Genomic DNA, 70,612 nt, shown 5'->3' on the forward strand with positions numbered 1-70,612 from the left:
GACGTAAGTGCAAACCTCAGGGGCTGAGCTGCTGGGGTTGGGGGTGTGGGAAGGAAGGGGTCGACTTCCTCACTATCCAGGTCAAGTCCCTTGAATCCACTGATATTCTCTGTGACTAACCACATCCTCGCATGAAATCCAAACTATTTCCCAGAATTGAGTCTGGATGTTTATGTCCTTTCAAATCTGTGTGAGAGGCCCCTGACATCAGCCATTGCCTCTCAGTTTCCTCAGGTAACATCTCCAGCCTTATGTCGTATTCCCTCAGGGCCTGGAGAGGATCCATAAATCATGATGTTAAATTAGCCCCTTGCACAGGGCTTGTCCTCCTTGTGTTGAGCTATTTTGGACAAAGAGGTTTCTCTTTAAAAGTAGCACTTTCATGCGTGTATTCTATTCTGTGTATATGTTTCTGTTATTGTAACCAACCAAAAACAGGCCAATACTGAAGTAATCAAACGATTTCTCTGGGAGTATCACAGGTCACGGGAACAGGAGGGCATCCTTGGGATGATCAGTGTGTGTCCTCTGTAGGCTGTGAGGCTGCTGCCTGGGTACCCAGGGCTCTGTCTTTCTCTCTCCCTGACTCCAGTGTCTATGCAGCCTGTTGCCATGGGGGCTCTGCTGGGTGGTGGTCAGTTCCCTTTCTCCCTGGATCACACAGCAGCCAAGGCAGCCTTAGAGAGTTTGGACTCTGTGAGCTGTTTCTAAGTGTGTGAGGCCTCTTCTGAGGCAGGTTAGAGCCTTCTGATGTTTGTGACTTGATCTGTTTCTATTTCATGTTTTCCTACACGGAACTGAATTGACTTCTCTCTGCATCCTGTGATCCAATTCTAGTTTCACGGGCCATGTCTACACCACACACACAGGGAAATCAAAGTCTGAGGTCTGCATATGGGATATAAAGACAGGGTTATTAACACTGCTAAAAGCATGACACCAAAATCCTGGGACTGTGGACGAGCCCTCTGACCCCTCTGTGCTTTAACTGATGCAGAATGGGGAAGAGACGATGTTTTTCATGGAGCTGTTTAGGGATTGGCAGGGATGGCCATGCAGACCATGAAGGCCTGCTGCCACACTGTGTGTCCTCTCTGTAAGTGCTATCACCTCACTCAAGAAGGGACACAGAGGCTTCCAGACTGCCTCTCACCTCATTGTCACACTCCACAGAGCAGGTTCCTGCCCCTGCATTATTTTCCTTCACACAAACTATTCTTTAACTAATTAATTGAAACAATTTATTTATTTAATGTATGAGTGCTCTGTCTGCATGTCCACCTTTGTGCCAGAAGAGGGCATCAGAGATGGTTGTCAGCCACCATGTGGTTGCTGGGCATTGAACTCAGGGCCTCTGGAAGAGCAGTCGGTGCTCTTAACCTCTGAGCCATCTCTCCAGCCCCTTCACACAAACTATCCCTACAACTTCTGAAACTGCTATTTTCCCTCCATTTTCTTTTTTTATATAAATCAAACTCATTCTCCTCACTGTTGTCATTTACGTCTCAAAATACGTAATTCAGGTCAGTAATTCCATCTCTGAGACTCCCAGTATCCTCTCTCTCTCTCTCTCTCTCTCTCTCTCTCTCTCTCTCTCTCTCTCTGTCTGTCTCTCTGTCTCTCTAAGTCGTGGGTAGTGATGACTGCCACAGATATTTCCCCACAAAAGGCACCGACTTCTTCATCTCTCTGTGCATTTGGTGAGGTGATAATGTCTGGTGCTCGAATGTATCTGAGTGACTGTTTCAGACGTCTTGTACATTTTCTGAGTTAGAGTAAGTGTGAAAATGAAAAACTACACATCTGAGGCGTCTTTCCCCATCTCTAGCTGTGGAAACCCAGAAGCTCACATGGCATCTGATTTTTAAAAGTCCTTGGTTTGTGAATTCTCGGGATCTGTAATTCAGATAAGAGATTGTGGGTCAGTGTTGGGATCATGGATTTATTTCCAGAAACTTCTCCAGTAGTTTCCAGAAGCTCCTGTCAACCCCAAGTCTTGTGAGTGGGGGCTCCTCTTGACCCCACAGCCTCATCTCTCAGCTGCCACCCCCAGCCCTGTGCACTGTGGCTCATGATGTCAGCGCTTGCAGGAGCTGTTACCTCAGCTGAGATGTGTCCCTCCCCTGACACCTGCAGTCCCCCTCTTCTCCTGGCTCACATCTGTGACACATCTGCATGGTCACTCCCCACAGTGCTTTGCTGTCCCCTCCTGTCACTCAAGTCTTCCTGTCAATGGAGCTCCATCCCCCTCTTCTACTCGTTCTTCATTGGCAATTTTAAGCTCCAAAGTCTGGGGTGGGGGTTTCACCTGTTTTCTCTCTTTGGATTCCCGGGGCAGCACAGGCTTGCCCAGGGTCAGCCCTGAGAGAGATTTCCGTGTTCTGCCTGGTGTGTCTAGGAGCAGCTTGAGCATGAGGGATGCAGGGGTGGTGTCTTGTGAGCTGCTGAGGTGAGAGCTGGCTCCCAGCTCCAGGTGGGGCAGGTGTGGGGTCACAGAGGGGCAGGTGTGATCAGAGAGGACACCCCACTGCCCCCTCTGCCTCTGGAATACAAGAGATACATGTGCTGGGAGCTGATTTTGGGGGGTTGTGACCTGAATCTGGGAGCCCACACCAGTCCCTCCTGGATGGCCTGTGACAGGATTGTTCGATTCTCACGTTTATTCCCAAATGGGCCATTTTTCCCTGGAGCTGTGGTGCCAGCAGCAACACCCAGTTCTAACTGAGCAGGGGACAACACTTGCCTTGACCAAGTGTGTGACAGGGAAGGCCACGGGGCTCTAGCCCCACACAAGGAACAAGGGGCAACTGAGGAATGCGGAGTGTAGGAGAAACCGTCTTCCCCAGGGAGGAGCACAGCGTTTGGTCAGTCCTAAAAACACACTGAGAAGGGTGTGTCTGTGTATTTAGGAATGTACACACATATACACACATGAACATAACAGCTAATGACAAAAGACAGCAAGGAGGGATCTGCAGGAGGACCCATGGGGATGAAAAGAAAGGAGCAAAGGATGTAATTATATTAATCTCAGAACCTACAGGAGTCCCACTGATCGCAAACCACACTTAGGGGCAGGCCCCATGCCCAGCAGTAGATGTTCCCACAGAGGGAACTCCAGGGTATTCTTGGAGTTGTTTGGTCTGTTTGTTTGCTTTATGCCTTAAGGATTTAATGCTCATATATTATGGTTTCAGATTTTGTGTTTTTTATGTTTTCCCTGTGTTTGTCTGTGTTTCTTATGGTTTTTCTTTGGCTTTCCAGTGTGTTTGTTTGTTTTGTCCTATCCTAGTCTTTTTCCTTTTCTCTTAGTGGTCTGTCTGTTTCTATGGGAGAGGGAAAGACAGAGTGTGGATTTGGTGGGTGGAGAGGTGGAGAAGGTCTGTGGGAGTCGAGGGAACAGAAACTGTGATCAGAATAGAAAAGTCTATTTAATAATAATAATAATAATAATAATAATAATAAAGTGGGAGATAAAATCCAATCAGCCTCTGCCTTCTCTCGGGGTCTGGGGGTTTTGGATGAGGGTTAAAGAAAAGTGTGGCCCCTCCTCTCATATTCCACCTAGACGAGGTAAACTCAATGTGCCATGTTTGCTTGATAACCGTGGGGGGTAGGTCCTTCTCTGAAGAGAAGAGGAGTGGGGGTGGGGCTGGGAGGATAAGAGGGTGGGGAAGGGGGACAGGAAGGGAGGAGGGGAGGAAGGAAGGGGAAGGAAGGATGGGAGGAAGGAAGGGGAAGGAAGGAAGGAAGGAGAAGGGAGGAAGGGGAAGGGAGGAAGGAAGGAAGGAAGGAAGGGATGAAAGAAGGAAGGGAGGAAGGAAGGGAGGAAGGGAGGAAGGAAAGAAGGAAGGGGAAGGAAGGAAGGAAAGGGAAGGAAGGAAGGAAGGGATGAAAGAAGGAAGGAAGGAAGGAAGGGAGGAAGGGGAAGGAAGGGAGGAAGGAAAGAAGGAAGGGGAAGGAAGGGAGGAAGGAAGGAAGGAAGGTTGGAAGGAAGGAAGGAAGAAAGGGAGGGAGGAAGGAAGGAAGGGAAAGGAAGGGAGGAAGGAAGGGGAAGGAAGGAAGGGAGGGAGGGAAAGGGTGGTGTCAGGTGGTGGTGTGTAACGGTAATGGTAACTGTTTCCACCAGCCGCCTGGGTTCTGCCGCCACTTCAGCCCCCAAACAAACACACAAACTTACATTAGTGACAGTGCTGTCGGCCAGTGTCCAGGGCTTCTCGTCGCATAGTTCTGTCTTAAGTGTTCACCCAGAACTACTAACGTGTGCATTTTCACAAGGACTTATGTTGACGAGAACCCCAGCCTCATGGGTCCTCTCCTCCCAGGACCGCAGGGCGACTCTTTACACTTTACCACATTTCCCAGAATCCTCCTCGACTCCTGGTCCCTAACTTACTTCCCTATTGGCCAGCAGTGCTTTATTTATCAACAATAAGACAAAGTTATACACAGAAGGACCGCCCCCAGCAGTGGGGGTCACGCCTGAGGCAGAGACGGGAAGATCTCTGAGTTCGAGGCCAGCCTGGTCTGCAGAGTGAGTTCAAGGACAGCCAGGGAAACCTGTCTCAGAACAAAAACAAAACCCCACAGAGAGAGAGATAGAGAGAGATAGAGATAGAGATGGAGATAGAGACAGAGATAGAAATAGAGAGAGACAGAGAGAGAGACAGAGAGAGACAGACAGACAGACAGACAGACAGAATGAGCAGACACTGTCCACCTCCCCTAGGAGTTGGGGAAGATTTCCTAGTCCCCCTCCTGTCCTTGTTTACACCCCGTCGTCGTCTGTCCTGTGGGGCCGGGTTGTGTCCTTCTGTCCCGTGTGTGGTGACATCAGAGGTGGCTGAGCGAGCTCGGGTGCTGTCACTTGGGGCAGCTGAAGAGATAATTCCCGTGTCCACAGCGCGGTTCTTGGAACAAGCTAAACACGAGTGTCATTTCTACAACGGGACGCAGCGCGTGCGGTATCTGGAGAGACGCATCCACAACCGGGAGGAGTATGCGCGCTTCGACAGCGAGGTGGGCGAGTACCGCGCGGTGACCGAGCTGGGGCGGCCGGACGCAGAGTACTGGAACGGCCAGAAGGAGCTCCTGGAGCAGAGACGGGCCTCGGTGGACACGTACTGCAGACACAACTACGGGGTTGGAGAGAGCTTCACTGTGCAGCGGAGAGGTGAGGTGTGAGGGGTGGGGAGTGGGACAGGGTGTGAGTGTCAGTGTGTGAGTGTGTGTGAGTATGTGTGAGTGTGTGTGAGTGTGTGTGAGTGTGTGTGAGTGAGTGTGAGTGAGTGTCAGTGTGTAAGTGTATGAGTGAGTGTGTGAGTGTGAATGAGTGTGTGGGTATGTGTGTGAGTGTGTGACTGAGTGTGTTACTGAGTGTGTGGGTCTGAGTGAGAGTGTGAGTGAGTGAGTGTGACTTGGAGTGAGTGAGTGTGTGACTGAGTGTGTGAGTATGTGAGTGTGAGTGTGTGAATATGTGAGCGACTGTGTGAGTGTGTGTGACTGTGTGAGTGAGTGTATGAGTGTGTGAGTGAGTGTGTGAGTGCGTGAGTGACTGTGTTAGTGTGTGAGTGTGTGACTGTGTGAGTGTGAGTGAGTGAGTGTGAGTGTGAGTGAGTGTGAGTTTGTGACTGAGTGTGTATGTGTGAGTGTGTGAGTATGTGAGTGTGTGAATATGTGAGCGACTGTGAGTGTGTGACTGTGTGAGTGAGTGTATGTGTGTGAGTGTGTGTGTGAGTGAGTGTGAGTGTGTGAGTGTATGAGTGTGTGAGTGTGTGAGTGACTTGTGAGTGTGTGAGTGACTGTGTGAGTGAGTGTGAGTGTGTGAGTGTATGAGTGTGTGAGTGTGTGAGTGTGTGAGTGACTGTGTGAGTGAGTGTCTGTGAGTGAGTGTGAGTGAGTGTCTGTGAGTGAGTGTCTGTGAGTGAGTGTCTGTGAGTGAGTGTGTGAGTGAGTGTCTGTGAGTGAGTGTGTGAGTGAGTGTGTGAGTGTCTGTGAGTGAGTGTCTGTGAGTGAGTGTGTGAGTGTGTGAGTGAGTGTCTGTGAGTGAGTGTGTGAGTGAGTGTGTGAGTGAGTGTGTGAGTGAGTGTGTGAGTGAGTGTGTGAGTGAGTGTCTGTGAGTGAGTGTGTGAGTGAGTGTGTGAGAGAGTGTGTGAGTGAGTGTGTGAGTGAGTGTCTGTGAGTGAGTGTGTGAGTGAGTGTGAGTGAGTGTGTGAGTGAGTGTGAGAGTGAGTGTCTGTGAGGGAGTGTGCGCACGGTCCTCCCGCAGGAAACTGTGTTAAAGATGATCTCATCTCAGCTTCATAGGGTTAGGAAGATGCTGGGTGGAGAGGGAGATGAGGACGCGCCCACAGTGTGAGCTTCCCAGAGAGTCACACAGAGGGACAGCAGCCCGGGTGTGGCTGCAGCTCACACAGGCGCAGCAGGCAGGGTTGCCACGGCTAAAGCCACACACAGCCTTTGTCTCCCAGGTGAGATCACAAACTAATTCTGAGAAACGTGTTTTTCTTTCTCTCTCTCCTCACGAGAGACGTGCAGTGACTCTGTGGGTGCCGTGGACGGGGTGAACTCAGGAGCTATAGTGCGGCCTGAAGGACTGAGGGTCTCTTTCCTGCAGCGGGTCTCAGTGAGAACCCCAGGACACGTCAGGTCACAGCTGGGGACACAAACCTCACAGCTGTGGGTGACTGGGAGGGAGACGTTGCTTCTTTGTTAGCTACAAGCTTCAGCCAAACTCTCTTCCCCTCCCCAGGGTTTCCCGGATTTTCCCTCCTTTCTCAGGGGAAGCAGAGTGTGCTGTGCTTGCAAAAGCAGCTCTCTGGGAATGAGTGTCAGAGGAAGCTGTGTGGGGAGAGTCGGTGGGGAGGGCGTGGCCTGTGAGGGGAGATTCCACAAAGAACTGGACCTGCTGCAGGCTGGGGACTCACTGGGCCTTCAGTGATGTGGGGAGGCTGGAAAGTTGCAGGTCATGACCTCATTATACTAAATCTAGGCCGATCCCTAGTCCACTCCATAGTCACTCTTTGCCTTCTGTCTCTGACTGGACGCTGTGACCACTGAGGAAACCTTTTTGGGATGTGTGGAATTTTCAGTTTCCCTGGCTCAAAACCCAAGACTGTCATCAGAGAGCACCCAAGGCCCTTGTCACAGTTTCTCCACTTTGTGACTGTGCCCCGCCCAGCTGATGCCTCCACAATGCTCTTGAAAACTGTGTATTCATCAATTCCTGTGTTCTGTTACCATGGAAACGTCACAGGGCACTCACCATATGGGAACATGGAATTTGGAGTCTTCTGACTCACATTCCTGGGCCATGGTCACACTTGCTTGGCTCTAGAATCAACTGTCCCTTGTCCCTCTGAGGTGACACCTGTGTCATATACTGACGGATCACAAGGTGATGCTGGCTTTTCCTGGGCTCCTTAGGTCTGAATCCCCACTGTTGTCTGTTTCCTAATCCACATAATTTTACTTTTCTGGATGATCCACACTCGGCCTTTAATTCATCATTCCCTCATTTAATATGTTAGCATTGCTATCTAGATAAAGCTGACTGTGTCTGCAGGTCCCTGATCTTTCTCTGTGTCACTGGGAGGGTGTGAGCCTCACCACCCTCCTTAGATCTGCTCTCCTGTCTGGTGTGGAGAGGCTGTGGTTCCAGGACCCCAGGGATGACTGACATCCAGACACTCAAGACCCTTCCATGAAATGAGCCACAGTTGGCCTGTGAGCTGTCTACCGGCTCCATTTCTAGTCACTCAGGATATCTCCTGGTCCCCAGAGAAAGGCCCAAGTTTGGGGTTCTGAGTGTCAGGGTTTGGTGACCCGCCCACACCCAGAATGAGAAGAAAGGGATAGAAAGGGAAGCTGGTGGAGCCAGGAAGGCAGCTGATGTCCCTCCAGTGTTACAAGTTACAGCAGCAGAGACAAAAGAGGAAACCTGGAGATGGCAGGCTGTGGTGCAGCCAGGAGTGTTGTGACTCTGGCTGTGTGTGCGTTCCAGTCAGGGTTACTGTTGCTATGATGAAACACCATGACCAAAGCAAACTGGGGAGGAAAGGGCTCATTTAGCTTATACTTCTTTATCACTGTTCATAATCAAAGGAAGTCAGGGCAGGAAATAAAGCAGGGCAGGACCCTGGAGTCAGGAGCTGAGGCAGGGCAATGGAGGGTGCTGCTTACTGGTTTGCTCCTCATGGCTTGCTTAGCCTGCTTTCTTATAGAACCCAGGACACCTGCCCAGGGATGGAACTACCCACAATCGCTAATTTAAAAAATGCTCTACAGGTTTGGCTACAGACAAACCTTATGGTGGCATTTGTTAAATTGATGTTTCATATTCTAATGAGGCTTTAGCAGTGTTCACTGGCCAGGACAGTTTGTGATGTTGAAAATCCCAAACCCTGTTTCTAGAACACAAGGTCTTGGTAGGGTTTCTCCACAAAGCTTGAGAAGGCCGTATAGAGATGACCTCACAATAAGAACAGGAAAAGAAGTCTTCTTTAAACTAATTTTAAGGGAGGGAGAGAGATTGACAATGACAAGCCATAAGAATGGCTGCTTCACTGTGCTGTCTAGACAGAAACAGTAAGAAACTCGGCCCTGAGCTTCTTTAGTTCAAATAGGATTCTCCTCAGGTACCACCTTTTGCAGCTTGTCCACCGCTCTGCATGGGGCAGGGTGCAGACAGTCCACAGCCCACAATTCCTGCAGCTCACACTGACAGGCCCCTGCTGAGGTGCCTGTGAATCCCTGTGTAACACACATTAAGAGAACATTGACCTAGGATACGGCAGAGTTGATTTATGTAGAGTTTGGCAAAAACAGATGAGAAAAGAGATCCCAGTAAGTTTCCTGCCTCACACACAGAACCGTCACCATCTATAGACAAGAAGAGACAGAGCCTAGGGACACATGTGTGTAATTTACCTCCTGGGGAAGTTACCACAGCTGGGAGATGAGCCTTTCCCTTACTGCCAGGATGTCCACCTCCAGCTGGTGATTCCTCCAGGGAGTGGAGCTGACAGAGAAAGTGTGAAAACAGACCCTGAGTCCTGGGACAGCTATGTTAGAATATTAGTGCCCCTGGACTTCCCCCTGGCTGGATGGAGACAGACAGACAGCCAACCTGGGAGGACAGCTCTGCCCTCATGACTTATTCTCACCTCCCTTTGTCCTCTTAGTTGAGCCCCAGGTGACCGTGTACCCGACAAAGTCTCAGCCCCTGGAGCACCACAACCTTCTGGTCTGCTCTGTGAGCGGCTTCTACCCTGGCCACATTGAAGTCAGATGGTTCCGGAATGACCAGGAGGAGACGGCTGGGGTGGTGTCCACAGGCCTGATCCAGAATGGAGACTGGACCTTCCAGACCCTGGTGATGCTGGAGACAGTTCCTCAGAGTGGAGAGGTTTATACCTGCCAGGTGGAGCATCCCAGCCTGGCCAGCCCTGTCACAGTGGAGTGGAGTGAGTGAAAAGCTCTTGTCCTTGCTAATTCCCGCCCACAGGGAGGGGCTTGGCATACCCCTGTCTGTCAGTTTTCTCTGACCCTGCGAGTCCCCGCCCACAGGGAGGGGCTTGGCATACCACTGTCAGTTTTCTCTGACCCTGCGAGTCCCCGCCCACAGGGAGGGGCGTGGCTTACCGCCTGCCAGCTCTCAATGCCCACACAGTTTCCACTGGTCTGTGCTGTGCTATCCTTTAGCATGGCTCACAGGGGTAGGTGTGTGATCTTCTACAAGCACCTTGGTCCCCGGGGAAGCAGTTAGGCCACCACACACTCTTCTGAGCCTTCCAGTGACACCACAGCCCAGGGACCTGCTTGTCCCTGGCTGCAGCCTCTGCCTCTGGCTGGGTTGTGTTTCTGCTGCTGCTCATGCAGATGTTGGACAAGGAGAAGCACAGGGTCACAGCTGACCTCAGGGGCTCCAGTCTCAGCTCTGACTTTGCTGAGCTCTGTCACCCTCAGGACAGTGCAGCCTCAGAGCTCAGAGGCTCAGCTCAGGACAGCCATATGAAGTCTCTTCATGCTGTGACCCTCTTGCTGTTTGATTGCTTTCCAACATCAGCAGGGTGTTCAATTCCTGCTCTTCTAGAACAGCCTTCTTCCCAGTCTCTAAGCTCTGTGTCTCAAGGTCCCAAGGGGAAACAGAATTTGGGCTGAAAACCTCTAGACCTGGCTTCCTTTCTCAGGGGCACAGTCCACATCTGCACAGAACAAGATGCTGAGTGGAATCGGGGGCTTCGTGCTGGGTCTGCTCTTCCTCGGGCTGGGGCTGTTCATCTACTTCAGGAACCAGAAAGGTAAGGAGCCTGGTGGTGGCCAAGACCCCATAGCATTTCAGGGAAGATCCACACTTTGTTCTCGGGATGTCACAGAACTTGTGATCTCAGGTTTCAATCAACTCTGAACCCAACAGTCTGAAGTTACTGGATTAGATCCTAAGGAGTGATAACATATGGCCATGGGAAAGCTAAGGTGACTCTGACTTGAGAACTGGGAAGAGAGGAAGAGAGAAGGAAGAGCCACTGGACTGCTGTGTGCCTGAGGCTTCCTGAGCCCCTCTCTCTGTCCACAGTCTGCTCTGGCATCACTGCTGTGAGTTGTGGTGCCAGAGGAATCTCAGGTGGCAGCTCAGAGTCTGGGGACATGAATCTGGGGACAGATCTCCTCCATGTACTTAAGTCTCTATTTTATTCTCTTTTCCAGGACAGTCTGGGCTTCAGCCGACAGGTAACACCCTTCAGTCTCCCTCAGAGACAGATCTGCTTTCCCTACCATGTGGGCTGGGGTTGATGGGCACCAGACAGAAACACCGGGGAAGGTGCAGAACCCAGGGCCTGGGCAGGAGGTTTGCACTGAGCCTTGTTCCCTGAACTTACTAAGGAGTCTGTGCTCTGAAGCAGAGTTGACTTAGGGTGTGAGGAGTTCTCTCTCCTCACTGCCATGTGTCAGGAGAGGTCTGAGGGGGTGAGAGAATCACTGTAGAGTTAGGTCTGCAAACACCTCTGTCCCCTGTGCTCTGCAGGACTCCTGAGCTGAGGTGAGGTGAGAAGGCTGAAGGAAGGAGCTTCCCCTGTCTCCATGGCTCCAGTTTCTCCATTGACAGAGTATCCCAGGGCCTGGCTCCTCCTGGCTCTGGATCCTGCAGACCTGTGCTCCCTGGTGGCTGACTCAGCCCTGCCTGGCCCTGGCAGCACTGGACAGAAGTCCCCTCCTTTCCCATGTCACTCTCCTTTTTGTCACCTGCATTTTATCTGAGCTTCTGTGCCAGGCTGTTGTCATAATGCTTTCTTACATTTTTCTCAAATAAACAAAGAATTAAAATCACCTGCTTCATTGAGATTCAAGGATAAGAAATAGCAAAGAGAAAGAACGGCCCACATAAAAACACTGTGCAGGGCAAGTATGGCAGACAGCATATAAGAAATAAATTCAGCGTTATATAATACTTGTTGATTTGATAATCTTAAAATTGTATTGAATTTTAATAGACAACATATAATCAGATCAAACACACAAGAATGGAATCCATGAGAGTCTGTGTGAGAGGAGGGAACTCGTAAACCAATCTTTAATGGTAGGCCAGGTCCAGCCCTGTGTGCCTGCTGCAATCTTCCCACAGCACCTGTGTTCTTCTGGGACCACACTGAGCCTAAAGGGAAATGCCATCCAAGACAGTGTGGCCATATTCTCTGTGAGTCCAGGGAAGGGACACAGAGTCATGTGCTTTGCTCTTCCAAAAGTAGCAAGAGAGACAGTCAGGACCTTGTCCAAGCAGCAACTTGTGGTGGTACCAAGATTACAACCAGACAAAGCAGCGAACCTCCACAGTGCTGGTCCAGCAGACCGGGACAGCCATGCACAGGCACCTTCTCATCCTCTGTCCTGCCTGTGCTCACCAGGTGTATCCCTCCTCCCCTCCCTGTGTGTCATCCTGACCCTGGCATGGTCTCCTGCAGCCACACACCCAGCCTGACACAGTCTCTCCTGACCCCTATTCCAGCATCCCATCCCTGGACTGCTCTGGTCTCTCTGTCCTATGCTTCCCACAGTCACCCACCCTCAGTAGCTGATCTGTAATGACCGACTCCAAGGCAGCCAGAGAAAGCTGCTTGCTTTAAACCCACCTTGGAGAACAAAAAGTATACAGTTTCTTAATTCATGTGAACACACTTCTGTGGGTTCATGTGTCAAGTTTAGGGTCTATAGCAAAGGTCTGTGCAGACTGATCCAGGTGTCCAGAAACCAACACAGCTGCAGTCCCTCAGGAAACCAGCTTCTGTTCTGCCTCCTCACACTCAGCATAAGTGGAGAGACTGTCTCTGCTTTGCCTTCAGTGGGGGAATTCAGCCCAGATGACCCACAGTTTGGGGACATCTCTCACACTGTTTAATCTGAATGATCAAGAAATATTCAATTTAAAACAGCCTGCTTTTGACATTCATAAGTTATTGAAGCAACGTACTGGTTTCAGTGTGGGCATACATCTTGGATCCAGTCCTCAAGAGAAACAGCTCACACAAAGGTGATCCCAGCACTAGGTATTGTACACCTTTAATCCCAGCATTAGGGAGGTGGAGACAGGGGTGATACGGCTGGGGGCAGAGAGGTATAAAAGGAAGAATCAAAGGGTCTCATTTTGTCTCTTAGATTTGTGAAGATAGCATCACCCATTTTGGCCTGAGGTAGAGTAAGAGCTAGTGGCTGGTGGCTTTGCTTTTCTGATCTTCAGCTTGAACAGCAATAATTGTCTCTGAGGTTTTTTTTTTTTTCTTCATATTTTACTCCATTCTTGAAGACCTCATCTCAATCCCTATTCAAATTACCTTGCTTGCCATGATAAAAAACATCTGACATTTTGATTTTTCCTAAGATTTTTAAATTCCTTCTCTTATCAGTGTAGCATCATAAATGTGAGATCCAATATCAGCCGTATTTCCAATCCATTCATGTATGGTGCTGGTCTTCCCATTAAAGGCAGGATCACCCTTTTGCATTCTGAATTAGCATTTTCAAAACCCAAAGATTCAATTAATATTCATCTGACTTTTGGATCCAATGCTATTCTATTTACAACTGAAGTCTATCTTTGCAAAAAATCAGTGAAGGATTCTTTGGACATTGTATTATTTTAGTAAATGACTCAGTCCTCTTTTCTATTCTTCAATCTGTCCCAAGCATTTAAAGTTGCTAAATGACATAATACCAAGGTGTTGGTATTATGACCACCAAGGTGTGGTCATCCAGCTGAAGCTTTCTTTGTAACTCAGCAGATTAGCCTTCACCTAGAAACTGTCTTGGGAAACAATAATACCTCTAGCCCTATTTCCTTGTTCTATGGCCCCAGCTTCCTCTTTCCACCATGTTTTCCATTGTAACCGAGGACCAGCTTCCAATACTGCTGTTGCCAAATCTTTCCAATTTTGAGGGATAATTCTGTTCTGAGATTACCATGAATTTAGCATCTGTTTCACAAAGGGTGAATGCAAACAATACTTAAATCTCAAATCAAACATTTCTATAGGATTCCGTTAAATTCCACCTTTCACAGGAGTTCCTGTTGTCTGCTGCTAGTTCCTGTATAGTAGCTGGATAAACTCACCTTGGTTTTCTAATAACCTTGGGTCACTGCTCTTCACTCTTCTGTTACTTTGCACAGAGCACAATAGGTTCTTGTCTAAATTTCTCTGTCAGTATCTAAGAATTTGTCTTTGGTTTATAAGTCTTTCTATTGCTTGTATCTTACCAATCCATTTTTCATATTTGGCACAAAAACCACTATGGCTGTTAAGAATAAAATATGAATTACAGGACTGATAGTAATTATAATCTGCATTATGTCAATGAACTTGTTGCTTCCTCTGAATCTTAACCTATGATTCCTTTTATTTAATTCTTTACAATATTGGAGCAGAAAGCTCTTGGATTAAATGTGTGTGCTAGGGCTGAGCCATAACACAACTAGAAGCAGGTTTTTCCAGCAAATAATATAAACTCAGGGTTCAGAGTATGATTAAATATTGATATATGAAATGTTGATATTTGAAAGGAATATAAATAGAGTCAGTGTGATGGCTGTTCTTGGTTATCTACTTGACTATATCACTAATGAACTACAATCCAGAAATGGAGGACACACCTGTGAGAGATCCCATGCTTGGTTTTAAGGTGGGTGAATTCACTACTAGTCTGTACCTTTGAGGCAGGAAGACACATGTCTTTAATCAGTTCTTGAGTCCTGAAGACCTTTAATATGAGCCAAACCTTCTGCTGGGATTCTAAATAAGGACACAGAAGAAGAAACATTGTACTATACCTGTTCTCCCTCTCCGCATCCATTCCTTCATAGCATTGGAACCTACTTCTCAGGACTCCAGCATACACAGAAGAGCTGAGACACCCATACTTATGGGATTTAGCGACTGCTGGATACTTAAAACTTCCATTCGCACCTAGCCAATGTTGGATTTCCTGGACAGTCTGCAAGTCATTCCAAAAAATCTCCCTTTATATATAAAGAGAGTTTCATTCCATAACTTCTGTGACTCTAGAGAACCATGACTAATACAGTCACCAAATAGTAGCAGGGACAGTGCCCCAACTAAACATATTTTACCACTAAGTAAAATTTTCTGTGCGAGGGGGTTACTTCTTGTTAAGTTATTTTGAGAAGGGGCCCCATGGAAACCCCAAACTTCACAGGTTATTGCCAAGGCTATTGGTTGTCAAGGCTATTGGTTGCTCTCCACAACCTGTTCGTTAAGTCCCTATTATTGAAGACTACATTCACACATATCATCAAACATGGAGACATTTAGTTGTTGCCTGATGAGAAGCTTCAGCCCTACTGACTAGTGTTCATGGCACCAGGTGGTACTCTTGATGCTAACAGAGAGAAAGGTGGTCATCAGTGTCTCCCAGCTACACTCCCTGTGGTCTACAACAGTGAACCTTGCTTCATGACCCATGGGTGCAGTAGTGACCAGGATGTCATGGGAGTTGCCAACTGCTTTCTACTTGAGTTTAAGGGAAATTCCATGAGATGGAACCCATAACTGACCCTGCCAACGTGCCCAGGAACCTCAGATAGTCCATGGGCCCAGGGGAAAACCTAATTCAATTATTCTGCTCAAAGACTATAGCAGTAAGATGACTTCCTATGATATATTGCTATACCCATGGATCAGTGACTTGTTCAGCAACTGGTGTAGAAGCTTCTTCCTGCAGTAGACAGGAACTAATACAGAGACTCACAACTGGACAGTGTGCAGAGAGTGAGGGACTTTGGAGCACTCAGTACTGAATGGAATGTCTTCATAAAGCTTCCTTCTCAAGGCTCAATGACGTATGTGCAGCAGGAGTCAGAAAGATTGTAAGAGCCAGAGGTGATGGATTTCTCCAAGGAGATGGTACTCCAGACACAGAAGTCCTGGTACACATATGTACACATACCAGGCTTTCTTTTAGGCCAACAGCCAGCTCCCAAATCATGACATGGAGACCATATTAATAATGAATGCTTAGCCTTATGCCCGTTTCTTGCTAGCTCGTACAATTTAACCTGTTTCTCTTCATCTACATTTTACCTCAGGGCTTTTTACCTTTCTTTCCTTCTGTATGTCCTACTCCATCTAGATGGCTGGCTGGACCCAGGCATCTCTCTCTCTCTCTCTCTCTCTCTCTCTCTCTCTCTCTGTTTCTCTTTCCCTCTCATCTCTCACTCTCTCTCTCAAGCCTAGATTCTTCCTCCTATTTATTCTTTCTGCCTGCCAGCCCCTTCTATCCCTCTCCTACCCAGCTATTGGTTATTCAACCTTTTAGTAGACCAATCAGGTGCCTTAGGCAGGCAAGGAGAAACAGCAACCCCCTTTTATATAATTAAACACATGTAACACATTTTTACATCATTAACAAAGGCAGCAGACACAAATGTAACACCTTCACATAGTTAAAGTAATGTTCCACAGCACAAACAAAATGTAGCATCTTTGCTCAGTGAAAATAATAGTCCACAACACACATATGAACTCACAGAGACGATGGTATCATGAATAAAACCTGCACCTGTTCCCATTACTGAGATGAGAAGGGGAGCAGAGGGTCTCACCCTTCACTAGGAAGTTAACTGTAATGCTATTGTCACTGGGCGTATCAACCACATATCAGGGCAGACCCCTTGCCCAGGAGTAGCCAACACGGAATGAACTCAAGGGTATTTTGCAGACTTTCTTTTTCTCATTTGTTTGCTAGGGCATTTTTGTCTTATCTGTCTTTATCTTATTTGTTTTGATTTTCTTTTGCACTCATGGGGTGGATATAACTGTTTCTTGGTTTTTGTTTTGTTTGTTTGGAGAGAGAGAGAAAAAAAAAACATAAAGCCGGGTGCGGAGGGAGGTGGGATGGAGATGGAAGGAGTATATGGAAAGGGAAACATGATCAAAATATAGTGTGTAAAGAAAATTCTTCTTTTTTGAGTTTTGAAAGAAAGCCCTTGGTTCAGCTCTGAGTAAAAGTCAGCTGCCCAAAAACTTTGTCCATTAGTTCCAGTGATTTTCATTTCAGGATGGTAAATTCTGCCCTGAGAAATAGCAAGATAAAGAATGACAATCAGAAAAGAATGAATTAATATTGCGGTTACTATACTTCACTGTCACTCAGTGTACATTCTTAATCTAAGTCATTATGTTTATATTAATACAATGTGTCATTATTATGCAGTATGTGTGGTGATATATTACTTATGATTTATTAGAGCTTTCCTGAGGATTCAGAAAGCAAAGTCAGCCACAAGGCATAGAAACCAGGCACACACCTTTCATCCCAACATCCAGAAGCTAGGAGGTGGTGCTACACACCTTTAATCCTAGGGCTGAAGATGAAGAGGTACACGAGTCTCTAAAATTGAGGCCACACTGATGGACACGAAATTGATCCAGTCCTAAAGAGAAACAGCCTCACATCAAAGTGATCTCAGCACTTGGGATCACAAGCTTTTAATCCCAGTACTCATGAGGGGTATTTAAGACAGGAGCAGGTCTCAGAGCTGGCATTCAATCTCCAGCCACCTAGAGGATGGGAAGGCCTCAGTCTCCGGATTCTCCAGCCACGTCGAGGAGAGCACAGCAGACTGGCATTGCAGTCTGAAGTTTGGTGGAGCTGCTTTGCTTTCCTGGTCTTCATCTTGAAGCTTTAATACATCATAAATAATATATCACCACAAATACAAGGTTCATATTTCACAAATAGTATGATTGTGTTTATATACTGTATTCATACTGTATGTATAGAGATCGTCTTTCTAAACCAACACTTTATAGGCATCTGTTAGCAAGACTTCTTCTGAGCTTTCTCAGGATAAAGCAGGAGGGGAATAAGGAATGGAGGGATTTCCCTCAGACAATGGGGAAGTCAGTATGGGACCCACAGTAGGAACTGGACTCCCATGGGTTGAATCGTCCTAATGCAGAATGACAGTGTCAAGGCTGACCTGAGTCACAAGAGGTGGCTCCTCAGCATGCGTTTGAAGTCCTGCAGATGCAAACTGATCGAGCCCTGAGCTGAAGCCCTCTGTTTAACATTGGAAACTGGAAACTTCAGAAAGACCTTCATACTGAACTTCTGCCCACCAACTGATGATGCTGACCCCTGTCTTGCTGCTGATTGGTTCCTCTGCACTGAAGGTGCCCAGCCAGGTACCAGTGGGCGGAGCTGCTCACAGTCCCTGCCAGCCAGGCTGGCCTGCTTCTCTAGCCACCTACCTCTCCTCCACCATGATGGGTCTGTGGCTCCCCAGAGGCTCCTGTGTGGCAGCTGTGGTCCTGATGCTAATGGCGCTGAGCCCTCCTGTGGCTTTGGTCAGGGACCCCCGACGTAAGTGCACACCTCAGGGGCTGAGCTGCTGGGGGAGGGGAAGACAGAAAACTAGCTTCATTTGGTCAACACCTTTTAAAACTCATTATTTCTTTGACTGTTTCTTTCAAGCATAAGAATTTCAAATTATTTCCATTTAAATGATCCTGGATGCTCTTCCTAGGCCTGTGGATGGAATCTCACGTGGGTCCTGTCCCCCTTCTTTTTATGAGACACCCTCCAGTCTAACATCGAATTTCCTAGGTGCTGGAAAAGATGAAAAACTCAGGGTTTTAAATAATGAACTGTCCAGAACCTCTCTAAAATATTAAGAAGATTTAAAAACTAAAAGGAAAAAAAATGAGCAATTAAGAGACAATGGGGGGCTCTGTCTGGAAGACTGTTTTGTGCCCTCACTGGGATCTGTGGCATTTCATACATCTGGCTAATATGTCAGGGGGGAACATGACATCTTCTCTTCTCTCTGAACTCCAGTGTTTATGAGCCCTGCACCCTGTGGTAGAAGTGCTGTGGCGGGAAGCAGTCAGTGTTCTCTCTACTGTTGGAGGGACCTTGGAGCACTCTCTCTCTCTCTCTCTCTCTCTCTCTCTCTCTCTCTCTCTCTCTCTCTCTCTCTCTTCAAATGGACCTGGGAGCTGACCCTGGAATTAATGCTTGTGTCAGCCTCCTAGACAAGGAGCATCTACGGTGTGCTATTTGGTGCCTTGAAGACTTAGCGGTTCCTCTGACAACCTAGCACAGGGTGGTGTCTGCTGTTTACTTGGAACCAGCCCGCAGTGTTTCTCCAGCGTCTGCTGCCTTCCTGCCTGAATGAAAAACACAATTTCAATTGGTTTTAGATATGAAATTATATTTTCGTATATCAGCATTGGTCAGAATCAACAATTTCACAGAATTCAATCTGTGTACCCCGAGCAGGGGTGCAGAGAGCGTGAAGGCTGCTAACATCTCCCGGGTCAGAAGCCAATCAGCAAATAAAGGCCACTGGTCTGCCAGGGTTTCCCAAACCCTGTAGGTTCCTTCTTCTCACTGTCTGCACAACTGTCCATGTCGAGTTGTTGGTGTTTACAATTCCTCTTTGTCCTTTCCCAGTGCCATGAAGCAAAACCTACGCTGTAAATCTGTACATATGTATTCTGCATGTATGTATTCCTGAAGTCATTACCCCTTTCATTACGATAAGTCCTCTTTAAATGGTCACTTGTTAATGTTCTATTTCTTGTCTCTGTTGCAATGGGTCAGTGTTCCCAACACAGTTACTTTAGAGGACACTTACACACCAGAGCCTCAGGACTCCAGATCCAGGTCTTTCTTTCTTGCAGAATAGGAGGCAGTGGTCCCTCGAGGTGTCAGGGAGCCTCCCCTATGGCTTATCTGGCCCAGCCAACCCAGGAGCTTCCCTGTTTAGTCCAGTCATCAACTTCTCACATGGATAGACTTGGCTTTGTCTTATGGGGACTCTGTGGTGGCCTTGTCCTGTGGTCCCCAGATGGTGCCTGGGTGAGTTCTCTTTGTGGCAGCCCAACCCTTACAACAAAACCTGGGTCATGCTCCATGTGACATCTGGATGGAAACCCCCATGGCCGACAGCTCTTGGTCTCAGTGCACCTGCAGATTTAGCTGCACATTGAGGCCTCCACAGTTAACAGCTGTGACCTCTGGACGGGCTGTTAGGACACACGTGCACCCCCGGTGCTGTGGATGGGGAGGGCAGGGGGCCCTGTGCTGGGAGAAAGTGAGGAAGCATCCAATGTGTCCCTTCCTCTTCAGTCTGTTTTCTAAGTAAAACTCAGGGCCAGAATCTCAGTCTGAACATCTGAATTCAGACAGCAGCCAAGGCCTGGCTGGCGCCCCATTTTCTTATTTGCTGTGTCCTGTACCCTCATGCTGGGCAAATGGCATCAGGAGGCTCTCAGCAGACAGAATGAAAGCAGGTTTGTGCTGCTTGTTGAACCCCAGGCTGACAGGGAACAGCTCCTGCATGCACACACCAGAGCTTCAACTGTCTGTCCTCCAGGAAGCTCCTCAGTAGTAAGATTGGCTCTGTCTGCTCTGGAATTTGCTCCTCTGTAGCAGCATTGGGGTTGGGGCGGAGCAAGGGGTGTGTTATGCAGGTCTCTCCATGATCTGGCTCACAACTGTCTGAAACTCCAGATCCAGGATACCAAATTCCCTATCCTGTCTACTGTGGACACTGCTTGCAGTGGTGCATGTGCAGACAAGCACACACACACACACACACACACACACACACACACACACACACACACACACAGACACACACACAAACAGACACACACACACACACACACACAGACGCACACAGAGACACACACAGACACACAGAGACACACACACACATACACACACAGACACAGACACACACACAAACAGACACACACAGACACACACACAGACACACACACAGACACACACACACACAGACACACACAGACACACACACACAGACACACACAGACACACACACACAGACACACACAGACACACACACAGACACACACAGACACACACACACACATACACACACACACAGACACACACACACAGACACACACAGACACACACACACAGACACACACACAGACACACACACAAACAGACACACACACACAGACACACACACACACAGAGATGCACATACACACACACAGACGCACACAGACACACACAGACACACAGATACACAGACACACAGACACACACACACAGATACACAGACAGACAGACAGACAGACAGACAGACACACACACACACACACACACACACACAGACACACACACACACACACACACACAGACACACACAGAGAATAAAAGCAAACACATGCAATTCAGAAGGAAACAAAAACCTATCTGACGGCTGCTGAGAAGGCTTAGTGGTAAAAGTGCTCATCAATCCTGACAACCTGAGTTTGGTCCCATGGTGAGAGCAGAGAACTGAAGTCCTGGAGTCCACACAGGGCCATGGCATACACATGTACACACACACACACACACACACACACACACACACACACACACACACACTATAAGATGCAATTAAAAAGCAACAAATTATTAAAATGTGTTATCAGTGTATTTGCCTGGGCTATATAGTGTTGATATGACACAAATATTTAAGATCTATTTTTATTACATTTTAATTGTGTGTGTGTATGTGTGTGTGTGTGTGTGTGTGTGTGTGTGTGTGTGTACACATGAGTGAAGCTGCCCATAGAGTTAGAAGAGGACATTAAATTTGCTGGAACTGGATTTACAGGGAGCTATGAGCTACCTGATTTAGTAAGTTCTGGGAACCAAACCTAGGTCTCTGTCATAGCAGCAAGTGCTCTGACCACTGAACTATCTCTCAGCTCCCAACACATCAGTATGTGCATGGTAGCTGGTGACTCCTGACATAGTGTGTGTACAGTGTGACTCCTGACATAGTGTGTGCACAGTGTGACTCCTGACATAGTATGTGTACAGTGTGACTCCTGACATAGTGTGTGTACAATGTGACTCCTGACATAGTGTGTGTACAGTGTGACTCCTGACATAGTGTGTGTACAGGGTGACTCCTGACATAGTGTGTGTACAGTGTGACTCCTGACATAGTGTGTACAGTGTGACTCCTGACATAGTGTGTGTACTGTGTGACTCCTGACATAGTGTGTGTACAGTGTGACTCCTGACATAGTGTGTGTACAGGGTGACTCCTGACATAGTGTGTGTACAGTGTGACTCCTGACATAGTATGTGTACAGTGTGACTCCTGACATAGTGTGTGTACAGTGTGACTCCTGACATAGTGTGTGTACAGTGTGACTCCTGACATAGTGTGTGTACAGTGTGACTCCTGACATACTGTGTGCACAGTGTGACTCCTGACATAGTGTGTGTACAGTGTGACTCCTGACATAGTATGTGTACAGTGTGACTCCTGACATAGTGTGTGTACAGTGTGACTCCTGACATAGTGTGTGTACAGTGTGACTCCTGACATAGTGTGTGTACAGTGTGACTCCTGACATAGTGTGTGTACAGTGTGACTCCTGACATAGTGTGTGTACAGTGTGACTCCTGACATAGTGTGTGTACAGTGTGACTCCTGACATAGTGTGTGTACAGTGTGACTCCTGACATATCACCATGCTAAGCATCCCATGTTCCCAAGCACCAGCCATGTATCCATTGGGATTCCTTTCTCTTCAGCCATACTGATGTGAACTGTAGATTGTTTTAACTCAATAATAACCCCATTGTGCTATAGAAAACCAAGTATGACTCTCTGACTTCCTTTGGTCCCCTTTCAACTTTGTCAACTCCCTCCCTCTGCCATCCCCAGACTCTAGTGACCCCCCCCACACATTGTTCTTCATCCAGGGTGACTTCTCAGCTCATGAGGAGTGGGAATATGTCACATTTGTCTTTCTGAGTCTGACTCATCTTGTTTAGCATCCCATCTCATCCAGGCAGTGTGTGTACACGGAGGAATCCTGCTCAGCCCTGAAGGGAATGAGGTCTCCTCACACACTTCCTTTATCCATCCATACATGGGTAGGCATTTCTGCTGACTGGACGCTTCCCATGAGGAGCAGCATTGTGGCAAACAGGGACTCAGATTTCTCTGGACACAAAGATTTCATCTTTGGGTTAAAACACACAAGCATTTAGTTTTTATGAGGACTTTCCCACTGTTCACCATGATATTTGTATTAATTTTAACTTCCTCTATCCTTGATAATATTTCCTGAGCCACCCTACCTGCTGTGACAATATTTCACTATGTTTCTGGGTTTGCACACTAAAATCCTATCCCTAACCCTTCTTTGTTTCTTTCACTTTTTAGAATGTAAAGTCAGCTTAACCTGGTGTGAGAATTGTTACTTTGTCTCACTTTTAGTTTCCATTTGTGTGATGTATCTTGCCCAAGCCTTCATTCCTAGTCTTTATATATGTTCATGAATGTGATGAGTTTCTTGTAAGAAGTGTATAGTTGAGACTTTTGTTATCATTTCTTCCAATTTATATCAGTTGATTGGTGAATTGAGTTTCTCTGTATTCAAGTGTATTTTTATTATCTTTTCCTTCCTTCTCCCCTCCTCTTTTTCTTTTCTTTTTTCTTTCTTCCTTCCTTTTTCTTTTTTGTGTGTGCCGCAGCACTTACACATCTGAAAACCTACTGCTTAGTGTCCTTCTGTGAGATATTGATAGCGTTTACCTTGTTACTCTGTTAACAGAAGCTCCTATATTTGAATTTTCCCACCCATGGATAATTTCTTCCCTACCTTCCATAATGTTAAGCTCCAAGAATGGAAAGGAGAGATTGAATTTTCCCTCTTAGTGTTCCCAGGGGCAGCAAGGCCTGACACAAGGCCAGTGCTCAGGGTGTTTTACAGACAATTCTGGGTGGGTGCAGTTTCAGGTGAGGCTGAAGACCTGTGGGCATGAGAAGGGCCAGCAGGTGGGGTGAGCAGGATCAGAAGGGGATTCCCTGCCCTGCATGGTTTCTGGGCTGGTTAGTTTAACTGTCAACTTGACTCAACTCAAATGAAATCATCTGGGAAGAGCATCTTAATGAGGAGTTATCTATGTCAGGATGCCCATGGCCGGGTCTCTGAGGGACCGTCCTGCTCAGGGATTCGTTGATTTCCTGACTCAGTTGGTCAGAGGCAGAGTTGGCTGTGGAGTCAGGTCCAAAGTGGACTTTTAAAATTTTCCCTTTTACCCTCCACTGTCTTTTTTGTTAGCTGAGGTAGGTAGAGTCACCACAGTGTGGGCAGCACATTCCCTAGGCAGGGGGCCCTGAAGAGCATTAGAGAAGAGGAAACTGTATGAGAGATGTAAGGAGCCGTGTGTTTATTCTTTCTCTGCTCCTGACTGTGGACATGAGGTTGGCAGTTCTCACCTTGACTTGCAGGCAGCCGTAGACTGTACTCTGAAATTGTCATCCAAACAATCCCTTTGTCCCCTACATTGTCTTTGTCAGGATATTTTTTATCACAGCAACAGTAACAAAACTCAACTTTCCCTCTGCCTCCATTGATCAAGATGGGCTCATGGTCTGGGTAGCTGGGAATTAGAGGCTGCAGTAGGTGAGTTCCTTGCAGGTGTCATAGTTCTCTTGCTGACCTCCCAGTTTGGGACATTGCTTGAGTCTCCTCCCAGAGAGCCTGTACTAGAGTGTGTTCTTGTCTCCACAGCACGTTATCTGGAGCAGCTGAAGGCTGAGTGTCATTACCTCAAGGGGAAAGAGAGTGTGAGGAGTGTGACCAGATTCATCTATAACCAGGAAGAGTTTGCACAATTTGACAGTGATATTGGGAAATTCCGGGCAGTGACAGAGTTGGGGCAGCCCATAGCTGAGGACTTGAACAGCCAGAAGGATGTCCTGGAAAATTATCGGGCCTCGGTGGACAGGTGTAGAAATAACTACAGACTTGTTGATTGGTTCCTATTGAACTTAAAAGGTAAACATTGGGGTGGAGGTGCATAGGGGAAAGTGTGTTGGGGGGGGCAGATAGACAGGCGAGAAAGACAGAGAGACAGAGAGAAGATAATGCTGCATTACGTCTGTGGAGATCACCAGACAGACTGCAGGAGTCATTCTCTCCTTTCACCCTGTGGGTCCTGGGAGTTTAACTGATGTCATCTGTCTTGGCAGCAATCTCTTTTACCCGATCAGCCATCTCACTGGCCCTAAACGTAATGACATTTTAGATTTTCTCTCCTCAAGGCCTCTGAGAATCACCTCTCTCTGCACCTGTTTCCCAGGGTAGAACCACCCTTGAGTTATTTTAGGGATGTGTGCACTGAGGTGCTGTGACCATGGTCTATCTGCACTGCCTTCAGTTGAGAAACTGGGAAAATTTATTTTGGTAAGAATTATTGTTTCAAGCTATAAAATAAAACTGTATATTTCCTCATATCCCATGAGGCCTGCCTTCAGGATTAACATTGCAGGAAGGTTTAGGAGGATTGTCTGGACTTCAGCCTGGCTGGCTGGAGACAGCCAGCCAGCCAACCTGGGAGGACAGCTCTGCCCTCATGACTTATTCTCACCCCCTTTTGTCCTCTAGCTGAACCCCAGGTGAGTGTGTACCCGACAAAGACACAGCCCTTGGAGCACCACAACCTCCTGGTCTGCTCTGCGAGCAGATTCTACCCCAGCCACATTGAAGTCAGATGGTTCCGGAATGGCCAGGAGGAGAAGGATGGGGTCATTTCCACAGGCCTGATCCAGAATGGAGACTGGACCTACCAGATCCTGGTGATGCTGGAGATGGTTCCTCAGAGTGGAGAGGTTTACACCTGCCAGGTGGAGCATCCCAGCCTGGCCAGCCCTGTCACAGTGGAGTGGAGTGAGTTAGAAGCCCTTGACCCTGTAAATCCCCACCCAGCAGGGGGGGGCATGGCTTATTCTACAGAGAAGGATGCATAGAATCTCCAAATTACTGGCTTTTACTCCTCACCTAGTTCAATGTCTACACCCACTGTACTGGCTGATTAAGAAGGAAGTAAAACAGAAAATCATTGGAAAATAAAATATTTAGATGGATGGGTGAAGGTTCTGGACACTCTCTGCCAGATGTGTCTATGAAGACAGACATCCCCAGTACAGCACACAGCATGAGCTAGGTTCTCTGGCCAGAATCAGGACAAAGTATACCTCTAAGTTTTAGGCTATAATCCCAGAAAGGAACTGAAATTAGATACACCTCTTCAAGACAGCAGCTGTTAACAGTAAAGTGGAGCTCAGGCTGGACTTGAACTCAAGATCCTCCTGCCTCACCTCCTTCAGGAAATCCTACAAGTGTGTGCCACCACAACTGATGGTGGTAGTGCAGGCCTTTAATCCCAGAACTCCGGAGGCAGAGGCAGGTGGATCTCTGTGAGTATGAGACCAGCCTGGTCTACAGATTGAGTTCCAGACAGCCAGGGCTGCACAGGGAAACCCTGTCCTGGAAAAACAAAACAACACTAAACAGGTAGTGGGTGACAAGTTTCACCAAGCAGTTCTCTCTGGTGCTGACAAACTCTTGAGTGAGATGTACGCCCCCACAACAGGCTGTGGACTCCAGAGCTCCAGATGGTATTGGACAAGTTATTTATGAACCCCAGGTGGTCGCCCACTGCATCCCACAAGTGCAGGAGAGGTGTCTCCACACCTGACAATGCTTGCTATGCAGATGAGTCCAGCAGGGGACCCAAGAGTCTGGATGGCTCTGCTGCTGCAGGAAAAAGTGCAGATGACTCTTCTGCCTTGAGACCAGACCCAGTCAGTAGCAGGATAAAGACAAAGGGTCACACTAGGTTTGGGTCACAACGAACTCAGTTCCTCTTAGTCTTGTTCCACTCTGAACCTGTGCCTGTGTCTGGTGCCCTCAGAAAATGCCTGCAGGCACCACAGTTGACTTCATGGTCTGCCTGCTCCTTCACTGTTGGCTGTAGGGACGACTCATTGGCCAAGATGTGTAGTAGGCAACACTACCGAGCTACCAGCTGCTGCCACAGCACTGGCAGAAATTGTGTCTTGAGTTTCATCGTGAGGAACAGTGTAGATTTATGAGGCAAACCAGGCATTAAAATTCCCATCCACGGCTGCAGCTGCAGTGTTTCCCTTACCTGCTTTGTGTGATTCTGAAATACCTTTCCAGGAGTGGCCAGGTCTAGCTCCCTGGTGCTCTGAATATCAGGACCTCAATGAAGGGCGTTGACTTTGAGATAAAACCCACACCTGGCTTCCCTCCCCAGCGGCTCAGTCCACATCCACACAGAACAGGGTATGGAGCGGGGTTATATTCGTGCTGGGTCTGCTGCTGCCTGTGGTTCAGTGCATCTGCTTCAGGACCAGAGAGGTAAGGAGCCCGGCAGGGGCCAATCGTCTCCATAGCATTTCCGGGGAGGGGCGTGGCTTCCTAAGGTTAGAGATGAGGTATCAGGAGAACCTCTGAGAAGATGGCCGTCACCTAGGTTACCTCAAACTCTATGGAACTTCTTTACTCAACACTCTGTGGGTGTTGAGTGCAGCCTGAGGAACAGTGACTTGTAGATCAGAGAAAGATGAGCCTGCCTTGAAGGACAAGGAAGGGGGCCCTGCCAGGGCCTGTCCAGATGCTTTGCACTGAGCCTTGTTCCCTGAACTTATGGAAGGCCTGTGCTCTGAAGCAGTGTTGACTTGGGGTGTGAGGAGTTCTCTCTGCTCACTGCCATATGTCAAGAGAGGCCTGAGGGGGTGAGAGAAGCCACTGTAGAGTTAGGTCTGGAAACACCTCTGTCCCCTGTGCTCTGCAGGACTCCTGAGCTGAGGTGAGGTGAGAAGGCTGAAGGAAGGAGCTTCTTCCCCTGTCTCCATGGCTCGAGTTTCTCCATTGACAGAGTATCCCAGGACCTGGCTCCTCCTGGCTCTGGAACCTGCAGACCTGTGCTCCCTGGTGGCTGACTCAGCCCTGCCTGGGACTGGCAGCACCAGACAGATGCTCCCTCCTCTCCCCGGTTTTGTCCCCTTGTATCCCCTGCCCTTTGTCTGGAGCATCTGAACCCATCCTGTGACAGGATCCCTTGTCACGTTTTTTCCTCAAATAAGCATGCAGTTTTAAAGACAAGATATAGCAAACAGAAAGGAGAGATTACATTGCACAACATGGGTTTCGTTTAGTTATAAGTATGTGAGGTAATCCATGTTCTGAATTCTCAATGAAACATTGTGTGTGGGTCCATATGTGTGTGTATCCTTATGTGTCCTGTATGTGTGCCTGTGTGTGTGTGTATGTGTGTAAATAAAAGACCATGCTCTCTACACTGTAGTTACATATGTAACCCTGACTGGCCTGTAGACTAGGCTGGCCTACAATTCACAGAAATCCACCTGCCCCTGTCTCTGATAGGTTAGAAATAAATGCATGTGCCCCCACACCCAGCTGGCCTGAACTTCTTATTTAAAAAATCAAAGGCAGTTCCTAAGCATTCAAAACTATGGTAGAGGCTGAAACGGGTGTGATAGTGTAAAGATCAGGAGCCGGACTGTCAAAGTAACCTGAAACACAGGACAAGGCTCATCAGTCATCATAATGACGAAACCCTGTGGATGAGCTTAGATGGAGCCTGAGGTTTGGTTCACACAATGGACATCTGCTCCTCTGTGGACCTGCACAGAGCACGAAGGTGAGTATTGGTTCCACTCAGATCTGAAGAGTTAGTTTCAAATGTAAATCCAAGAATCGAGCCATTGGCTAAAGGTTCCTAGCTCTAAGTCACCTTCAGGCACCTCCTTTGGTTCCACAAGCTTCAAACACACAGTTGTCCAACAATCCCGTGCAGGAGGTGAACACTCCCCCCAGTGCAGAGTGATGAATGAACGACAGACCACGGCAGAGCTGGCTCAGCAGTGCGGCCTGACTAATGTTTCAGCTGCAACTGGATCAAGCATTAAAAACACTAAATGAAAAAATCCTCTGAAAAGGATACATGTATACTAATTTTATAGTGCATTTATTCTTAGGAAGAGTTGTACATGGATACAATGTATTTTGATACTGTTCTCCTCCACTGTCTCCTTCCAGCTCCCCCTGGGACCTTCCCACACCTCTCCTTCCCAACTTCATTTCCTGTTACAAAAAAATTTTAACAATCCACTATGTGCAGTAAGCACTGTCCACATCCACACAGAAATGGGGTCAGTCAAGAGGTGACAAGAACTGCAAACCAACGGTCACCCTTCCCCCACAAAACAACTGTCCTTTTGTTTGGTTCTTGGTTTGTTTGTTGGTTTGAGACAATGCAGACCAGCCTGGCCTCTAACTCACAGAGACCCAGCTGCCTCTGCCTCCCAAGGGCTGGGGTGTTATGATAAATCTTTCCGCCAAATGCTGCCTGAGCCCCACCTCCATGTGTGAGCTTTATGCCAGCCGCCTGCCTGAGTTATGCCCAAATGAATACACAGAAACTTGTATTAAGTTCAAAGCTGCTTGGCCAATGACTACGGCTTCTCATCTGTTAGCTCAGTCTTAACTATCATAAACCTATATATTTTATAAGACTTATCTTATTGGACACCTGATTGGCGTCCCTCCTTGCTGGGATCACATCTTGCCACTGGAGCAGGAGCATAGGGGAAAAAGGGACCCTTCCTGTTTCTCCTTCTTTAAATATGAGTCTCCTTGCTATGTCACTTCCTGCCTGGATCACGACTTCTCTACTACATTTCCCAGAATCCTCTTTGACTCCTAGTCTGGTCTAACTTGCTGTCTCATTGGCCAAACCATATTTTATTTAACAATCAATAAGATAAACATACAGTACATTCCCCATCATCTCCTCTTTTCTGTCTAAATAAAAGAAGGATAACTTATCTTTTATAATAACTGAAGAAAACTATAGCCATAACTATCTGTCTTCAACTCTATCAAAGACCACAGAAGGATAATATATAAACACTAGAATTGACAGAGACATTTGGCTACCTGGGCAGTCACCCAAAGTTCCTCTGTAACGTTGGGCATCCATCTTCAGCCCATAGGCCACAGTGTGTCTGGCACACTTCTCCATTTCAACAGGAACAGTACTGTCTTGTTTTGTAAGTTCAGCAGTCATTTTCTTGTGGGTCCTGCATGTCCTGTTTATATAGCAACAAACAGTCCAGGCAAGAGCAGTTTCTTGCCCAAATGGCTAATCTTGCCATGTTGAAAGCAAACTCCATAACAAGTTTCTTCGATGCCCATCCTTCTTTCTGACGTAATTGGTGTGCTAGGAGCAGTTGTGTCTCACTGCCAAGAAAAACCCTAAACCATTTAAATGCCACATTTCTGTAGGTCTTTGAAAGGTTTGAAGAATATCTATCCATCTCAAATACATCTCTGTATATCTAGAAAACCTAACTAACCTAATTATAAGTTCTGACTATTATAGGTAAAAGATCTGTATAAACACAATACCTAAACAAGAATACCTAAACACATACATATCACAAAATTGACCTTAAAGTTGTATCAATAAATGAAAATCTATACCAATTGCAAAGTATTCATTCCTATATCCTATTTCCCTTTTCTTTCTTTAAAAAGAGATTGACTATGTTCATTATCATTTATAACTAACCCCATTTAAATGAAAACAAACATTTATAAACAATATTTGGGGATATGGACGTCATTCTTTCTAAACTGCTTCCTGCTGATTAGGGGTGATGTTCATATACCATGGGAATCATCATAAAACACAGAAACCTGACCAAGTCCTTGTTTTTGTAGTCTGTAAGGCTGTGTCATCTCAGCTTCAGGGGGTCTTGCTTGATCAAACCATATTAGTCTGGAAGAAATCCACAGCTTTTCATTTTCTGTGGAAATATAAGGAAAACCTTTATTTCTAAGTAGCTTGTCCTTAAACTTAAATTTTGAAGTTAGAGCATTTTTAAAATGTATAAGTTGGATTAATTTAGCAGCATTTATAATCAAATGTATTTTAGTAGCAGTAAGTCTTTCCTCGGCGTACAAAAAAATTAAAGACAACAATATGGCATATAGTATCCAGATTCTGTGTATTTTTTCCATCTTTATATGGCTTTTTTATTACTTTATTTTTACTTTCTTTTTTTTTTCCCGAGACAGGGTTTCTCTGTGGAAATCTGCCTGCCTCTACTTCCTTCAGAAACTCCTACTGGCGTGTGCCACCACAACCGGCTACTCTATTTCCTCCTGTTACTTTTTCTCTCACAAGCCTACATATATTTTTAAATATAGTGCAAACATATATTTTTAAATATAGTGCAAAGCTTTAGAGGTTTTTCTTTATCTGGATCTGTCTTTATCATCTCGGCAGTGTGGGACTCCAAACCCCATGAGCGCCAGGACGGTGTGAGCCTATGGAAGCTGTTCCGATGCCTCTCCGTGGCCCGACAGGGCAGGCTGTGGCGGCAGGATTCCCTCTTTCTCTGGGAACCTTGGAGCATGGGGTCATCCCACTCCTGACACCATTCTGTTATAAGTCTTTCCACCAAATGCCCCAGAGCCCCACCACCACGTGTGAGCTTTATGCCAGCCGACTGCCCGAGTTATGCCCAAATGAATACACAGAAACTTGTATTAAGTTCAAAGCTGCTTGGCCAATGACTATGGCTTCTCATCTGCTAACTCAGTCTTAACTATCATAAACCTATATATTTTATAAGACTTATCTTATTGGACACCTGATTGGCGTCCCTCCTTGCTGGGATCACATCTTGCCACTGGAGCAGGAGCATAGGGGAAAAAGGGACCCTTCCTGTTTCTCCTTCTTTAAATATGAGTCTCCTTGCTATGTCACTTCCTGCCTGGATCACCACTTCTCTACTACATTTCCCAGAATCCTCTTTGACTCCTAGTCTGGTCTAACGTGCTGTCTCATTGGCCAAACAGTATTTTATTTAACAATCAATAAGATAAACATACACAGTACATTCCCCATCACTGGGGTTGGAGACTCTTGGGCCACCTGGCCAGACTGAGTGTCCTTTTAATGAAGGACACTGGAATTGTAGGTTTCAGAAGGAGACCTTCATACTGAATCCCTAACCAGCAACTGGTGATGCTATTCTACTCTGCTGCTGATTGGCTGCTCACCCTGACTTTACCCAATCAGCACAAGAGCAGTGACTGCCCTGGCTCTTACTATCCTGCCAATGAGTAAAGAGGGGAGACAGTTTCTACTGTGTAAGTTTGTCTGCTCCTCCTATTTGGGTCTCTCTTCTGCTCCACTATAATGGGTCCCTGGCTCCCTAGAGGCTCCTGTGTGGCAGCTGTGGTCCTGACCCTGATGGCCCTGAGCCCTCCTGTGACTTTGGTCAGGGACCCCCGACGTAAGTGCAAACCTCAGGGGCTGAGCTGCTGGGGTTGGGGGTGTGGGAAGGAAGGGGTCGACTTCCTCACTTTCCAGGTTAAGTCTCTTGAATCTACTGATATTCTCTGTGACCAATCACATTCTCCCATTAAAACCGAACTATTTCCCAAGATAGGAGCCTGGTTGTTTGTGTTCTTTCAGATATGTATGAGAGCCCCCCGCAACTCCGCCGCCCATATCAGCCATTGCCTCTCAGTTTCTTCCAGTAACATCTCCAGCCTTATGTCGTATTCCCTCAGGACCTGGAGAAGATCCATAAATCATGATGTTTAATTAGCCTCATGTACAGGGCTTGTCCTCCTTGTGTTGAGCTATATTAGACAAAGAGGTTTCTCTTTAAAAATAGAACTTCATGTATGTATTCTGTTCTGTGTATATGTTTCTGTTATTTTAAGCAACTAAAAAAGGCCAATATTGGAATATCACAGGTCACAGGAACAGGAGGGCATCCCTGGGATGATCAGTGTGTGTCCTCTGTAGGCAGTGAGGCTGCTGCCTGGGTATCCAGGACTCTGTCTTTCTCTCTCCCTGACTCCAGTGTCTATGCAGCCTGTTGCCATGGGGGCTCTGCTGGGTGGTGTTCAGTTCCCTTTCTCCCTGGATCACACAGCAGCCAAGGCAGCCTTAGAGAGTTTGGACTCTGTGAGCTGTTTCTAAGTGTGTGAGGCCTCTTCTGAGGCAGGTTAGAGCCTTCTGATGTTTGTGACTTGATCTGTTTCTATTTCCTTTTTTCCTACATGGAAAGGACCTGACTTCTCTCTGCATCCTGTGATCCAATTCTAGTTTCACGGCCCATGTCTACACCACACACACAGGGATTTCAAAGTCTGAGGTCTGCATATGGGATATAAAGACAGGGTTATTAACCCTGCTAAAAGCATGACACCAAAATCCTGGGACTGTGGACGAGCCCTCTGACCCCTCTGTGCTTTAACTGATGCAGAATGGGGAAGAGACAATGTTTTTCATGGAGCTGTTTAGGGATTGGCAGGGATGGCCATGCAGACCATGAAGGCCTGCTGCCACACTGTGTGTCCTCTCTGTAAGTGCTATCACCTCACTCAAGAAGGGACACAGGGACTTCCAGACGCCTCTCACCTCCTTGTCACACTCCACAGAGCAGGCTCCTGCCCCTGCATTATTGTCCTTCACACAAACTATTCTTTAATTAATTAATTTAAAGGATTTATTTATTTAATGTATGAGTGCTCTGTCTGCATGTCCACCTTTGTGCCAGAAGAGGGCATCAGATCCCACTATTGATGGTTGTGATGGCTGGGACTTGAACTCAGGACCTCTGGAAGCACATCCAGTGCTCTTAACTGCTGAGCCATCTCTGCAGCTCCCTCACGCAAACTATTCTTATGACTTCTGAAACTGCTGTTTCCCCTCCATTTTCTCTTTTTATATAAATCAAACTCATTCTCCTCACTGTTGTCATTTAGGTCTCAAAATACAGAGATCTGTAATTCCATCTCTGAGACTCCCAGCATCCTCTCTCTCTCTCTCTCTCTCTCTCTCTCTCTCTCTCTCTCTCTCTCTCTCTGTGTGTGTGTCTCTCTCTCAGTCATGGGTAGTGATGACTGCCACAGTTATTTCCCCACAAAAGGCACCGACTTCTTCATCTCTCTGTGCATTTGGTGAGGTGATAATGTCTGGTGCTCGAATGTATCTGAGTGGCTGTTTCAGACGTCTTGTACATTTTCTGAGTTAGAGTAAGTGTGAAAATGAAAAACTACACATCTGAGGCATCTTTCCCCATCTCTAGCTGTAGAAACCAAGAAGCTCACATGGCATCTGATTTTTAAAAGTCCTTGGTTTGTGAATTCTCAGGATCTGTAATTCAGATAAGAGATTGTGGGTCAGTGTTGGGATCATGGATTTATTTCCAGAAACTTCTCCAGTAGTTTCCAGAAGCTCCTGTCAACCCCAAGTCTTGTGAGTGGGGGCTCCTCTTGACCCCACAGCCTCATCTCTCAGCTGCCACCCCCAGCCCTGTGCACTGTGGCTCATGATGTCAGCGCTTGCAGGAGCTTTTACCTCAGCTGAGATGTGTCCTTCCCCTGACACCTGCAGTCCCCCTCTTCTCCTGGCTCACATCTGTGACACATCTGCATGGTCACTCCCCACAGTGCTTCGCTGTCCCCTCCTGTCACTCAAGTCTTCCTGTCAATGGAACTCCATCCCCCTCTTCTACTCGTTCTTCATTGGCAATTTTAAGCTCCAAAGTCTGGGGTGGGGGTTTCACCTGTTTTCTCTCTTTGGATTCCCGGGGCAGCACAGGCTTGCCCAGGGTCAGCCCTGAGACAGATTTCCGTGTTCTACCTGGTGTGTCTAGGAGCATGAGGGATGCAGGTGTGGTGTCTTGTGAGCTGGTGAGGTGAGAGCTGGCTCCCAGCTCCAGGTGGGGCAGGTGTGGGGTCACAGAGGGGCAGGTGTGATCAGAGAGGACACCCCACTGCCCCCTCTGCCTCTGGAATACAAGAGATACATGTGCTGGGAGCTGATTTTGGGGGGAGGTGACCTGAATCTGGGAGCCCACACCAGTCCCTCCTGGATGGTCTGTGACAGGATTGTTCGGTTCTCACGTTTATTCCCAAATTGGCCATTTTTCCATGGAGCTGTGGTGCCAGCAGCAACACCCAGCCCTAACTGAGCAGGGGACAACACTTGCCTTTACCAAGTGTGTGACAGGGAAGGCCATGGGACTCTAGCCCCACACAACGAACCAGGGGCAACCTAGGAATGCGGAGTGTAGGAGAAACCGTCTTCCCCAGGGAGGAGCACAGCGTTTGGTCAGTCCTAAAAACACACATACTGACACATCACACACACTGAGAAGGGTGTGTCTGTGTATTTAGGAATGTACACACATATACACACATGAACATAACAGCTAATGACAAACGACAGCAAGGAGGGATCTGCAGGAGGACCCATGGGGAGGAAAAGAAAGGAGCAAAGGATGTAATTATATTAATCTCAGAACCTACAGGAGTCCCACTGATCGCAAACCACACTTAGGGGCAGGCCCCATTCCCAGCAGTAGATGTTCCCATAGAGGGAACTCCAGGGTATTCTTGGAGTTGTTTGGTCTGTTTGTTTGCTTTATGCCTTAAGGATTTAATGCTCATATATTATGGTTTCAGATTTTGTGTTTTTTATGTTTTCCCTGTGTTTGTCTGTGTTTCTTATGGTTTTTCTTTGGCTTTCCAGTGTGTTTGTTTGTTTTGTCCTATCCTAGTCTTTTTCCTTTTCTCTTAGTGGTCTGTCTGTTTCTATGGGAGAGGGAAAGACAGAGTGTGGATTTGGTGGGTGGAGAGGTGGGGAAGGTCTGTGGGAGTCGAGGGAATGGAAACTGTGATCAGAATAGAAAATTCTATTTAATAATAATAATAATAATAATAATAATAATAATAATAATAATACAGTGGGAGATAAAATCCAATCAGCCTCTGCCTTCTCTCGGGGTCTGGAGGTTGTGGATGAGGGTTAAAGAAAAGTGTGGCCCCTCCTCTCATATTCCACCTAGACGAGGTAAACTCAATGTGCCATGTTTGCTTGATAACCGTGGGGGGTAGGTCCTTCTCTGAAGAGAAGAGGAGTGGGGGTGGGGCTGGGAGGATAAGAGGGCGGAGAAGGGGGACAGTAAGAGAGGAAGGAAGGAAGGGGAAGGAAGGATGGCAGGAAGGAAGGAAGGGGAAGGAAGGATGGGAGGACGGAAGGAAGGAAGGAAGGAAGGGGAAGGGAGGAAGGGAAGAAGGAAGGAAGGAAGGAAGGGAGGAAGGAAGGGAGGAAGGAAGGGAGGAAGGAGGGAAGGGGAAGGAAGGAAGGGGAAGGAAGGAAGGAAGGAAGGAAGGGGAAGGGAGGAAGGGAGGAAGGAAGGGAGGAAGGAAGGAAGGAAGGGGAAGGGAGGAAGGGAGGAAGGAAGGGAGGAAGGAAGGAAGGAAGGGGAAGGGAGGAAGGAAGGAAGGGGAAGGAAGGAAGGGAGGAAGGAAGGGAGGAAGGAAGGAAGGAAGGAAGGAAGGGGAAGGAAGGAAGGGAGGGAGGAACGAAGGAAGGAAGGGAAAGGAGGGAGGAAGGAAGGAAGGGAGGAAGGAAGGAAGGAAGGGAAAGGAGGGAGGAAGGAAGGAAGGGAGGAAGGAAGGAAGGAAGGAAGGAAGGGAAAGGAGGGAGGAAGGAAGAAAGGGAGGAAGGAAGGAAGGAAGGAAGGGAGGGAGGGAGGGAGGAAGGGGAAGGAAGGAAGCAAAGGAAGGGAGGGAGGGAAAGGGTGGTGTCAAGTGGTGGTGTGTAACGGTATCGGTAACTGTTTCCACCAGCCGCCTGGGTTCTGCCGCCACTTCAGCCCCCAAACAAACACACAAACTTACATTAGTGACAGTGCTGTCGCCCAGTGTCCAGGGCTTCTCGTCGCATAGTTCTGTCTTAAGTGTTCGCCCAGAACTACTAACGTGTGCATTTTCACAAGGACTTATGTTGACGAGAACCCCAGCCTCATGGGTCCTCTCCTCCCAGGACCGAGGGCGACTCTCTACACTTTACTACATTTCCCAGAATCCTCCTGGACTCCTCGTCCCTATCTTACTTCCCTATTGGCCAGCAGTGCTTTATTTATCAACAATAAGACAAAGTTATACACAGAAGGACCGCCCCCAGCAGTGGGGGTCACGCCTGAGGCAGAGACGGGAAGATCTCTGAGTTCGAGGCCGGCCTGGTCTGCAGAGTGAGTTCAAGGACAGCCAGGGAAACCTGTCTCAGAAGAAAAACAAAACCCCACAGAGAGAGAGATAGAGAGAGATATAGATATAGATAGAGATGGAGATAGAGACAGAGATAGAAATAGAGAGAGAGACAGAGAGAGACAGACAGACAGACAGACAGAATGAACAGACACTGTCCACCTCCCCTAGGAGTTGGGGAAGATTTCCTAGTCCCCCTCCTGTCCTTGTTTACACCCTGTGGTCGTCTGTCCTGTGGGGCCGGGTTGTATCCTTCTGTCCCGTGTGTGGTGACATCAGAGGTGGCTGAGCGAGCTCGGGTGCTGTCACTTGGGGCAGCTGAAGAGATAATTCCCGTGTCCACAGCGCGGTTCTTGCAACAATCTAAATACGAGTGTCATTTCTACAACGGGACGCAGCGCGTGCAGCTTCTGGAGAGACACTTCTACAACGGGGAGGAGTTCGCGTTCTATGACAGTGACACGGGTGAGTACCGCGCGGTGAGCGAGCTGGGGCGGCAGGACACCGAGGACTGGAACAGCCGTAAGGAGCTCCTGGAGCAGAGACGGGCCGCGGTGGACACGTACTGCAGACACAACTACAGGATTGGAGAGACCTTCACTGTGCAGCGGAGAGGTGAGGTGTGAGGGGGGGAGTGGGACAGGGTGTGAGTGTCAGTGTGTGTGTGAGTGAGTGTGTGTGAGTGTGAGTGAGTGAGTGTGTGAGTGTGTGAGAGTGTGTGTGAGTGTGTGAGTGTGTGAGTGTGTGTGAGTGTCAGTGTGTGAGTGTGTGAGTGTGTGTGAGTGTCAGTGTGTGTGAGTGAGTTGTGAGTGTGAGTGAGTGTGTGTGAGTGTGTGTGAGTGTGAGTGTGTGTGACTGTGAGTGTGTGAGTATGTGAGAGTGTGTGTGTGTGAGTGTGTGAGTGTGAGTGTGTGTGAGTGTGTGTGAGTGTGTGTGAGTGTCAGTGTGTGAGTGTGTGAGTGTGTGTGAGTGTGAGTGAGTGTGTGTGAGTGTGTGAGTGAGTGAGTGTGTGAGTGAGTGTGTGTGAGTGTGTGGGTATGTGTTGAAAGACCTCAGAAGAGGTACTTTCGTAGAAGGAGACCCGCACCCAGGAATCAGCGAAACCACGAACTTTGGATGCAAAAGCAAGAGGCTTTATTAGTAGCGCTGGTACCCGGGGACTCAGCTTTTGGTAGGCTAAGCCCCGAGTCAAGGGAGAGGGGTCCTTATATAGCTAAAAGCACCATGCAGAAGCGAAAAGCATAGTTACAGGGATTCTATTGGACAATTTAATGAGGTACAGAGTTATTTTAGGTCAGTATATTCTCAAGGTCTGCACCTGGTACAACAGACCCAATTCCCCCCTCCGCGTCCAGATGGCTGACCTTGGGACGGAGGTTCCCCATCGGGCGGGGGCGCGGGGGCGGGGGGCGTCCTCTCCCCGCTCGGCCCCAGCCCCGGGGCGCGGCGCCAGGCAGGCGGGCCTGGGTCTCGGCCCCGCCTGGGTGAACTGGCTTGGGAGGGAGCCAGCCGCCAGGCGTGTGGGTGCGCACGCGTACGGGAGTGTCACCGAGAGAGAACCAGCCAGGGGGCGGGGTCTTTCATTCCCCCATTTCTCTTGTAACTGAATGGAATCTTTCATTCAGAGGTCTCTGGTTAAGTCTTTCTCTAAGCTTGGCCATGCTGTCTCTAACTATTCCTGTATGGTCTGCATAAAAGCAGCATTCTTCCTTGAGGGCAGCACATAGCCCTCCTTTCTGTAAAAATAATAAATCTAACCCTCTTCTGTTCTGCAGGACTACCTCAGAGAGTGATGTTAAGGATTTCTCGAGTGCACTGACTGACTCTTCTAGGACCTGGATATCTGTGTGCATGGCTTGTTGTAGAAGCTTAAAATGGATTAATTCCCTGTAAGGCAATGGTTCCGGTCCCTATGCGGCTGCTATGCCCCCCCCCCATTGCTATCCCTCCTAATAATAGGGCCACGGTAAAGGATATTGGCTCCCTCTTATATCGTGTTGATTTCCCTAATACGCTGTAAACATATTCAGGTTGGTGATAGTTTTTACTTTGAGTCTAATTTTAAAGATGGCCCCCCTGATCTGGTCCCGACAGGTACCAGCGAAGGCCCAAAGCATATCCCTTCTGTCATTTTGTCGCTTTCTTACCCTCATCCGTAAAGGAAATAAGGAGAGGCATAGAGGTGGTACCGGTGGGGCCCTTTTGCCATCCTCTGGTTACCTGAATCTTGTCCCATGAGGATGAAGGCTTCCAGTGAGCATCCCCTGTCGTTTCGCATCCCCATGCAAGGGAGTTCCTTTTGACTTAGCATTTTAACCAGGGAAAATGGACGGCGAAATTTCTTTCCAAACTGCTTCCTGCTGACTTTGGGACGAAGTTAGGGACCCCAGAAGGTTGAAATGCTAGTCAAAAGCAAAAAGGAATTTAGGCAATGGGGAATCCATCAGGGGCTTCTGGTTAGCAGACTCTGTTGCAGAGACAGGGAGTGTCCATATCAGCTGGACTGGTTCACATCCACAGCAAGTCCAGGGCTTGCAGTCTACTTGGAACAGCCTGTAGTCAGCAACTGGTACTCAGATGTCTGTCAGAAGCAGAAACCTGTTTAAGACATATTTAAACTAGGAACAGAGGTTAAAACTTATTTACTGAAGCCCACAGTGTAGAAAAAGCAGATATCTGGATATCTGTTCAAACAGCAAGAACATATTTATAACTTTGAGTCCTAGCAAGAACTACAGATTTGGGCTATAAGCATGTACATTTCTCCTCTGTCCAGAGAGCCGGGTATGGATTGGACAGAGGTGCCTTTGGCCTAATGAAAAACCCTTTAAGTTTGTACTTAGATGACAACCAAAATAAACTTAAAAACCTTGAGCTTGTGCCTGAACAGTAGATAGTCATTATTTTATCAGCTAACATACTGACTAGTCTATAGTGGATCTGACTGTCTGATGCTGTCAAGCTGACAACCAGTAATATTTCAGAGATCTGAGAAGGGTATATTTTATCCGAATCTATTAAAAAGTGACAGAAGCCAGTTAGAAGCAAGTCCATATACAGTTAGCGAAACCCAAGTTTCTCCATCACCGTTGGAGGCAGCTGTCTCAAAGAACAGCAATCTTCGCCAGGCCTATACTGTGAGAGGTTTTTTTCCTCTCTGTGGAAGAGGGACATGGAAAAGACTGACCTTGTTTTGTCTAGGCAAAGGGGTACAATCAATTTTCCAGTGTCCAGCAGCTTTGTCCACAGTCTCGGCCAGGTTCTGGCAGGCGGCAGGTTTCATATCTGAGCATCTCGCTCATTGGTCCAGGTGCAGGAACTGAGGTGCCTGTAATCTTCGGGTCATTGTCAGGATCTGGCAGTCTGTCTGACATTATAAACTTTAAAGATAACAATTTAAATGCCATATTCTGAAGATCTCTGAAGCATTAGAGGTCTGTTTGTCTGTTTTAATTACTTGCCTTAAGCACACATTAAGTATACAGGTGGCTAGGTAAGGTCTTATTTCTGTAAATAATTTTTAGTCTGACTGTAACTGGTTTTAACTTAGTAAGATGTTTGAAACAGCACAGCTGAACTTAAAACTGCATAGAGCTACCTTATATTCCTTAAACAGTAGCTTAACTTCTTTCTTAGGCAGGGTTTTTCTGTGACTTTGGAGCCTGTCCTGGAATTCGATCTGCCGGACCAGGCAGGCCTTGAGCTCATAAAGATCTATCTGCCTCTTATTCCCGAGTGGTGGGATTAAAGGCGTGTGTCATCAATGTTCTAAACTTAAGGCGTGTGCTATCTACATCCTGAGCTTAAAGGTGTGTGTTATCAACATCCTAAATTTATTTCTAAAATACAAACTGTAATATCATATAATAGATCAGCATCTTTCATAAAACAAAAACTTTACATTGTCAGGCTTTGCTCAAAAATAATTCTAAATTGAAGCTCTTTAAGTACAAACATTAATAAAAACAAACATTAAAAAAACTGTTTTTTTTTTAAAAAGAAATTTAAATTCCCTTAAGGTCTTTCTGTAATATATAGAAGCATTAACATTTTAAATCTTAACTGAAAAACTTGTTTCTAAGATGGTATCTCTAATTTCCATGCGGTCATCTTTAGTCAAGATGGCGGTTTAAGTATTCTTTTTTTAATTTTAGCAAAATGGCGACCAGTCAAGTCATGTGAACATTTTGCCATGTGCTGGCTACCGGGAAGCAGAACATTTTAAAACAAGTATATATAATTTTTTTGAGAAATAAACAGGACCTTTTAAAACAGAATTAGCTTAGTATGGTTAAACATGAGAAACCATAGCATAGTTTATATTTTTCTCTGACTTATAACAACCCTTTTTTTTCCTGACTTTTAACAACCTTTTTTTTTTCTAACCTCTTATAACTTGCTTTAACCCTCTATTACTTTCTGTAACAATCTTCTCTGCTATGACTTGCTTTAGCTCTCTATAACCTTTTAGTTCATTTCTCTGACTCTCTTAGACATTTTTAGACAAGTTTTCTTTTTTTTTCTTTCCCTCTTTATTATTTAAGTTTCTTATATATTTTTTTTCTTCTCAGTCAACATAAAAATTTTATTAAAGTCTTTTTACAGTTCTTAATAACTTTAAGGCCGTTTAGATGTCCTGGCGGGGGCTCCTCAGTCAATTCTCCCGGGGGGAGTACCTCAGGTGTCTTCTCTTTTACCTGAAATATAGTTTGGGGGTTAAAGGTATCATCCCTCGGCCACCCCATGCCAAAGGCTGGCCATTCTGAGGAACAAAGAGTAATCCTTTTGCGTTTATGCACATCAACTACAAAACAAAGACCAAACAACCCAGAACAGGCTTTCGCAGTGCGGTTTCGACAGAGAGTCGAAAGTAAGAATTGAGAGGGGGGTCGAAGAAGGGGGCCCTCCTTCTTCGTCCCCAGTAAAGATTGCAAATCCCTCAAGCCGAGGGCCTTCTCCAAAGAGACTGGGAAGATGTCCAGTCATAGATCTAAGTTCAAAGTACAAATTCCTCACGCCGAGGGCTCCAAAGTACAAATCCCTCACACCGAGGGCTTCAAAGTACAAATCCCTCACGCCGAGGGCTACAAACGCTACCAGGACGTCTCCTGGAGCCGCGGTTGGGAGTCCGAACTCGTCAGTTCCTCCCCGGAGCCGCCAAATACAATTGTACGCAGCTGGGTACTACACAAACGCAGGCGCAGTTCATAAGACGGATTCAGACAGACAGACAAGACACAAGACAGCGGATCCGCACAACGCTTACCTCCCAGACGTGGGTCGGTGGTCCCTGGGCGGGTCTCGATCCCGGACAAGCCCCCAAATGAAAGACCTCAGAAGAGGTACTTTCGTAGAAGGAGACCCGCACCCAGGAATCAGCGAAACCACGAACTTTAGATGCAAAAGCAAGAGGCTTTATTAGTAGCGCTGGTACCCGGGGACTCAGCTTTTGTTAGGCTAAGCCCCGAGCCAAGGGAGAGGGGTCCTTATATAGCTAAAAGCACCGTGCAGAAGCGAAAAGCATAGTTACAGGGATTCTATTGGACAATTTAATGAGGTACAGAGTTATTTTAGGTCAGTATATTCTCAAGGTCTGTACCTGGTACAACAGACCCAATTCCCCCCTCCGCGTCCAGATGGCTGACCTTGGGACGGAGGTTCCCCATCGGGTGGGGGGCGCGGGGGCAGGGGGTCCTCTGCCCGCTTGGCCCCAGCTCCGGGGCGCGGCACCAGGCGGGCGGGCCTGGGTTGCGGTCCCGCCTGGGTGAACCGGCTTGGGAGGGAGCCAGCCGCCAGGTGTGTGGGTGCGCGCGCGCGTACGGGAGTGTCACCGAGAGAGAACCAGCCAGGGGGCGGGGTCTTTCAGTGTGTGAGTGTGTGAGTGTGAGTGTGTGTGAGTGTGTGTGAGTGTCAGTGTGTAAGTGTGTGAGTGAGTGTGAGTGACTGAATTAGTATGAGTCTGTGTGTGGGTGAGTGAATGAGTGTGTGTGAATGTGTGTGAGTGAGTGAGTGTGTGTGTATAAGTGTGTGAGTGAGTGAATGTGTGAACGAGTGAGTGAGTGTGAGTGAGTGTGTGTATGAGTGTGTGAATGTGTGAGTGACTGTGTGACTGTGTGAGCGAGTGTCTGTGAGCGAGTGTCTGTGAGTGAGTGTGTGAGTGAGTGTGTGAGTGAGTGTGTGAGTGAGTGTGTGAGTGAGTGTCTGTGAGTGAGTGTGTGAGTGAGTGTGTGAGTGAGTGTCTGTGAGTGAGTGTGTGAGTGAGTGTGTGAGTGAGTGTGTGAGTGAGTGTCTGTGAGTGAGTGTGTGAGTGAGTGTCTGTGAGTGAGTGTGCGCACGGTCCTCCCGCAGGAAACTGTGTTAAAGATGATCTCATCTCAGCTTCATAGGGTTAGGAAGATGCTGGGTGGAGAGGGAGATGAGGACGCGCCCACAGTGTGAGCTTCCGAGAGTCACACAGAGGGACAGCAGCCAGGTGTGGCTGCAGCTCACACAGGCGCAGCAGGCAGGGTTGCCACGGCTAAAGCCACACACAGCCTTTGTCTCCCAGGTGAGATCACAAACTAATTCTGAGAAACATGTTTTTCTTTCTCTCTCTTCTCACGAGAGACGTGCGGTGACTCTGTGGGTGCCGTGGACGGGGTGAACTCAGGAGCTATAGTGCGGCCTGAAGGACTGAGAGTCTCTTTGTGCAGCGGGTCTCAGTGAGAACCCCAGGACACGTCAGGTCACAGCTGGGGACACAAACCTCACAGCTGTGGGTGACTGGGAGGGAGACGTTGCTTCTTTGTTAGCTACAAGCTTCAGCCAAACTCTCTTCCCCTCCCCAGGGTTTCCCGGATTTTCCCTCCTTTCTCAGGGGAAGCAGAGTGTGCTGTGCTTGCAAAAGCAGCTCTCTGGGAATGAGTGTCAGAGGAAGCTGTGTGGGGAGAGTCGGTGGGGGAGGGCGTGGCCTGTGAGGGGAGATTCCACAAAGAACTGGACCTGCTGCAGGCTGGGGACTCACTGGGCCTTCAGTGATGTGGGGAGGCTGGAAAGTTGCAGGTCATGACCTCATTATACTAAATCTAGGCCGATCCCGAGTCCACTCCATAGTCACTCTTTGCCTTCTGTCTCTGACTGGACGCTGTGACCACTGAGGAAACCTTTTGGGGATGTGTGGAATTTTCAGTTTCCCTGGCTCAAAACCCAAGACTGTCATCAGAGAGCACCCAAGGCCCTTGTCACAGTTTCTCCACTTTGTGACTGTGCCCCGCCCAGCTGATGCTTCCACAATGCTCTTGAAAACTGTTTATTCATCAATTCATTTCTTATGTTACCATGGAAACGTCACAGGGCACTCACCATATGGGAACATGGAATTTGGAGTCTTCTGACTCACATTCCTGGGCCATGGTCACACTTGCTTGGCTCTAGAATCAACTGTCCCTTGTCCCTCTGAGGTGACACCTGCTGTGTCATATACTGACGGATCACAAGGTGATGCTGGCTTTTCCTGGGCTCCTTAGGTCTGAATCCCCACTGTTGTCTGTTTCCTAATCCACATAATTTTACTTTTCTGGATGATCCACACTCAGCCTTTAATTCATCATTCCCTCATTTAATATGTTAGCATTGCTATCTAGATAAAGCTGACTGTGTCTGCAGGTCCCTGATCTTTCTCTGTGTCACTGGGAGGGTGTGAGCCTCACCACCCTCCTTAGATCTGCTCTCCTGTCTGGTGTGGAGAGGCTGTGGTTCCAGGACCCCAGGGATGACTGACATCCAGACACTCAAGACCCTTCTATGAAATGAGCCACAGTTGGCCTGTGAGCTGTCTACCGGCTCCATTTCTAGTCACTCAGGATATCTCCTGGTCCCCAGAGAAAGGCCCAAGTTTGGGGTTCTGAATGTCAGGGTTTGGTGACACGCCCACACCCAGAATGAGAAGAAAGGGACAGAAAGGGAAGCTGGTGGAGCCAGGAAGGCAGCTGATGTCCCTCCAGTGTTACAAGTTACAGCAGCAGAGACAAAAGAGGAAACCTGGAGATGGCAGGCTATGGTGCAGCCAGGAGTGTTGTGACTCTGGCTGTGTGTGCGTTCCAGTCAGGGTTACTGTTGCTGTGATGAAACACCATGACCAAAGCAAACTGGGGAGGAAAGGGCTCATTTAACTTATACTTCTTTATCACTGTTCATAATCAAAGGAAGTCAGGGCAGGAAATAAAGCAGGGCAGGACCCTGGAGTCAGGAGCTGAGGCAGGGCAATGGAGGGTGCTGCTTACTGGTTTGCTCCTCATGGCTTGCTGAGCCTGCTTTCTTATAGAACCCAGGACACCTACCCAGGGATGGAACTACCCACAATCGCTAATTTAAAAAATGCTCTACAGGTTTGGCTACAGACAAACCTTATGGTGGCATTTGTTAATTTAATGTTTCATATTCTAATGCGGCTTTAGCAGTGTTCACTGGGCAGAACAGTTTGTGATGTTGAAAATCCCAAACCCTGTTTCTAGAACACAAGGTGGTGGTAGGGTTTCTCCACAAAGCTTGAGAAGGCTGTGTAGAGATGACCTGAAAATAAGAACAGGAAAAGAAGTCTTCTTTAAACTAATTTTAAGGGAGGGAGAGAGATTGACAATGACAAGCCATAGAATGGCTGCTTCACTGTGCTGTCTAGACAGAAACAGTAAGAAACATGGCCCTGAGCTTCTTTAGTTCAAATAGGATTCTCCTCAGGTACCACCTTTTGCAGCTTGTCTACCGCTCTGCATGGGGCAGGGTGCAGACAGCCCACAGCCCACAATTCCTGCAGCTCACACTGACAGGCCCCTGCTGAGGTGCCTGTGAATCCCTGTGTAACACACATTAAGAGAACATTGACCTAGGATACGACAGAGTTGATTTATGTAGAGTTTGGCAAAAACAGATGAGAAAAGAGATCCCAGTAAGTCTCCTGCCTCACACACAGAACCGTCTCCGTCTATAGACAAGAAGAGACACAGCCTAGGGACACATGTGTTTAATTTACCTCCTGGGGAAGTTACCACAGCTGGGAGATGAGCCTTTCCCTTACTGTCAGGATGTCCACCTCCAGCTGGTGATTCCTCCAGGGAGTAGAGCTGACAGCTCAAGTGTGAAAACAGACCCTAAGTCCTGGGACAGCTATGTTAGAATATTGGTCCTCCTGGACTTCCCCCTGGCTGGATGGAGACAGACAGACAGCCAACCTGGGAAGACAGCTCTGCCCTCATGACTTATTCTCACCTCCCTTTGTCCTCTTAGTTGAGCCCCAGGTGACCGTGTACCCGACAAAGACTCAACCCCTGGAGCACCGAAACCTCCTGGTCTGCTCTGTGAGCGGCTTCTACCCTGGCCACATTGAAGTCAGATGGTTCCGGAACGACCAGGAGGAGAAGGCTGGGGTCGTATCCACAGGCCTGATCCAGAATGGAGACTGGACCTTCCAAATCCTGGTGATGCTGGAGACGGTTCCTCAGAGTGGAGAGGTTTATACCTGCCAGGTGGAGCATCCCAGCCTGGCCAACTCTGTCACAGTGGAGTGGAGTGAGTGAAAAGCTCTTGTCCTTGCAAATTCCTGCCCACTAGGGAGTGGCTGGGCATAGCCCTGTCTGTCAGTTTTCTCTGACCCTGTGAGTCCCTGCCCACAGGGAGGGGCGTGGCTTACCGCCTGCCAGCTCTCAATGCCCACACACTTTCCACTGGTCTGTGCTGTGCTGTCCTTCAGCATGGCTCACAGGGGTAGGTGTGTGATCTTCTACAAGCACCTTGGTCCCCTGGGAAGCAGTTAGGCCACCACACACTCTTCTGAGCCTTCCAGTGACACCACAGCAAGGGTCCTGCTTGTCCCTGGCTGCAGCCTCTGCCTCTGGCTGGGTTGTGTTTCTGCTGCTGCTCATGCAGATGATGGACAAGAAGAAGCACAGGGTCACGGCTGACCTCAGGGGCGTCCAGTCTCAGCTCTGACTTTGCTGAGCTCTGTCACCCTCAGGACAGTGCAGCCTCAGAGCTCAGAGGCTCAGCTCAGGGCAGCCATATGAAGTCTCTTCATGCTGTGACCCTCTTGCTGTTTGATTGCTTTCCAACATCAGCAGGGTGTTCAATTCCTGCTCTTCTAGAAAAGCCTTTTTCCTAGTCTCTAAGCTCTGTGTCTCAAGGTCCCGAGAAGAAATTGGGTTTGGGTGAAAACCTCTGGACCTGGCTTCCTTTCTCAGGGGCACAGTCCACATCTACACAGAACAAGATGCTGAGTGGAATCGGGGGCTTCGTGCTGGGTCTGCTCTTCCTCGGGCTGGGGCTGTTCATCTACTTCAGGAACCAGAGAGGTAAGGAGCCTGGTGGTGGCCAAGACCCCATAGCATTTCAGGGAAGAGCCACACTTTGTTCTTGGCATGTCACTGGCCTTGTGATCTCAGGTTTCAATCAACTCTGAACCCAACAGTCTGAAGTTACTGGATTAGATCCTAAGGAGTGATAACATATGGCCATGGGAAAGCTAAGGTGACTCTGACTTGAGAACTGGGAAGAGAGGAAGAGAGAAGGAAGAGCCACTGGGCTGCTGTGTGCCTGAGGCTTCCTGAGCCCTCTCTCTGTCCACAGTCTGCTCTGGCCTCACTGCTGTGGGCTGTGGTGCCAGAGGAATCTCAGGTGGCAGCTCAGAGTCTGGGGACATGAATCTTGGGACAGTTCTCCTTCATGCACTTAAGTCTCTATTTATTCTCTTTCTAGGACAGTCTGGGCTTCAGCCGACAGGTAACACCCTTCAGTCTCCCTCAGAGACAGATCTGCTTTCCCTACCATGTGGGCTAGTGTTGATGGGCACCAGACAGAAACACCGGGGAAGGTGCAGAACCCAGGCCCTGGGCAGGAGGTTTGCACTGAGCCTTGTTCCCTGAACTTATTAAGGAGTCTGTGCTCTGAAGCAGAGTTGACTTAGGGTGTGAGAAGTTCTCTCTGCTCACTGCCTTGTGTCAGAAGAGGCCTGAGGGAGTGAGAGAATCACTGTAGAGTTAGGTCTGCAAACACCTCTGTCCCCTGTGCTCTGCAGGACTTCTGAGCTGAGGTGAGGTGAGAAGGCTGAAGGAAGGAGCTTCTTCCCCTGTCTCCATGGCTCCAGTTTCTCCATTGACAGAGTATCCCAGGGCCTGGCTCCTCCTGGCTCTGGATCCTGCAGACCTGTGCTCCCTGGTGGCTGACTCAGCCCTGCCTGGCCCTGGCAGCACTGGACAGAAGTCCCCTCCTTTCCCATGTCACTCTCCTTTTTGTCACCTGCATTTTATCTGAGCTTCTGTGCCAGGCCGTTGTCATAATGCTTTCTTACATTTTTCTCAAATAAACAAAGAATTAAAATCACCTGCTTTATTGAGATTCAAGGATAAGAAATAGCAAAGAGAAAGAACGGCCCACAAAAAAACACTGTGCAGGGCAAGCATGGCAGACAGCATATAAGAAATAAATTCAGCGTTATATATTACTTGTTGATATGATAATCTTAAAATTGGATTGAATTTTAACAGACAGCATATAATGAGATCAAACACAGTTATTTAGGCACACATGAAGGGAATCCATGAGAGTCTGTGTGAGAGGAGGGAACCTGTAAACCAATCTTTAACGGAAGGCCAGGTCCAGCCCTGTGTGCCTGCTGCAATCTTCCCACAGCACCAGGGTTCTTTTGGGACCACACTGAGCCTAATGGGAAATGGCCAACCAAGAAAGTGTGGCCATATTCTCTGTGAGTCCAGGGAAGGGACACAGAGTCATGTGCTTTGCTCTTCCAAAAGTAGCAAGAGAGACAGTCAGGACCTTGTCCAAGCAGCAACTTGTGGTGGTACCAAGATTACAACCAGACAAAACAGCGAACCTCCACAGTGCTGGTTCAGCAGACCGGGACAGCCATGCACAGGCACCTTCTCATCCTCTGTCCTGCCTGTGCTCACCAGGTGTATCGCTCCTCCCCTCCCTGTGTGTTATCCTGACCCTGGCATGGTCTCCTGCAGCCACACACCCAGCCTGACACAGTCTCTCCTGACCCCTATTCCAGCATCCCATCACTGGACTGTTTTGGTCTCTCTCTGTCCTATGCTTCCCACAGTCACCCACCCTCAGTAGCTGATCTGTAATGACCGACTCCAAGGCAGCCAGAGAAAGCTGCTTGCTTAAAACCCACCTTGGAGAGCAACAAGGAAATTGTGTCTTAGTTCATGTGAACAGAATAATATGGGTTCATGTGTCAAGTTTAGGGTCTATAGCAAAGGTCTGTGCAGACTGATCCAGGTGTCCAGAAACCAACATAGCTGCAGTCCCTCAGGAAACCAGCTTCTGTTCTGCCTCCTCCCAATCAGCAGAAGTGGAGAGACTGTCTCTGCTTTGCCTTCAATGGGGGAGTTCAGCCCAGATGACCCACAGTTTGGGGACATATGTCACACTCTTTTACCTGAATGATCAAGAAATATTCAATTTAAAACAGCCTACTTTTGACATTCATAAATTATGGAAGCAACGTACTGGTTTCAGTGTGGACATACATCTTGGTCCACTTATCTTAAAAAAGAAGACTCGGGGGTGGAGGCCTGGCTCAGTTGTTAGGAGCACTGGCTGCTTTTTCTGAGTATCCTGGTTCAAGTTCCAGCCCTCCCTTGATGGTTCACAACTGTCTTCAATTCCAATTCCAAGGCTTCTCTGTGCCCTCTGGCTTCTGTGGCCACTGCAGACCGAACTACTCATAAACATAAAATAATAACTTTAATCCTAAAAATAATTGTATGTCATTTATAAATTACCAGAATGATATGAATGTGTTTTGACAGTATTCTTTTTAGAGGTAATCTACTGTGTTCTTGCCATGGTGATTATGTGATTCTCAGGAGAGCTTGCTCACCTTATCTCCCCTTGATCAACGTCTCGATTGTGTTTTCTCTGTTGGCCACATTAGTGTCACATTCTTCTTTGTGCAATTTAGAACTCCCCTATAAGGCAGGACTGTGGGGGTCTCTGCACACACATGGCCAGAAGAGTCATGATCCATCTGAGACTCCTGTCAACACAACTCAGAAGCTGGTGCTGGTTCAAACTTGAGAGTCTGATCCTTGTGCTTTATTTTAGGCATAATTAAGTGCAGTAAAATTTGGAGAGAAGTCTTCTGGTATAACTCAATCCCAAGAGACAATTATTCATTTTTAACATCCCTGGTTTCTCCAGTGGTTATCTGTGAGTGCAAAGGCCTCATGCCCTCTACTCCACCCACTCTATAGTTTTTTAAAGGAAAATAGTGAGGCCAGGGATGGATGGTTCCCTCTATGGCCAGTCTAAGTAATGCAGGCAAGCATAAGAGAATTATAGAAATAGCTAAGAGTGGTCAAGAAAGGAGGAAAGCATATTAACCATGATAGCCATTCAAAGGTCACCTGCTATAGAGGGCGCCCCCCATATTCCAATGAGCTCAGAGAGCTGTCTGGACTAGGTGAGCTGCAACCTTAAGCAGCATGGTCTTGTTGCTAGAGTTTTTCTTTCCAGTCTGGTCCTGCAGCCACCTTAGCCCCAAATAAAGTCACAAAGACTTATATTAATTATAAATCTGTTGGCTAATGGCTAGGGTGTCTAGCTCTGTCTTCATTATTAACCCATTTCTATTAATCTAAGTATTTCCACATTGTCTTATCTTACTGGAGAATGGTCTGGACCTTTTACTCCTTCCTCCACTTCATGGCACCTCTCTGCCTACATTTCCCAGAATCCTCCTCATCTCCCAGCCCCTGTCTTCCTGCCTCTATTGGCCAAACTGTTTTATTCAACAATCAATAAGAGAAACATACATACAGAAGGACATCTCCCATCTTGGTGTTCCAGCAGATCATCAGATATCCCTTTTTCATCTTCGCACAACTATAATTTCCAATACCACACCTTATTAAAGAGTACTAAATTATGATATAATCTATAAATTTGCATTGTATTGATCAGTTAGATTAGTCCAACCAAAATATCCCCCATTCAGGTGGCTAAATATTTGTATACCATCTTTTGTCCACAAAACTTGTCCTAAAAGATCAGAATAATCCTTAGTTAGCATGACAAAACCACGTCGTACTGTCTCCTATTACAGATGCGCCATTTGTTCCTGCTGGCAAAGGCATTGGTGGTCTCTGGGATGCTGTCCTTCTTGGATGCATCAAAGTGGGACTGTGTTGGTTTTCTTGAAAGACTCAGGCATAACCACACCTTGATGTTTAAAGAATTCAAGCCCTTTGTGTTGATTGGTTTCTAGAGCCCTTCATTTTATATATCATGTTTCAACAGGAATGGATTTATTTTATTTACATTTTATTTTCAAGGCAAGAAAGCTCAGGTGAAGGAAAGCACCGTGCATTTCTCTCATTTCTGTCTCCAAGCTGCTTCTGTCCCATCTGTCGTAACTTTCCATTTACTAGCCTCCATGTGGTCATTTATCATTTGTGAGTCATTAAAGCTTGACTGAGGGATGGTTTAGAAGGCAAAGCTAGTCACAAGCCACAGAGGTCAGGCAGTGGTTATACACACCTTTAATCCCAGCAGCCATACTAGCAAGCCATGGAACCAGGCAATGGTGGCACACACCTTTAACCCCAGGTCTCAGGAGACAGGCAGGCAGATCAATGTTAGTAAAGGTTGCACTGAGTTACATGACATTGATGCAGTGTAAAAGAGAAACAGCTCTCACAAAGGTGATGTCAGCACTTGAGATCATATACCTTTAATCCCAGCACTAGGGAAGTGTAGACAGGAGTGATATGGCTGGGCAGAAAGGGGTATAAAAAGGAAGAAACAAGGAGACTCATGTGGAGATTTAGTTCCCAGACAGGGAAAGCATTTTTGTCTCTGAGGATTTGAGGAGCTAAGATCACCCATTTCAGCCTGTGCTAGAGTAAGAGCTAGTAGCTGGTGGCTTTGCTTTTCTGGTATTTATCTTGAATCCCAATATCTGTCTGTGAGTTTTTATTTTTTTATTTTTGTGTTTCACTCCATTCTCTATGACCTCATCAACCCTTTTCTTTTTTTGTTGACATTATTTTTTATTTCTTAGGTATTGTTTTTTTTTAGATTAGACCTTACATATTTAATATGTAAGGGGTAATAGTGTGTTACCCCTGTACAAATGGAAAAAAATTAAGTTCAACATTTCTAGACCAATATGGCTGCTAATTTCTGTACAATGCCAACTCAACATGGTAAACTGGGATATTTTTCCAAAGTTGACAGCACAGCTAAAGTTTCCAAAAATTCAATATATATCTTTATATAGAAAGACCAATAATGGCAATATGTTATGCATCAATAGCAACAGCAGCTTTTCCAGGTTCTGCAGTCATTTGAACAGAATTGTAGAGACATCCAGCAGACTCCATTAACAACAACAACAACAACAACAAAAAGTAAAAAACAAAATCCCGAAAACAGCACAGTTCTGTTACTCTTGTGGTACCTGACACCATTTTTTAAAAAATTAGCTTCTCAGTCATCATCTGGGAGGAAACCATTCTGAGCAACATCATTAAAAACAGCTCTGATAAAGCACAGTCACTACTATGTATCATAAAGCAGGTCCACATATGAGAGAGTACATATCATGTTTGTCTTTTTGTGATTGGGTTACCTCGCTCAGAATGGTTTCTTCGAGTTCCATCCATTTGCCTGTGAATTTCAAGATTCCATTACTTTTTTCTGCTGAGTAGTTCTCCATTGTATAAATGTACCACATTTTCTCTATCCATTCTTCGGTTGAGGGGCATCTAGGCTGCTTCCAGTCTCTGGCTATTACAAATAATGCTGCTATGAACATGGTTGAACATATGTACTTGTTATATGAATGTGCTTCTTTTGGGTATATACCTAGGAGTGGAATTGCTGGATCTTGTGGTAGACTCATTCCCATTTTCTTGAGGAGTCGCCATACTGATTTCCACAGTGGCTGTACAAGTTGGCACTCCCACCAGCAGTGGAGGAGTGTTCCTCTTTCTCCACATCCTCTCCAGCATAAACTGTCATTGGTGTTTTTGATTTTAGCCATTCTGACAGGAGTAAGATGGTATCTCAGAGTTGTTTTGATTTGCATTTCCCTGATGGCTAAGGATGTTGAACACTTTCTTATGTGTCTTTCAGCCATTTTAGATTCCTCTATTGAGAATTGTCTATTTAGTTCTGTACCCCATTTTTTAATTGGATTGTTTGGTATTTTGGAGAATAGCTTCTTGAGTTCTTTGTATATTTTGGAGATCAGCCCTCTGTCAGATGTGGGGTTGGTGAATATCTTTTCCCAGTCTGTGGGCTGTCGTTTTGTTTTGCTGACTATGTCCTTTGCCTTACAGAAGCTTCTCAGTTTCAGGAAGTCCCATTTATTAATTGTTGATCTCAGTGTTTGTGCTACTGGTGTTATGTTCAGGAAGCGGTCTCCTGTACCAATTAACTCAAGGGTATTTCCCACTTTATCTTCTAGTAGTTTCAGTGTGGCTGGGTTTACATTGAGGTCTTTGATCCATTTTGACTTAAGTTTTGTGCAGGGCTAAAGGCTTGGGTCTATCTGTAGTCTTCTACATGTTTGCATCCAGTTATGCCAGCACCATTTGTTGAAGATGTTCTCTTTGTTCCAGCGTACATATTTGGATTGTTTGTCAAAAATCAGGTGTTCGTAGGTGTGTGGGTTAATTTCAGGGTTTTCAACTCTATTCCATTGGTCTACCTGTCTATTTTTGTGCCAATACCAAGATGTTTTCCAGACTATAGCTCTGTAATAGAGCTTGAAGTTAGGGATGGTGATGCCTCCAGAAGTTCCTCTATTGTACAGAGTTGTTTTGGCTATCCTGGGTCTTTTGTTTCTCTATATAAAGTTGAGAATTGTTCTTTCAAGGTCAGTGAAGAATTGTGTTGGGATTTTGATGGGGATTGCATTGAATCTGTAGATTGCTTTTGGCAAGATTGCCATTTTTACTATGTTGATCCTGCCTATCCAAAAGCATGGGAGATCTTTCCATTTTCTGGTATCTTCTTTAATTTCTTTCTTTAGAGACTCACAATTCTTATGGTACAGGTCTTTCACTTTTTTGGTTAGTGTTACTCCAAGGTATGTTATGTTGTTTGTGGCAATTGTAAAGGGTGATGCTTCTCTGATTTTTTCTCCACCAATGTGTCATTGGTTATAGTAGGGCTACAGATTTTTTTGAGTTAATCTTGTATCCTGCCACTTTGCTGAACGTGTTTATCAGCTGTAGGAGTTCCCTGGTAGAGTTTCTCTGGTCACTTATGTAGACTATCATATCATCTGCAAATAGTGAGAGTTTGACTTCTTCCTTTCCGATTGTATTCCCTTGATCTCCTTTTGTGTCTTATTGCTCTAGCTAGAACTTCAAAGACGATATTGAGGAGGTATGGAGAGAGTGGTCAGCCTTGTCTTGTTCCTGATTTTAGAGGAATTGCATTGAGTTTCTCTCCATTTAATTTGATGTTGGCTGTCGGATTACTGTATATTGCTTTTATTATGTTGAGGTATGTTGCTGTTATCCCTGATTTCTCCAGGACCTTTATCATGAAGGGGTGTTGGATTTTGTCAAAGGCTTTTTCAGCATCTAGTGAGATGATCATGTGATTTTTCCCCTCAGTCTGTTTATATGGTGGATTACATTGATGGATTTTTGCATGTTGAACCATCCTTGCATGCCTGGGATGAAGCCTACTTAATCATGGTGGATGATTTCCCTGATGTGTTCTTGGATTCAATTTGCCAATAATTTATTGAGAACTTTTGCATCAATATTCATGAGGGATATTGGTTTGTCGTTCCCTTTCTTAGTTGTGTCTTTGTGTGGCTTGGGTATCAAGGTTATTGTGGCCTCATAAAGAGAGTTTGGTAATGACCCTTCTGCTTCTATTGTGTGGAATACTTTGAGGAGAATTGGTATTAGCTGTACTATGAATTTCTGGTAGAATTCTGCATGAAGCCATCTGGCCCTGGGCTTTTTTTGGTTGGGAGACTTCTAATGACTGCTTCAATTTCATTAGAAGTTATAGGTCTATTTAAGTTGCTTATCTGTTCTTGATTTAATTTTGGTAAGTGAAATCTGTCCAGAAAATTGTCCATTTCCTTTAGATTTTCAAATTTTGAGGAATATAGGTTTTCAAAGTATGACCTGATGATTCTCTGGATTCCCTCTGTGTCTGTTGTTATGTCCCCCTTTTCATACCTGATTTTATTAATTTGCATGTTCACTCTTTGTTGTTTGGTAAGTGTGGATAAAAGTTTGTCTATCTTGTTGATTTTCTCGAAGAACCAACTTTTTGTTATATTGATTCTTTGTATTGTTCTCCTAGTTTCCATTTCATTGATTTCAGCCCTCAATTTGATTATTTCCTGGTGTCTGCTACTCTGGGGTGTATTGGCTTCTTTGTTTTCTAAAGCTTTCAGTTGTGCTGTTAATTCTCTAGTGTAATTATTCTCCTGTTTCTTCATGTGGGCATTTAGCACTATGAACTTTCCTCTTAGCACTGCTTTCAGAGTATCCAATAGGTTTAGATATGTTGTGTCTGAATTCTAGGAAATCTTTAATTTCTTTTTTTATTTCTTCCTGGACCCATGAATTGTGCAATTGGGTGTTACTTAATTTCCATAAGTTTGTAGGATTTCTGTAGTTCGTGTTGTTGAATTCTAATTTTAGAGCATGGTGGTCATCAATCCCTTTTCAAATTACCTTCCTTACGACAACTAAAACATCTCATTTGATTTTGCTTAAGACTTTTAGAAATTCCTTCTCCTATCAGTATAGCATCATAAACTTGAGATCCAATATCAGCTGTAGTTCTAATCCATTCATGTCTGGGTGCTGATCTTACCTTTAAAGGCACAATCAAGTATTTGCACTATGAAATAACATTTTCAAAAGCCAAAGATTCAACCAATATTAATCTGACTTTTGGATCTGATACTGTTCTATTTACAGCTGAAATCAATCTTTGCAAAAATCAGGGAAGGCTTCTTTTGGACCTTGTATAATTTTAGTAATGACTCAGTCCTCTTTCCTGATTCTTCAACTTGTCCCAGGAGGTTAAAGTTGCTAAATGACATAGTGACAAGATGTGGTCATTCAATTCAAGATGTCTTTGTACCTCAGCATATTAGCATTCATCTAGAAACTGTCTTGGGAAATGTTAATACCTGTAGCCCTATTTCATTGTTCTATAGCCCCAGCTTCCTGTTTCCACCATGTTTTCCATTGTAATTGAGGATCAGCTTCCAATACTGCTGTCACCAAATCCTTCCAATCTTTGGGGATAATTCTGTCCTGAGTTTCCCATGAACGGAACATCTGTTTCACAAATAGTGAAGGCAAACAATACTTAAGTCTCCTCAAATCTAACATTTCTATAGGGAAGCTTTGGCCCAACTGACTAGTGTTCATGGCACCAGAAGGTACTCTTCATGCTAACAGAGGAGAAAGGTGGTCATCATTGTCTCCCAGCTACACTCCCTGAGGCCTACAATAGTCAACCTTCCTTCATGACCCACTGGTGCAGTAGGGACCAGGATGTCATGGGAGTTGCCACCTGCTTTCTGCTTGAGTTTAAGGGAAATTCCATGAGATGCAGCCCATAACTGACCCTGCCAATGTGCCCAGGAACCAAGATAGACCATGGGCCCAGGGCAAAACCTAATCCTATTGTTCTGCTCAAAGATACCGCAGTAAGATGACGTCCTATGATATATTGCTATACCCATAGATCAGTGCCTTGCTCTGCACCCAGCATAGAAGCTTCTTCTTGCAGTAGATGCGAACTGATACAAAGACTCACAACTGCACAGTGTGCAGACACTGAGCGACTTCGGAGAGCACTCAGTCCTGAATGGAATGTCTTCATAAAGCTTCCTCCTCAAGGCTCAAGGATCTATGTGGAACCAGAGTCACAAAGAGCATAAGAGCCAGAGATGATGGATTTGTGCAAGGAAATGATATCTCCAGACACAAAAGTCCTGGTGCGCATATGTACCAGGCTTTCTTTTAGGCGGTCAGCCAGTTCCCGAATCAGGACATGGAGACCATATTAATTATGAATGCTCAGCCGTATGCCCGTTTCTTGCTAGTTCTTACAATTTAAGCTGTTTCTCTTCATCTACATTTTACCTCAGGGCTTTTTACCTTTCTTTACTTCTGAATGTCCTACTCCATCTAGCTGGCTGGTAGCTGACTGGCTGGACACAGGCATCTCTCCCTTTCCCCTCCTCTCTCTCATCTCTTGTTCTCTCTCTCTTGTACCTAGATTTTTCCTCCTATTTATTCTTTCTGTCTGACAGGCCCATCTATTCCTCTCCTGCCCAGATATTGGTTATTAGACTTTTTATTAGGCTAATCAGGTGTGAAACAGCAACATATCTTTTATATTCTTAAACAAATGAGCAGAAACAAATGTAACTCATCTTTACATTATTAACAAAGGCAGCAGACACAAATGTAACACACCTTCACTAGCTAAAGTAATGTTCTGCAGCACAAACAAATGTAACATATCTTTGCCCATTGAAAATAATACTCCACAACACACATATGAACTCACAGGGACTGTGGCATCATGGATAAAACTCAACCTGTTCCATCCCGATGGGTCCCAGTACTGAGATAAAAATGTGGACACAGGGTCCTGCCCTTAACTAAGAGGTTAACTGCAGTGGTATTGTCAACCACACATCAAGGCAGACCAGCTGCCCAGGAGCAGCCAACACAGAATGAACTCAATGGTATTTTGCTGGCTTTATTTTTCTTATTTGTTTGCTTGGGCACTTTTGTCTTAGCTGTCTTTTCCTAGTTTGATTTGATTTTCACTTGCACTCATGGGGTGGATATATGTGCTTCTTAGTTTTTGTTTTGATTGGTTTGAGAGAGAGAGAGAGAGAGAGAGAGAGAGAGAGAGAGAGAGAGAAAGCTGGGTGCTGGGGGAGGTGGAAAGGAGTTGGAAGGAATTGAGGGAAAGGGAAACATGATAAAAATGTATTTGTGAAAAAATTATTGGTTTTAAGTTTTAAAAGAAAGCCCTTGGTACAGCTCTGAGTACAAGTCAGGTATCCAAAAACTTGGTTAAGTAGTTGCAGTGAATTTTTTTCATTGCAGGGTGGCAAATTCTGCCCTGAGAAATAGCAAGATAAAGAGTGAATATCAGAAACTAGTGAATTAATATTGGGGTTCCTATCCTGCGCTGTTACTCAAAGTACATTTTAATCTAAGTCATTATGTTTATATCAACATAATGTGTCATTATTATGCAATATGTGTAGCAATATATTATTTATGATCTCTAAAAGCTTGTCTGAGGATTCAGAAAGCATAGTCAGCCCCAAGCCATAGAAACCAGGCACACACCTTTAATCCCAGCAGCCAGAAGCTAGGAGGTGGTGGTACAAACCTTTAAGAGGTACATGGATCTCTAAAATTCATGCCACACTGAGGTACACGAAATTGATCCAGTCCTAAAGAGAAGCAGCCTCACATCAAAGTGATCTCAGCACTTGGGATCACAAGCATTTAATCCCAGGACTCATGAGGGGTATTTAAGACAGGAGCAGGTCTCAGAGCTGGCATTCAATTTCCAGCCACCTTGAGGTTGGGAAGGCCTCAGTCTCTGGATTCTCCAGCCACGTCGAGGAGAGCACAGCAGACTGGCATTGCAGTCTGAAGTTTGGTGGAGCTGCTTTGCTTTTCTGGTCTTCAGCTTGAAGCTTTAATACATCATAAATAATATATCACCACAAATACAAGGTTCATATTTCACAAATAGTATGATTGTGTTTATATACTGTATTCATACTGTATGTATAGAGATCGTCTTTCTAAACCAACGCTTTATAGGCATCCACTAGCAAGACTTCTTCTGAGTTTTCTCAGGATAAAGCAGGAGGGGAATAAGGAATGGATGGATTTCCCTCAGACAATGGGGAAGTCAGTATGGGACCCACAGTAGGGACTGGACTCCCACAGGGTAAATCGTCCTAATGCAGAATGATGGTATCAAGCTGACCTGAGTCACAAGAGATGGCTCAACACCAGGCTCTTTAAGTCCTGCAGATGCAAACTGGTTGAAATTTTACAGCTCTGAGCCGAAGCCCTCTGTTTAACATTGGAAACTGGAAACTTCAGAAAGACCTTCATACTGAACTTCTGCCCAGCAACTGATGATGCTGCCCCCTGTCTTGCTGCTGATTGGTTCCTCTGCACTGAAGGTGCCCAGCCAGGTACCAGTGGGCAGAGCTGCTCACAGTCCCCAGTCAGCCAGGCTGGCCTGCTTCTCTGGTCACCATCCTCTCCTCCACCATGATGGGTCTGTGGCTCCCCAGAGGCTCCTGTGTGGCAGCTGTGGTCCTGCTGCTGATGGCGCTGAGCCCTCCTGTGGCTTTGGTCAGGGACCCCCGACGTAAGTGCACACCTCAGGGGCTGAGCTGCTGGGGGAGGGGAAGACAGAAAACTAGCTTCATTTGGCCAACACTAACTCTTTAAAACTTGTCATTGTTTTTCTTTGACTGCTTCTTTCAATCATAGGAATCTCAAATTATTTCCACATAAGGGATCTTGGATGCTCCTCTGAGACCTTGCACATGAGTCCTGGCCCCCATCTTCCTATTGAGACCCCTCCAGCCTGACATCACATTTCCTAGGGGCTGGAAAAGATAAAGATATCAGGGTGTTAAAATAATGAACTGTCCAAAACCTAACACTGAAAGACAATTTAAAAAAAAGTAATTAAAGGAAAAAGCAATTAAGAGGATCTGGAGGCCTCTGTCTAGAAGATGTGTTGTGCCCTCACTGGGATCTGTGGCGTTCATTTGACTAATATGTCAGGGGGGATCATGACATCTTCTCTTCTCCTTGAACCCCAGTGTTTATGAGCCCAGCACCCTGTGGTGGAGGTGCTGTGGTGGGAAGCAGTCAGTGTTCTCCCTCTCCTGTCAAAGGTCCCTGGAGCCAACCCTGGAACTTAATGCTTGTGTCAGCCTCCTAGACAAGGGGCATCTACGGTGTGCTATTTGGTGCCTTGAAGACTTAGCGGTTCCTCTGACAAACTAGCACAGGGTGGTGTCTGCTGTTAACTTGGAACCAGCCCGCAGTGTTTCTCCAGCATCTGCTGCCTTCCTGCCTGAGTGAAAAAGACAATTTCAATTGGTTTTAGATATGAAATTATATTTTCATATATCACAGTGGTCAGAATCTACAATTTCACAGGGTTCAATCTGTGTACCCCGAGCAGGGGTGCAGACAGCTTGAAGGCTGCTAACATCTCCCGGGTTAGAAGCCAATCAGCAAATAAAGGCCACTGGTCTGCCAGGGTTTCCCCAAACCTGTAGGTTCCTTCATCTCACTGTCTGTACTCCATCGTCCATGTCGAGTTGTTGGTGTTTACAATTCCTCTTTGTCTTTTCCCAGTGCCATGAAGCAAAACCTACGCTGTAAATCTGTACATATTATGAATGTATGTATGTATGTATGTATGTATGTATGTTTGAATGAATGCATGCATGAAGGTATTACCCCTTTCATTAAGTAAATCCCCTTGAAATGGTCACTGGTTAATGTTATATTCCTTGTCTCTGTTTCAAGGGGCCGGTATTTCCAGCATGCTAAATTTAGAGGACATTAACACACCAGAGCATCAGGTCTCCAAATCCATGCCTTTCTTTCTTCAGAATAGGAGGGAGTGGTCCCTCCAGGTGTCAGGGAGCCTCCCCATAAGGCTTATCTGACCCAGCCAACCCAGCACTTCCCTGTTAACAGAAGCTCCTATATTTGAATTTTCCCACCCTTGGATAGTTTTATCCCTACCTTCCACAATTTTAAGCTCCAAGAATGGAAAGGAGAGATTGAATTTTCCCTCTTAGTGTTCCCAGGGGCAGCAAGGCCTGACACAAGGCCAGTGCTCAGGGTGTTTTACAGACAATTCTGGGTGGGTGCAGTTTCAGGTGAGGCTGAAGACCTGTGGGCATGAGAAGGGCCAGCAGGTGGGGTGAGCAGGATCAGAAGGGGATTCCCTGTCCTGCATGGTTTCTGGGCTGGTTAGTTTAACTGTCAACTTGACACAACTCAAATGAAATCATCTGGGAAGAGCATCTTAATGAGGAGTTATCTATGTCAGGATGGCCATGGCCGGGTCTCTGAGGGACCTCTGTAAGCGAGTGGGAGTGCCAGGGTTCAGTCCCAAAAGGGAAGTGACTGTGTTACAGGTCTGGAGCTGCAAAGGTGTTGTGAGTTATCAGGAAGCCAGGCTGCCTAGAATAGCTCAGCCCTGGAGAGAAAAGCATCCTGACTGGTTGGAAAGCCAGGCTCCCTGAAGCTTCTCACTGGGGTGCGATGGGGATGGTCTCCCCAGTTCTGCTCCTCTTAGAGAGCTCTGTTACATCTGAGCTCAGTTCTGTTCCCCCAAGGGAACATCCCAGCAGAGCTAAGTGCTTCTCTTTCACCCTTCTTTGTCTACAGTCTACTGAAGGGAGCCCCTGCACAAATGTAGCAATCTTATCCAGCTCCAGGGAAAAGTTGTTACTTTTCTTGCTACAGTCTTGCTGAATTCCCGAAGGAAGAACCAGCAAGTTCTTCTAGTCTGCCCTGCTGGCTAAAGAAAGTCACCCTAAACTCATTCCACAAAGGTATTTATTTGTGAAGAAGGAGTCCAGGGGAGTGGCTGCCTTTGCCAAGGTATAAAAGTACAGAAAGTAACTGTACAGGCAGAGAGGTTTTATGTGGCTTTGAAGTGGCAGCGTTTTCCCAGTGAGAAGTTTTTCTGCTCAGAAATTGGTTTGATTTCAGTGCCAAACTGTGTTTCTTTCACTGGCTTTTCCCCCCTGCTTTCTGGCCCTAGCCTTGGGGCCAGGGTGCACACACACACACACACACACACACACACACACACACACAACACACACACACACACACACACATATTCATTCTGGCTCTGATTCTAGGGGCAAAGTGTGTTTCTTTGGCACCTATTTCAGAGTCAGGGTGTTCTTTAGTTCTGGCTTCAGGGATGAAGTGTTTCTTTCATTGGCTCTAGGTTCAAAGTCAGGATGCTCAGAGATTGGTTGAATTCCTGCTCAGAGATTGGTTGATTTCCTGACTCAGTTGGTCAGAGGCAGAGTTGGCTGTGGAGTCAGGTCCAAAGTGGACTTTTAAAATTTTCCCTTTTACCCTCCACTGTCTTTTTTGTTAGCTGAGGTAGGTAGAGTCACCACAGTGTGGGCAGCACATTTCCTAGGCAGGGGGCCCTGAAGAACATTAAAGAAGAGGAAACTGTATGAGAGATGTAAGGAGCCGTGTGTTTATTCTTTCTCTGCTCCTGACTGTGGACATGAGGTTGGCAGTTCTCACCTTGACTTGCAGGCAGCCGTAGACTGTACTCTGAAATTGTCATCCAAACAATCCCTTTGTCCCCTACATTGTCTTTGCCAGGATATTTTTATCACAGCAACAGTAACAAAACTCAACTTTCCCTCTGCCTCCATTGATCAAGATGGGCTCATGGTCTGGGTAGCTGGGAATTAGAGGCTGCAGTAGGTGAGTTCCTTGCAGGTGTCATAGTTCCCTTGCTGACCTCCCAGTTTGGGACATTGCTTGAGTCTCCTCCCAGAGAGCCTGTAATAGAGTGTGTTCCTGTCCCCACAGCACGTTTTCTGGAGCAGCTGAAGGCTGAGTGTTATTTCCTCAATGGGACGGAGCGAGTCAGGATTGTGACCAGATTCATCTATAACCAGGAAGAGTTTGCACAATTTGACAGTGATATTGGGAAGTTTTTGGCAGTGACAGAGTTGGGGCAGCCCATAGCTGAGGACTTGAACAGCCAGAAGGATGTCCTGGAAAATTATCGGGCCTCGGTGAACAGGTGCAGAAATAGCTACAGACTTGTCGATTGGTTCCTGTTGAACTTAAAAGGTAAACATTGTGGTGGAGGTGCATAGGGGAAAGTGTGTGTGTGGGAGACAGACAGACAGACAGGCAAAGACAGAGAGACTGAGAGAAGATAACACTGCATTAGGTATGTGGAGATCACCAGACAGCTTACAGGGGTCATTCTCTCCTTCCACCCTGTGAGTCCTGGGAGTTGAATGGATGTCATCTGTCTTGGCAGCAATCACTTTTACCTGATGAGCCATCTTGCTAATCCTAAATATAAAGACTTTATATATGTTTATTTCCTCAAGGCCTCTGAGAGTCACCTCTCTCTGCACCTGTTTTCTAGTGTAGAACCACCCCTGAGTTATTTTAGGGGTGTGTGCACTGAGGTGCTGTGACCTTTGTCCATTTACACTGCCTTCAGTTGAGAAACTGGAAATATTTCAGTTCAAGAATTACTGTTTCAAGCTATAAAATAAAACCTTAGAGTTCCTCAGATCCCACAGGGCCTGCCATCAAGATTAACATTACAGTAAGGTGTAGGAGGTCTGTCTGGACTTCACCCTGGAATGACGGAGACAGAAGACAGCCAACCTGGGAGGACAGCTCTGCCCTCATGACTTATTCTCAACTCCTTTTCTTCTCTAGCTGAACCCCAGGTGAGCGTGTACCCGACAAAGATGCAGCCCCAGGAGCTCCACAACATCCTAGTCTGCTCTGTGAGCGGCTTTTATCCTAGACACATTGAAGTCAGATGGTTCCGGAATGGCCAAGAGGAGAAGAAGACTGGGGTCATGTCCACAGGCCTGATCCCCAATGGAGACTGGACCTACCAGATCCTGGTGATGCTGAAGACAGTTCCTCAGAGTGGAGAGGTTTACACCTGCCAGGTGGAGCATCCCAGCCTGACCAGCCCTGTCACAGTGGAGTGGAGTGAGTGGGAACACCCTGTCCTTGCGAGTCCCCGCCCACCAGAGAGGGGCATGACTTACCCCTGCCTGTCAGTTTTCTCTGACCCAGTAAATCCCCACCCACTAGGGAGGGATCATGGCTTTTTCCACAGAGAAGATGCATAGATTTTCTAAGTTACTGGCTTTTATCCTTCACCTAGTTCAATCTCTACACCCTCTATCCTGGCTGATTAAGAAGGGAAATAAACAGAAAGTCATTGAAAAATAAAATATTTAGATAGTTTGGGTAAAGGTTCTGGGAACCCTCTGCCAGATGTGCCAGAACACAGCATGAGCTAGGTTCTCTTGCCAGAATTGGGACAAAGTATACCTCTACATTTTAGGCCATAATCCCAGAAAGGAACTGAAATTAGATACACCTCTTCAAGACATCAGCTTTTAAGAAGAAAGTAGAGCCCAGGCTGGCCTTTAACTCAAGATCCTCCTGCCTCACTTCCTTTAGGAAATCCTACCAGTGTTTGCCACCGAAACTGGTAATGCTAGTGCAGGCTTTAATCCCAGCACTCAAGAGGCAGAGGAGAGTGCATCTCTGTGAGTTCGAGACCAGCCTGGTCTACAGAGCTAGTTCCAGTATAGCTACGGCTATACAGAGAAATCCTACTCAAAAAAATAAAACAAAATAAAATAAAAAAGAGTAACCAGAGGGCTAGAGAGATGGCTCAGCAGTTAAGAACACTGGCTGCTCTTCCTGAGTTCAATTCCCAGCAACCACATGGTGGTTCACAGCCATCCATAATGAGATCTGATGTCCTCTTCTGGCCTGCAGACATACAGACAGACAGAACACTGGATACATAATAAATAAACAAATCTTTAAAAAAAAAAGTGAAAAGTGCAGTTGCTGGACAAGGCTTTACTGGCCAAACTATTCCAAGCCCTAGGGAGGCAGAAGCAGATGGATCTCTGAGTTGGAGGCCAGCCTGGTCTACAGAGTGAGTTCCAGGACATCCAGGGCTACACAGAGAAACCCTGTCCTGGAAAAACTAAACAACACCAAAAAAGGCAGTTCTCTCTGGTGCTGACAAACTCTTGAGTGAGATGTAAGCCCCCACAACAGGCTATGGACTCCAGAGCTCCAGATGGTATTGGACAAGTTATTTATGAACCCCAGGTGGCCGCCCACTGCATCCCACAAGTGCAGTTGCAGTTGAGGTGTCTCCACACCTGACAATGCTTGCTATGCAGATGAGTCCAGCAGGGGACCCAAGAGTCTGGACCGCTCTGCTGATGCAGGAAAAAGTGCAGATGACTCTTCTGCCTTGAGACCAGACCCAGTCAGTAGAAGGATAAAGACAAAGGGTCACACTAGGTTTGGGTGACAATGTACTCAGTTCCTCTTAGTCTTGTTCCACTCTGAACCTGTGCCTGTGTCTGGTGCCCTCAGAAAATGCCTGCAGGCACCACAGTTGACTTCGTGGTCTGCCTGCTCCTTCACTGTTGGCTGTAGGAACGACTCATTGGCCAAGTTGTGTAGTAGGCAACACTACCGAGCTACCAGCTGCTGCCACAGCGCTGGCAGAAATTGTGTCTTGAGTTTCATCGTGAGGGACAGTGTAGATTTGTGAGGCAAACCAGGCATTAAAATTCCCATCCACGGCTGCAGCTGCAGTGTTTCCCTTACCTGCTTTGTGTGATTCTGAAATACCTTTCCAGGAGTGGCCAGGTCTAGCTCCCTGGTGCTCTGAATATCAGGACCTCAATGAGGGGCGTTGACTTTGAGATAAAACCCACACCTGGCTTCCCTCCCCAGCGGCTCAGTCCACATCCACACAGAACAGGGTATGGAGCGGGGTTATATTCGTGCTGGGTCTGCTGCTGCCTGTGGTTCAGTGCATCTACTTCAGGACCAGAGAGGTAAGGAGCCCGGCAGGGCCCAATCGTCTCCATAGCATTTCCGGGGAGGGGCGTGGCTTCCTAAGGTTAGAGATGAGGTATCAGGAGAACCTCTGAGAAGATGGCCGTCACCTAGGTTACCTCAAACTCTATGGAACTTCTTTACTCAACACTCTGTGGGTGTTGAGTGCAGCCTGAGGAACAGTGACTTGTAGATCAGAGAAAGATGAGCCTGCCTTGAAGGACAAGGAAGGGGGCTCTGCCAGGGCCTGTCCAGATGCTTTGCACTGAGCCTTGTTCCCTGAACATATGGAAGGCCTGTGCTCTAAAGCAGTGTTGACTTGGGGTGTGAGGAGTTCTCTCTGCTCACTGCCATATGTCAGGAGAGGCCTGAGGGGGTGAGAGAAGCCACTGTAGAGTTAGGTCTGGAAACACCTCTGTCCCCTGTGCTCTGCAGGACTCCTGAGCTGAGGTGAGGTGAGAAGGCTGAAGGAAGGAGCTTCTTCCCCTGACTCCATGGCTCGAGTTTCTCCATTGACAGAGTATCCCACCTGGCTCCTCCTGGCTCTGGAACCTGCAGACCTGTGCTCCCTGGTGGCTGACTCAGCCCTGCCTGGCCCTGCCAGCACCAGGACTGAAGTCCCCTCCTCTCCCCTGTCCTGTCCCCTTGTATCCCCTGCCCTTTGTCTGGAGCATCTGAACCCATCCTGTGACAGGATCCCTTGTCACATTTTTCCTCAAATAAGCATGCAGTTTTAAAGACAAGATATAGCAAACAAAAGAGAGATTGCATCGCTACAACATGGGTTTCGTTTAGTTATAAGTATGTGAGGTAATCCATGTTCTGAATTCTCAATGAAACATTGTGTGTGTGTGTGAATTAAGTATTATGTGTGTGTGAATTAAACAGTGTGTGTGTGTCCATCCATGAGTGTGCCTGTGTGTGTGTTTGTGTGTGTGTGTGTGTTTGTAAATCAAACACCATGCTCTCTACACTGTAATTACATTTGTAACCCTGACTGTCCTGTAGACTAGGCTGGCCTACAACTCACAGAAATCCACCTGCCCCTGTCTCTGATAGGTTAGAAATAAATGCATGTGCCCCCACACCCAGCTGGCCTGAACTTTTCATTTAAAAAAATCAAAGGCAGTTCCTAAGCATTCAAAACTATTGTAGAGGCTGAAACAGGTGTGACAGTGTAAAGATCAGGAGCCGGACTGTCAAAGTAACCTGAGACACAGGACAAGGCTCATCAGTCATCATAATGACAAAACCCTGTGGATGAGCTTAGATGGAGCCTGAGGTTTGGTTCACACAATGGACATCTGCTCCTCTGTGGACCTGCACAGAGCACGAAGCTGAGTATTGGTTCCACTCAGATCTGAAGAGTTAGTTTCAAAAGTAAGTTCAAGAATCGAGCCATCAGGTCTGAAGTCTACTTCAGTGTGGTGACTGTTGCAGGAGAATTTACACGCCACTCAGAGGAGCCACGTCCTTTTAGGCAAAATTCAAGGTCTCCATTATGCATGTTCTAAGGCTTATTATGTATTATGCGAATAACGTAGTTTTATCTGAGAGTGTTATTGGTTGTGTTTGACACTGTTGGCACCTTGACCTTTCCCCACAACAATTTTCTTATCTAATGAAACCTCACTGCTCACAGGTGGAGTTTGATAAATTTCAATGAGTCCTCAGTTTGCGAAATAGAGATAAGACAGAGACAGAACCAGCAATTAAAATAAATACGTGGTGACTGACTCTGGTTTTCTGAGCATTTTTCTGTTTGAGAGTGATTTAGAAAGGATGCTTGAATATGTCCAGTCTTACCATCTCGCTGTCTATCCCTCCTTGTACTTAACTGTCTCTATTTCCCCCAAAGATGCTTTATAGTTTTTCAAACAAAAGCCCCCCCCCCAATGTGTTGTTAGTGCTGTCTGAATAGTTTGTATTTTCAGTATCATTGTCTTGACTTTGTTGTCATTCATGTCTGGCAGAATTTTATTTTATCTTATCTTATCTTATTTTATTTTTTAGTTATTAACAGGAAGTTTTTAAGGAAGATGTAGAATTCTGTCCCAGGGACCATACATTATTGACAACCCAGGCTCCTTCTGGGAACTTTTATGATCATAAGGATGAACAGAGGAAATATTAAAATGTCAGAGTATATGACAGGTGAGGCAGAGGCTGGGAAAATGTTTACTCCCAAGGCCAATGCATTCCTGCTCAAACAGAAGTCTAGGTGATTGGATAAACAACAAAACAAACTCAACCAAATCAAAGGAAAATAGGGTTTCATATAACACAGTATCAAAAGTGGATGGAGCAGACTAAATGTGCCAACTGGTGTCAGGTAAGTGCACAGCCTACTGAGATAGGTCCTTCTGGCATCAATCAGGTTTCTTCCCATGTTTCCTCAAAGTTATTTTCTTCTTTTTAAAGATGTGGTGACTTTAACAAGAGTCTAACAGGCGGGCGGTTGGGCAGGCTTCAATCATTGGTCAGGATCTATCTGTGCCTTGTAGGCATCCAACTCAGCATCCAGGTGTCCTTTAGTTTTGGACATGTATGTATCCAATTGGTTGTCCAGATGCTCCTTGGTCAATACAGGGTGAGTGAGGGCACCTCTTTCTCGATCACAACCTCTACCGCTGTCTCCAAAGCCCCCTCTTCCCGACCTATCATACCTCCACCACCGATTCCACCACAACCCATAGCTCCACGCCCTAAGGCCCCTCTCACAGAACCTCCATGACCTGGAACACCACCTCTTTTTAAGCCCATTCTGGGAGCTAGGGCTCATCCTCCTCGGAGCGGGTTTTGACCTCGAAACGACTTCCAGCCCCTAAGCAGGGTCCTGGTGGCATGTCCCACACTGCCACCACATGTCCCACACACAGTCCACCTGGGGGTGGGGGGGGGCAAGCCTCTCTGAATTATAGGTAGGCCTCTTCCCCCAATCGCTCCCCTGGGTCGACCTATATGTACCTGGATGTTACTCTTACCCAGGCCCTGCTTTAAGCTCTTCTGCTTAAGCTTTAATGCTGCCTGGACCGAGGGTCTATTCCCCATCTGCTGGGTCAGTCTTCTGTTTCTGGCACTGGCTGCTGCTGCTGCATAGAAGCACGAATATTCACTGGCATCGGCTGTTTGTTCTTCAGCATATTAGTAAAGTGCTCATTTAGAGACATCTTGGTGGTGCATTTTAGGACAACTTCCAGCGCCGACTGCGCAGCTATCTTCAAATCCGGAGAATCAAAGGAGACGGAAGCCAGGGCCACACGGCTGCAGCAGGCTGACCCCGGCTGGCCGAACCTGAGCTGACCGCTTGGGTTAACTAGCTGGGCAGTTGGGTTAGACGCTTAAAAAGTATGATGTGAAGCTCACTCGTTGTGGGTTGGGTATCTATCCTCCCTCTCGTCAGGCCTGCCCTGCCCTTTCCTGCCTTTCGTCTGTGCCATCACAGCCGGCGCTGCCAACTCCTGCTTGGTGTCCAAAACAAAATGATTGCCCCAGAATTTTATTTACAATGGGTTTGCATCCTACATTTTTGATGCTATGCATTTGTGTAGCACGAATTCAAATTGGTCTTCCTTTCCTCTCAGCGTCACCCCACCCCCACCCCCGGGGTGAAATCTGAAGGATCAGAGAAGTAGAGCGGCCAGCCACTGGAATCCTTACCTCTACCAATGCTCACACCAAAGGGGCGATTCTGTCCCTAAGAATCCTCAGACTGAATGCCTTGAGCTTCTGTCTCCTCCCATCTTATATTCCTCTTTCTGCCCAGTCGTATTCTCCTGTCTCCACCTCTCTAGTGCTGGGATTAAAGGCGTGCCATCCCAAGTGCTGGGACCACCTTTGTGTGAGCTCCGTTTCTCTTTTAGACAGATTCAATCTGGTGTACCCCAGGGAACTCACAGAGATCCATCTGCCTCCGTCTCCTGAGTGCTGGAATTAAAGGTGTGTGCCCCTACTGCCTGGTCTGTATGGCTAACTAGTGGCTTAGCTCTGCACTCTGGTCTTCAGGCAAGCTTTATTTGTTATAGCGTAAACAAAATATCATCACACATTTGTCTGCTTATTTTTTTTTTTACTTCCTACATATCTGGTTATATCAAAGATGAAATGATTAAATTTGGTATTCTTTGAAATCCTAATACCTTTTGTTTATTTATTTTGCCATTTTTTTCACTACCCAACCCCATAATGCCCTAGACACCAGGTGGGGAGGCTTCAAATGCTCTACCGAGGACTACGTGGGGGACATGCTACCAGGTCCCTGCTTAGGGGCTGGAAGTCGCTCCGAGGTCAAAACCTGCTCTGAGGTGGATGAGCCCTAGCTCCCAGAGTGGGCTTAAAAAGAGGTGGTGTTCAGGTCATGGAGGTTCTGGGAGAGGGGGCCTAGAGCTATGGGTTGTGGTGGAATCGGTGGTGGAGGTATGATAGGTCAGGAAGAGGGGGCTTTGGAGACAGAGGTAGAGGTCGTGGTCGAGAAAGAGGTGCCCTCACTCACCCTGTATTGACCAAGGAGCATCTGGACAACCAATTGGATGCATACATGTCGATAACTAAAGGACACCTGGATGCTGAGTTGGATGCCTACAAGGCACAGACAGATCCTGAACAATGATGGAAGCCTGCCCAACCGCCTGCCTGTTAGACTCTTGTTAAAGTCACCACATCTTTAAAAAGAAGAAAATAACCTTGAGGAAACATGGGAAGAAACCCGATTGATGCCAGAAGGACCTATCCAGAGTGTTATTGGTTGTGTTTGACACTGTTGGCACCTTGACCTTTCCCCCCAATAATTTCCTTATCTAATGAAACCTCACCGCTTACTTGTGGAGTTTGATACAGTTTAATGAGTCCTCAGTTTGCAAAAGAGACAGAACCAGCAAGTAAAATAAATAAGTGATGACTGACTCTGGTTTTCTGAGCATTTTTCTGTCTTTTTCCAGATCAAATAAATTGCTTTTTATTACAGGTCTCCTAAGAAATCAGTTTTTTTTAAAAAAAAGGAAAAAGAATAAAACCTTTAAGACCAAATGTTAAATTCTCCCACAGCTCATTTTCTGCGTCTATCTAGGTGATGGAGTGCTTTCCCCCATCTTTCAGTAAATGAGGTCTGCATTCACTGACTCTCAAATGTCGGAACACCCTGCCTTCCTAAACAAATTCTTCCAATGCCACTTGATTGCAGTCTCTAATATTTTCTCAACAGTTCAGAGCTTACATTCCACATATCTGATTTTTCTGCTCTTGACTGTGGACATAATGCTTTTGGGGTTCTGCCCTGTGTTTGTTGCAATGATGGCTGCAAGCTGGACTGGTCAACAAGTAAATCCCGTCTTCCATCGGCTGCTTCTGTCAGAGTGCTTGTTACAGAAACAGAAATGAAACTGAGTGGACCAGACAAGAATGCAGCCTGTGTGGGACTGG

At 46.7% G+C, this 70,612-nt stretch overlaps 4 protein-coding genes across 4 annotated transcripts in view; all 4 read left to right on the plus strand.

Moving 5' to 3' along the window:
- LOC100761951 (H-2 class II histocompatibility antigen, I-E beta chain-like) overlaps positions 1–11,035 on the plus strand; it is an 11,177-nt gene extending 142 nt beyond the window's left edge. Inside the window, 7 exon segments of the mRNA XM_035451425.1 lie at positions 1–3; positions 4,904–5,173; positions 9,183–9,464; positions 10,191–10,301; positions 10,708–10,734; positions 10,737–10,849; positions 11,027–11,035. The exon segment at positions 1–3 is cut by the window's left edge and continues 142 nt beyond it. Of these exon segments, the coding sequence (XP_035307316.1) occupies positions 1–3; positions 4,904–5,173; positions 9,183–9,464; positions 10,191–10,301; positions 10,708–10,734; positions 10,737–10,849; positions 11,027–11,035 (815 nt within the window).
- A 6,715-nt stretch (positions 11,036–17,750) lies between these two features.
- LOC100762240 (H-2 class II histocompatibility antigen, E-D beta chain-like) lies at positions 17,751–30,729 on the plus strand. The gene is made up of 5 exons (XM_035451426.1): positions 17,751–17,871; positions 24,078–24,344; positions 24,954–25,235; positions 26,629–26,732; positions 30,691–30,729. Exons 1-5 carry the CDS (start codon positions 17,772–17,774, stop codon positions 30,727–30,729), a joined length of 792 nt encoding a protein of 263 aa, XP_035307317.1. The 5' UTR covers positions 17,751–17,771.
- Positions 30,730–31,608: 879 nt separating this feature from the next.
- Positions 31,609–47,538, plus strand: LOC100766775 (H-2 class II histocompatibility antigen, E-S beta chain-like). Its single transcript, XM_035451427.1, is given in 7 exon segments — positions 31,609–31,705; positions 36,831–37,100; positions 45,747–46,028; positions 46,697–46,807; positions 47,211–47,237; positions 47,240–47,352; positions 47,530–47,538. Coding segments are annotated over 7 exon segments (909 nt in total).
- Positions 47,539–58,804: 11,266 nt separating this feature from the next.
- On the plus strand, positions 58,805–68,022 carry LOC100767068 (H-2 class II histocompatibility antigen, E-D beta chain). The gene is made up of 5 exons (XM_035451428.1): positions 58,805–58,904; positions 62,141–62,407; positions 63,017–63,301; positions 65,090–65,146; positions 67,970–68,022. Exons 1-5 carry the CDS (start codon positions 58,805–58,807, stop codon positions 68,020–68,022), a joined length of 762 nt encoding a protein of 253 aa, XP_035307319.1.
- The last annotated feature ends 2,590 nt before the right edge of the window (positions 68,023–70,612 follow it).

This window comes from Cricetulus griseus (assembly GCF_003668045.3).
Source record: "Cricetulus griseus strain 17A/GY chromosome 1 unlocalized genomic scaffold, alternate assembly CriGri-PICRH-1.0 chr1_0, whole genome shotgun sequence".
Lineage (NCBI taxonomy): Eukaryota > Metazoa > Chordata > Mammalia > Rodentia > Cricetidae > Cricetulus > Cricetulus griseus.

Bases quoted from the DNA above. Each gene is read 5' to 3' on its own strand.
- LOC100762240 (XM_035451426.1), top strand. From the start codon at position 17,772: ATGATGGGTCTGTGGCTCCCCAGAGGCTCCTGTGTGGCAGCTGTGGTC. The intron at 24,345-24,953 runs GTAAACATTGGG...TTTGTCCTCTAG, and splicing joins GTTCCTATTGAACTTAAAAG to CTGAACCCCAGGTGAGTGTG. The intron at 25,236-26,628 runs GTGAGTTAGAAG...TTCCCTCCCCAG, and splicing joins CCCTGTCACAGTGGAGTGGA to CGGCTCAGTCCACATCCACA.
- LOC100767068 (XM_035451428.1), top strand. From the start codon at position 58,805: ATGATGGGTCTGTGGCTCCCCAGAGGCTCCTGTGTGGCAGCTGTGGTC. The intron at 62,408-63,016 runs GTAAACATTGTG...TTTCTTCTCTAG, and splicing joins GTTCCTGTTGAACTTAAAAG to CTGAACCCCAGGTGAGCGTG. The intron at 63,302-65,089 runs GTGAGTGGGAAC...TTCCCTCCCCAG, and splicing joins CCCTGTCACAGTGGAGTGGA to CGGCTCAGTCCACATCCACA.